This window comes from Miscanthus floridulus, chromosome 15 (assembly GCF_019320115.1).
Source record: "Miscanthus floridulus cultivar M001 chromosome 15, ASM1932011v1, whole genome shotgun sequence".
In the NCBI taxonomy this organism is placed as follows: domain Eukaryota; kingdom Viridiplantae; phylum Streptophyta; class Magnoliopsida; order Poales; family Poaceae; genus Miscanthus; species Miscanthus floridulus.
In genome coordinates, this window is record NC_089594.1 from 30,237,123 (window position 1) to 30,309,211 (window position 72,089).

Sequence of the window (72,089 nt, forward strand, 5' to 3'; positions counted from 1 at the left end):
AAGAGCTCGCCACCCTCAGGGAGGAGGTCATTGAAGGGACACCCGACGCAAAGAAGTCATCTGGATCGTTCGAATCGGCAGAGGGCTCCAGGGACGTCCTCTTGGATCCCAGTAGCTCCGAGGGCAAAAAAGTCCGAATCGGGACCGCGCTCTCCTCCGCATAGGAAAGCGCGCTCGTCGACTTCCTCCGCGCCAACAGGGACATCTTTGCGTGGAAACCCTCGGATATGCCAGGCATCCCGAGGGAGGTCGCCGAGCATACTCTCCAAATCCTCCCGGGCTCCAAGCCGGTGAAACAACGCCTGCGCCGCTTCGACGAGGAGAAACGCAGGGCCATCGGCGAGGAGATAGCCAAACTACTGGCCGCAGGATTCATAAAGGAAGTATACCACCCAGAATGGTTAGCAAATCCTGTTCTTGTCCGAAAAAAGCGGGAAATGGAGAATGTGTGTTGATTATACTGGCCTCAACAAAGCGTGTCCAAAGGATCCATTTCCTTTACCACGAATAGACCAAATAGTCGATTCCACCTCGGGGTGCGAAACCCTCTGTTTCCTGGACGCATACTCAGGCTACCATCAAATCGCGATGAAAGAGTCCGACCAGCTCGCGACATCTTTTATCACGCCCTTCGGATCATTTTGCTACGTTTCAATGCCGTTTGGTCTGAAGAACGCTGGGGCAACGTACCAGCGCTGTATGCTTAGTTGCTTCGGAGACCTCATCGGGCGAACCAGTTGAGGCCTATGTCGACGACATCGTAGTCAAATCTAAGCGGGCTGACCACCTTGTCGCCGACCTTGAACGCACCTTTGCGAAACTCCGGGCGAACGGCATCAAGCTCAATCCCGAAAAATGTGTTTTCGGGGTCCCGAGGGGCATGCTGCTCGGCTTCATCGTCTCCGAGCGTGGCATCGAAGCCAACCCAGAGAAGATATCAGCCATCACGAGGATGGGCCCGATCCAAAACATAAAGGGGGTTCAGCGGATCACCGGGTGCCTCGCCGCCCTCAGCCGATTCATTTCACGCCTCGGCGAACGAGGACTCCCCCTTTATCGACTCCTGAAGAAAACTGACCGCTTCGAGTGGACGGCCGAGGCTCAGGAGGCACTTGACATGGTTAAACAATTTTTAACTAAGCCGCCGGTCCTAGTTCCTCCATGCGATGGAGAATCTCTCCTGCTATATATATCGGCCACCACCCAAGTGGTTAGCTCCGCCTTAATAGTAGAGCGAGAGGAAGAGGGGCACGCCTTCAAGGTGCAGCGCCCTGTATATTTCATCAGCGAGGTGTTATCCGACTCCAAAACCCGCTACTCCCAGATCCAGAAACTCCTCTACACCGTCCTCATCACCAAAAGGAAGCTACGCCACTACTTCGAGTCACACCCCGTGACAGTAGTGACGTCGTTCCCCCTCGATGAGGTCGTTCATAGCCATGACGCTACGGGAAGAACCGCAAATTGGGCACTCGAGCTGATGGATCAGGGCATTTCTTATGTCCCCCGAACGGCAATCAAATCTCAGGCACTGGCTGACTTCATCGCGGAGTGGACCGAGGTCCAGATGCCACCAGCAGCCATCGACTAAGAGTATTGGATAATGTACTTTGACAGATCACTGATGAAGAAGGGCATCGGAGCAGGACTAGTCTTTGTATCCCCCCTCGGGGTGCACATGAGGTACATGGTTCGGCTTCATTTTCCCTCATCAAACAATACTGCAGAATACGAAGCGCTCATCAACGGCCTACGAATCGCCATCGAACTGGGCATCCGATGCCTCGACGTCAGGGGCGACTCTCAGCTGGTCGTCAACCAGGTCATGAAAGAGTCAGGCTGCCACGATGTCAAGATGGAGGCATACTGTCAAGAGGTCCGACGTCTGGAGGACAAATTCGACGGCCTCAAACTCAATCATATCCCCAGGCGCCTCAACGAAGCGGCCGACACACTCGCAAAAGCGGCATCCAGCCGAGAGCCGGTTCCAACAGGCGTCTTTGCCAGTGATCAACACAAACCCTCGGTACGCTATGCGGGGTCGGAACAAGCCGACGATGGCCCTTCTAGTCCGATCCCCAAGGCCGATCCGCCAACTGTTCCTCCCGACCCCGAGGTCATGGAGCTTGAAGAGGATCCAGCAATGGAATCCGATCCTCCCAATGACTGGAGAACGCTTTACCTCGACTATCTCCTCCACGACGTACTACCAACCGACAAGACGGAAGCCCGGCGGCTCGCGCGACGCGCCAAATCCTTCGTTCTTGTAGAGGGCGAACTCTACAAATGAAGTCACATCGGAATTCTGCAACTTTGTATCCCTGACGAACAGGGAAAACTCCTACTGAGCGACATCCACGGTGGGGCATGCGGACACCATGCCGCACCAAGAACCTTGGTTGGGAAGGCATTCCGACAGGGTTTCTATTGGCCTACCGCAGTAGCCGATGCCGAGCAAATTGTACGCACCTGCGAAGGGTGCCAATACTACGCTCGGCAAACACACCTCCCGGCCCAGGCCCTCCGGATGATCCCCATCACGTGGCCCTTCACGGTCTGGGGGCTTGACCTGGTTGGGCCACTAAAAAAGCGCCCGGAGGCTTTACCCACCTGCTTGTCACCATAGACAAGTTCACAAAATGGATTGAAGCTCGGCCAATATCCACAATCAAATCCGAGCAAGCTGTTTTGTTCTTTCTCGACATCGTCCATCGCTTTGGAGTACCGAACTCCATCATTACAGACAACGGCACGCAGTTCACCGGTAGGAAATTCATTCGTTTCTGTGATGAACAACACATTCGAATCGATTGGGCAGCCGTCGCGCACCCCCGGACGAACGGACAGGTCGAGCGCGCAAACGGCATGCTTCTTCAAGGCCTCAAACCTAGAATTTTCAACCGGTTGAACAAGTTCAGCGCGCGTTGGCTCGCTGAGCTCCCGGCTGTGCTCTAGAGCCTAAGGACGACTCCTAGCCGGGCCACCGGCTACACACCCTTCTTCATGATCTACGGCTCCGAGGCTGTTCTCCCGACGGACCTCGACTATGGAGCACCAAGAATCAGAGCATATGACGAAAAGGGAGCTGAGGCATCTCACCAAGACGCCATGGACCAGCTGGACGAGGCCTGCGACATTGCCCTCCTCCATTCAGCCAAGTACCAGCAAGCGTTACGGCGGTACCACAGCCGACGGGTGCGGGGTCGAGCCTTCAACGTCGGAGACCTCGTCCTCCGCCTTGTGCAGAGCAACAAGGATCGTCACAAACTCTCCCCGCCCTGGGAAGGGCCCTACATCGTCGCGGAAATACTTCGCCCAGGCGCCTACCGGTTGAAAACCTTCAAAGGCGAGGTCTTCACCAACGCCTGGAACATTGAGCAGCTACGTCGTTTCTATCCTTAAAATAAGCTTACACTTTTCTTTATCAGTTTCTGTCTTAACAGAACCCCGATCCTTGGTGACTTCCGGCCCCTGCAAATCGCGAAGGGTCAGACCTCACTCGGGGGCTGGCATGTGATCGTAGCATATGTCATACAAGTATTACGCTTGTAAAAAATCCCTGTGTTATACTTGCAAACATTCTCTAAGTTTTCCATTCGCCTCGTAAACGAGTCTCGAGGGCTAAGATCTTGGGAACCAATTCTGAACACAACTGGTAGGACTGCGAGACACCCACGCCCCAGCGGCTGCAACCTCTTTGCTCACCAGTTCAATCAGAATTAGTTCGCCCACGCTCCTAGTTTCCTATGACTTAGACCATGAGAAGAGTTGGAAAGCGTTAAAATGACTTGCCATAAGCAGAGGATGTAATTTTGTTCATTTTTTGCACAAATTCACCACTTACAAAGCTGATGTCATTACAAAAAGGAACAATATACTCTGAGGACTGTTTACTCGGGGGCTTCCCCACAACGTTATTTCATTACAGTCTCGGCTCAGGCTCTACCACAAGTGCTGCTACGGTCGCCGTGCCACGCTCTCCATCGGTGACGTCCGGGGCATGTACACGGGCCTAGCTCAGTCTACTGCGGTCGCCGTGCCATGCTCTCCATCTAGCGACATCTTCGCTGGATCCTCGAAGGCGCCACCATCTACGACGCCTCCGCCGAGCGTCCGGGGACTACGCCATCGTCGTCAGCCGCAACCCCGGCAGCAACGCCACCGTCATGGCATCTGGGGACTACGCCATCATCCCCAGCCATAACCCTGACAATGGCGTATGGGCAGGAAACGCCTCCCGCCAAGGGAGGAGCGCAGCGAACAACGGCGCAGTCAACGACGTACGACGCCCACCGACGCCTTTTTTCCTTCAGCAGCAGCGACTCCTCACCAAGGGCCGCGCGCACCATCTCATCTACGTTGGATAACCTCCGGCTCTGACATCACGCACCAGACTCACGAGCAAGGTTGTAAGTTCTCTATCTCCCTCTGGCATTACTCTTCCTCACTCAGGAACCGCCGCGACGCACGGACGCGATCGGCGGAAAGGAAGAAGAAGGAGAGATAGCGGCTCGGAGGCAGAAGGGGAGGTGGGATGAGAATTCCTCTCCCCCTCCCTATTTAAAGAGGAGGCGCTGTGACTAAGGAAAGGCGAAAGGTTGAACGAAAAACCCTCTCCCTTCCCCTTTTTTAATACGCAATCAATGCTGATTGATATCTGAGGAGACGCGCCAGAAGTGACGGGACGAACCCCGGTCTACGAGGCGTCCCTCTTTGGTCAAACTGAACAATGCCTGGGTATGGCCCGCCACTGACCCGCTCCAGACGTGGCGATTAAGGCACCCACATAGGCAGACAACTTTTCGCCTCCCCATGCAGGACCATGAACGACCCGACGACGGGACCTTTCAGACCTCCTGGGTCGGTCGTTCGGCCCAGAAGACACGATGAACGAACGACCAAAGAAAGACGTCAGGGCCCGAACCCATCTGGTAGGAGCTTTTCCGCCACTCATACCACCAAGGTAATGTCACCGCCTTTATTTTCAATTAAATCTTGCATTCAAAACATTTCATATGTGAAAAATTGTGTCCCAACGATTCGTGTCGCACCACGAAACGGCTGTCGCCTCATTCGATATAGGCAACCATAGGCTAAGGTTCGAAGGTTGGCCCGCAAAGGGCTCGAGGCCGCCTCACGCCGAACAAAGCCAGGGAGAGATAACCGAGACGAGCCCCAGCGGCCCTGCCCGACCCCGCTCAGAAGCGAACCGGGATGTCTCGACCTTCTCTCGTTCGATTCTAACCTCGAGCCAAACCCATAGAATCTCCATTGAGGACAGGCCATCGGGCCCCCTGAGCTTATCGAACGACTCAGGCATCTGCCGGGAGGTGGGTTAAGAAGTTGTGGAGTGCCACCAGAGGGCTCTGCCGACCCCATCAGCAAATGATGGACCCGGATTCCGCACGAACGTACCCGTTAGCGAGCTCATTGAGCGCGGTACTCAAGCCGTCGAGGCAAGTGTCGTTCACTCAGCCCCTCCGATTGCGAAAACCGAGGACGGGGTAACACGCAATTAACGGCCAACCCCTATCAGACCCTAACAGGGCTCGGGGGCTCGGGCCAAACAATGCAGGGACACAGGTTCAAGGGCCCCACCTTGTCGAGCCCATAGAGTCCCCAGTTGGGATTTTCTGTTGGAAGACAAGGCGGGGATTATTGCGATGACATCCATTGTCACCAAAACCATGATTCCGGTCTCCAGTAACACCCGACCCCACCAGGTGCGGGGGTCGGACCTTACTCGGGGGCTGTTAAGGTATGGCTACCTCATCAATCTCCTCGCATTATAAATCAGCGGCATAATTCAGGGGAACATATTGCTAAGACCGTAAAAAATCAAATCGCAAAAAAATCAAACAAAACGAAATTAAGACGCAAAAGCACGAAAGACGTCCAGACTCGAAAAGTACCGACACTTGTCCACATATTACATATAAGCTGTTCTCAAAATTATTCGATTGATTACCCCCACGGAGGGAGAACCATTTCTTTCAGACTGTCTGCCAGGTTCTTCACAAGGGGAGCGACCATCTTCTCCATTTCCTCTAGCTCTTCATCCTCGTAGGTGGACGGAAAGCCTTCGCTCATCACCTTCAGGTTTATTTCCTTCTCATAATGGGCGTGGGCGACGGTGAAGGCCTAGGTAATCCCGACGTGAAAGGCACTCTCCTCAAGTTGGCCCACCCGAGCCATGGTACCTCCGACACGAGCTGCGAGCGGGCCGGTCTCCACCGGCTCTGTCACATTCAGGGCGTTAAGGACCACCCCGACCGCAGCTTGTAGAAGATCGTGCTCATCGCTCTCAGCCTGAAGGGCCCTTCGCGTATAGGCAGCCTCCTTCTCCAGCTTGGTGGCGACGTTCTCAGCACTCAACCTTCCTTCCACCGCGTCACCAAGCTCCGCCCGGAGAGAGCGGACCACCTCGACGTCCTCGTCCACCTTCTGCTGGAGGGCTGTGGCCCTACTCTCGGCGTTCCGTCGGAGGTCCCGCTCCATCTCCAGCTCCTTCAGGACTTCGCTGGCCTTCTCATTGGCCGCGGCATTCCTCTGCTATAGCTCGTCTTGCTCTTTTTGGAGCCTGGCAATCTCCTCTCCATCCAGCTTAGACCTCGCCAATAGGTCCTCAAACATCCCATGCGCCTCCTCCGCATCCTGACGCGCCTGGGCCTCCCACTCCTGGACGATAGCAAGCTAGGCAGCCATGTTTGCTCGCAGCCAGGCCTCCTCGGAGAGGCGATCCCGCTCCGCCTTCTGCTCACGGAGGAATTGGGATTTTTTCTGGCTACGAGCAACAAGAATCTGAAGAAGAAGAAGACTGATATCAAAAATGCGAGAACACACAAACACACGAAGAAAGAAGAAAGAAAGTCCAGAAAATACCTGAGAGGTAGGGATAACGATCTCACAGAGGGCTCCTCTGGCCTGGTCCAGGGCGTTCAGCATGGTCGAGATCCCGATGTCAAGACCTTCTCGCTCCATACTCTCGGAATGATCATCGAGCGAGAAAAGAGCCGACGTCGGGTCCTGAGCAGCCATCCACTGGAGCGGCGGCTCCCCCCGCGCAGGGGAGCGGCTTCCTCCCGACAAGGGGGCTGGTGGCGGCTCCCTCCTGACCCTGTGCGGCACCACCACCGCACTCAAGGACCCTCTGGCTGGACCCTCCTCCGTCTGGACCGCTTTGGGCGCCACGGGCGGATCCACATGGGTGCCTGGCGGCGCGGATTGCACCACGCCCTCGGGTGCCACCACGACCGCGCCCGGCTGATCCTGGTTTGGCGCAGTCACAATCACCTTCACCAGCGGTATACGGTCCTCGGCCGGCTGTTCCACCTCCGCGGGCGTGGGAGCCACCATGGACACCGTCGGTTCGGCCAACGCGGCCCCGACATCGGCACCACTCCTGCCTGAAACAGGGGTGACTCCAGGCGACGCCGTCTATCCCACTTGAAGGGCGAGACTCTTCTTGGGCGCCAGCCCCAGGGGGTGACCCGTCCGTAAGAACCTACACAAAGGTAATAACCGATAAGTCAAAATAAAAATGGAAAAAAGATGAAAACAGAGGAGTCAAGAGCTTACGTTGACCTCCTCGGCCGGCGGAAGCGTTTTGGGGACGGATCCCCAGATCCCTGCCCTGACTCGTCCGGACGGGACCGTTTCATGCCTGCCCCCTGCTCCGAGGCAGGGGGGTTCGTCTCGTCGGGCGCGGCGCCGGAGTCGCTCCCCTCCATCGTCTTGTCGGGCGCGGCACCGGAGCCGTCCCCCTCCATCGTCTCACGGGGCGCAGCACCAGAGCTGCTCCCCTCCATCACCTCACAGGGCGTGGCATCAGAGCCGGGTGCGGCTCCGGTGCCACCCCCCTCCACGGTCGCCTTGGGGTCGGCGGCAGCAAGCCCGGCGTCCCCCGTCCACCGATCCTCGGCCGGCACGTCGTGCGAAGCAGCGGACTCGCTGGCCTCCACTGACCTCATCGATTCACTTCCCTCTGCGTGAAAAGGGAAGGGCCCCTGCACGGGTGGGTGCCCACTCGTCAGCGTTTCCTCATCCTCCAGGACGCCCCAATCCACGTCGATGGCTACCTCGTCGTTGTCGTTGTCATCCTCATCATCGTCGTCATCCTCACTGCTCACGTCCTCTCCCTGATCCCGTGCCTCCTGCTTCAGTCGTTTCGCCTTCTTCATCTCCTCCTTTGCTTTCTTGTCCCACTCGGCCGCGAGTCGATTCACCGCCGCTGCAGCCCTGTCCTTCGGCAGTGGAGCCGGACTATCCTTGAAGACTAGCCCCCTCGGCTAGCCCCAACATCACAAAAGCAAGTATTAAAAAAAGGGGGGGGGGAGATTCAGGAGAAAGAAAAGAGTGCGGGAGAAGAGGGCTTACGAATTCGAAGAACCCAGGCTCCGGCCGCATTGGAGGATGCCCGGGCACCGGATACACGATATCGAGGACCATGCCGGCAAAATCCTTCATCGGCTCCGTCACCTCCTTGACACGCTGCGCCACTTCCGAATAAGGGAGCGCCTCGTCAACGAGCACCGTCCCCTCGAACGATATCCCAGGCATCATCCGATGTAGGGGAAGCACACGCGCCATCAGTGGCGCCACCCTCCTCGCGTGGTAGGCACCGATAATCCCCGACCCCTTTACACCCCGATCCTTCAGGGCATGGAGGGCGGAGAGAAGGTCGGAGATGTGCTTCTTGTCTTTAGACTGGACGCCCCAGCCCCACGACGCCGGAGCATCCACAATAAGATGTCCGGTGTACTTCAGTAGGGTGGCACTCACATCATCCCTAATATAAAACCACTGCGAATGCCATCCCTTGTTGGATGTAGCCAGACGCATGTACGGGTAACCCTTCGACTGGGTATGGCATAGATGAATGCTGGCACACCCCATCGGCGCGTTCACTTCTTTCCCCCAATCTTCCTCTTTGACAGACTAACGCTAAAGAAATACCGCCATAGATCAAAATGGGGATCGATCCCTAGGAAACCCTCGCACAGGGCAACAAACGCTGCCATATGCTGTATCCCATTGGGAGTTAGATGCTGCAGCTCTACCTCATAGTAATCTAATAGCCCCCGAAGGAATCTATGCGCGGGTACCCCGAATCCCCGCTCATGGAAGAGGGCAAAAGAGACGACATACCCTTCAGGCGGCACTGGCTCACCCTCGTCGCTAGGAAGCAACCACTCCTGGACGGCGGATAGTGGGCGGAGAAGGCCACGGCGGACGAGGCCCTCCAGACGCCGGGAGGTGATGCTTGATCTACCCCACAACTCCATTGAAGCAGTAGGGGGGAAGGGCAGGCGCGAGCTTAACGGCGGCTGGAACACGAACGCAGGCCGGTCGACGGTGGCGATGTGGGCGCGAGAGGCTGGGAAGATTGGCGGCGGATGTTTCAGAACGCAAAGGAAGGGGAGCGAAATACGGGACCCTGGGGGCGAACCCCGCGGTTTTATAGGGGGCGACGGACGCGAGAAGGGCAATCGTCCGCCTCGATCTCCAGGCCTGCCACGCGCGCCACCGCGTCATGTCGCGGGACACGCGCCCGTAGTCCCTATCCTCTCACCCCAAAAATCTCGGCGGACGGTTCGCCTTCCCCAAGCGAATCCGGACTCTCTACCCACCCGGGAAACGCAAGCCACAAAGGCCTGTTCTTTTTCTCTCTGGCCTACCTAGGGCCCAGAAACTCGCCACCGGCCCAACCAAGAAGGAATCCACGAACGATCCGTCATCAAGGGCAGAAGCACCAGTTAGGACAGCCCCGAATTAGTTCCCAGCGAACGGGACGCCACGACCCACTCGGAAGAACATCCAGTTGATAAAAAACTAAGTCCTTCAGCCTTACCCGCGAAGGGGCCGATACAACCCCCCGGGCAGCTCTACTCGAGTCACCCGGAGGCTCGGGGGCTACACCCATCGGGTGCGCTCGCGCGCACCCTCCGGCAAATTACCTTCGACGAAATCAAAAACATCCTCCAGGCGGTTCTACACGAATCACCTAGAGTCTCGGGGGCTACTATCGGGGACCTAATACCAGGGTACCCCAGGAGGTGGAACCGATAACCACCAAACGTGAAAAACTTCCGGACGCATAAAGGCGTCATGTCATCCCTTGTTCGAGTAACAGGAGTTCGGTTCCGCCTCGCCCGACACCTTTGGGACGGGCTCGGTCTCGCCCGAGGGCCGAGGGATAAACTCCGTCTCGCCCGATGCCTTGAGGGCGGGCTCGGTCTCGCCCGAGGGCTAAGGGATGAGTTCCATCTCGCCCGATCCCGGAGGGGCAGGGTCAGCCTCACCCGACGCCTTTGTGGGATAACCCTGTCTTGCCCAAAGGCTCAAAGCCAAACTCCATCTCGCCCGACGCCTATAGGGTGGGCTCGGTCTCGCCCGAGGGCTAAGGGATGGATTCCGCCTCGCCCGATCCCAGAGGGATAGGGTTAGTCTCGCCCAAGAGATAGGGATTGATCTCCGCCTCACCCGACCGCCCAGAACGAGCCTTGCCCTGATCGATATCTATCCCTCATAATGATGGATACAGGACGAGACAAGACGTTCGGGTCAACCATGGCTCCAACGACCATACCCTGCGCCTTTGGCAGGAAAAGGACTGCCAGGGAGCAACAGGACTGATGCTTTAGACCCTTCCGGGCGCCGCTGAGCCCAAAAGGTATTACAGGTGCGTGCATCTCACTCAGTAGAGTTGTAGGCGCCGCCTTCAACTCTGGGACACGGAACCCAACGAAGATATACGACAACCGCTACGCTCTGAGAACGGATTTGCTATCTCCACGAGCGACGGATACTCCGTCACCACACTGTGGACCCGAGGGAGTGGGGCCCTCTTCCCGACCCCTCAGGTCCTCCCAGTCAGAGGGCCTTGGCCACGGCGCTACACCAGACCCCGACCCCAAATTCTCCCTACAAGAATCATGGGAACCAGAAGGCGTATGGAGCAAGGCTGGAAGGAGGCTCCTAAGTCAAAACCACTGTACTACAGCCCATACCCTGCGCAGGGCAGCATACAGTGACTAACCTGACATCCTACAGAGACATCGACAACATGGTAAGCACTTATCTTCCTTCGCACTCATCAGAATTGAGGACCTGACCAGGTAGACATGAGCCCCAAGGCTAAGTAGAGTACGCATCCTGGAGCCCTCACCCTTGTAAAGCCAGCCCCTTCATCTATAAAAGGGGATGCGCATCCTCCATCAAAGGGACGGAAAAAATAGGACCGAACAATAGAACGCACTCATACACACGAGCAGCTACGAAGCTCTCGACCACCTTTCAATCCTTCGATCAGAGACTTGGGACCAGTCCCTCTCTCGGCAGTTTATATCCCTTACTACAGACCGTTCACGGTGCTAATAACAAAAGCAGCAACAAACTGGACGTAGGGACGTTCCGCCCGAACCAGTATAAATCCTGTGTCCTTTAGCGCACCATCCGAGCCTAACGCGCATTACTATAAATTTACTTGCCGGTGCTTGTATGAAACACCGACACCTGGAAACTGCAAGACGAATTTATTAAGCATAATTAATCCATCATTAGTGCATGTTAGTTACTGTAGCACTTATGGCTAATCATGGACTAATTAGTCTTAAAATATTCGTCTCGCGATTTCCAACCAAACTGTGTAATTAGTTTTTTTGTCTATATTTAATACTCCATGCATATGCCGCAAGATTCGATGTGATAGTTTGGGGTGAAAATTTTTGGGAACTAAACCAGGCCTTAGACAAAGTTCATGTTGATGTCATTGATTGCATTCATGTATATGTACTGTGTGTTCTTGGAAGAATCGATGAAAGAATCATAAAGGCCACAATAAGAGGATTTCTCGGTGGCATCCTGGTAATAATAAGTTTTCAATTTTATTAGTTATAGAAGTTTTGATATAAAAAATGAAAAAAGTTTTAATAATCCGTTATTGATGGTGTAAAAAGTTTTGATGTATATGAGTATTTGTGTCGGTGCAAAAAGTGACCAACACGTACATATTTATAGTTTTGCCGTATGTTGTGATCGGATGTGGCCTAGCACTCAATGACACAGGGTTTAAACTAGTTCAGGCAACATGCCTTACGTCTAGTTTGAGTCGGTCGATGACTTTATTCCTAAGCCCAGGTGCTCGAAGTTTGTTGTGGGGTTACAAATGAGAGGGAATAAGATAGGGGGTATCAGAGGTCCAGTCGGACTCTGGACCGAAGGGCCAAGACTGATGGGAGCTCCAACGTGCGCTAAGTATTTGAATGTATGCTCTGTGTGACTTTAGAGTTCTAGAGCCAAACAGAGTAAGAGTCGGAGTGAACTATTGTAATCAATCCTGGAATCGATCCTTGTGTTGTCTGAATCATCGTCCTTTTAGGAGAGAACACATCCCCTTTTATAGGTAAAGGGGACAGCCTTACAAGTGAGTGAGAGAGAGTGTGTATGTTTCCTAATCTTGTTGCCCACGCCATCGGGTACAAGACAGTTTGTCAGCGCCCACAATACTGTTGACGCCCGGGTGCGTGTGGTAGGTTCCATCATGTTCTTCTAGTATGGCAAATGTCGGCGCCTACCATATTGTAGGACAAATGTTGGCGCCCACAACACTGTTCATGTTCTGACATGTCTGGAAGGTTGAAGAGCACCCTTCTGACATGGCCTGATAGTACTGTCCCGCAGGTGTGCAGGGTATAGTCCACGGTATTATGGTTGACTTGAGAGCCTCTCCTTATCTGCTCCGCCTGGTCCTTGGGTCTTTTACCAAGCGGGTGTCCCTGTCCGGTCATTTTCCTAGTCGGCTTTAACCACGCCGGTCGGAGAAGAGCTATAAGTAGAGGTTCGGTGTATTCCTGGTTGGAGAAGCAGGTCGGAGTCAGAAGCGAGCGTCGCCCCTCCTTGGCTAGGCCTTCTGGTCAGAGAAGCGAGTTAGAGTCAGAAGCGAGTGCCTCCCTGGCCAGGCCTTTCGGTCAGAGAAGCAGGCCAGAGTCAGAAGCGAGCGTCGCCTCTCCTTAGCTAGGCCTTCTGGTCCGGTCGGGGACTAGATCGCTCTTTCGACCTATCATTAGGTATCTGGGTCGGCCCAGGAGTTATGCATTGTTCACAACATCGTCTGCTAGGCCGAGCTTTTGTTGGGAAGCAGGCCCATTAGGGACCCTGAGTTTATGAACTCGACAGGAGCCCCCGAGCCCCGGGTTATTCGGGTAGAATCATCTAGGGGATTTTTTATTTTGACAGCGGGTGCGCGCGAGCGCACCCGGTGGGTGTAGCCCCCGAGCCCTCGGGCGATTTGGGTAGAATCGTCTAGGGGATTTCTCGACTTGCCAGCGGGTGCGCATGAGCGCACCCGGTGGCTGTAGCGCCCAAGCCTACAAACGACTGGCGAGTTGGTTGGAGGCTGAGTATCTTGGTACTCTTTTCTGGGGCCGCATACTCCTGTTTTTCTACCGTTCGGGGTGTTCGCCCATGTTTGTCCCGCCCGCGACCTGCGCGGTCGATTGATTTCCTGAGTCGGTGTCAGGCGACCTGAGCCCCTGAACCCCATTGTGCTTGGTAGGGGTTGGTGTAGTTCCATGCGTTACCCCATCCACGGTTTCCATAACCAGAGGGGCTGAGCTAACGTCGCTTGCCTTGATGGCTTGAGTGACGTGCTCAGTGAGCTCGCTAACGGGTATGTTCGAGCAGAATCTAGGTCCGTCGTTCATGATGGGTCAGCATAGCCCTCATGTGGCATTCCACTACTCCTTAACCCGCTTCCCAGTAGATGCCCCGGTCATTCTAGAGACCGACTCAGGTGGCCCGCTGGCCTCCCCTCGATGGAGATTCTGTGGGCATGGCTCGAGGTTAGGATCAAACAAGAAGGTCAAGATAACCATGTCTGCTTCTAAACAGATCGAGCGAGGGCCGCTAGGGCTCATCTACATTTTTCTCCCCAAGCTCTGTTTGACGCAAGGCAGCCTCGAGCCCTTCGTGGGTGGGCCTTTGAACCCCGGTCGGTCGTTGCTCACGTTGAATGAGGCAACTACCGCTTCGTGATGCAACACGAAGCGTTGTGATGCATTAATTGCATATGCGATGCTTTGGATGTATGGGATGAATGAATGACTGTATGAATGAATGTGTGAATGCGTGTATGAGAATGGATGAATGAATGATTATGCATCAAAAAATAAAGTAAGAGGGTTTGGTAAAGTTACTTTGATGACTCGAGTGACGGGTTTGAGGAGCTCTTATCGGATATGTCCGAATGGGATCCGTGTTCATCGTTCGTGACAGAGACGACATGGCCCACATGGGGCATCCCTCTGCTTCTTACCTGTCGCTTGACTTTCGCCTAAGCCATCCGATCGACTCAGGAAGCCCATTGGTCTCTCCTTTGATGGAGATCCCGCCGTTGGGCCTTTCCAAGTCCTACCTAGGAAGGCAGAGGGCCGCTTGCATGTGGTCATGCCTTGTTTCCCATGCCCGACATGTGGTAGTGGTGGGCCATGCCTAGGCCACGTCCTATCTAACTAGGCGTCGCTTCGTTGGGCAGGGTGCGTCCCATCAGTCAAGATGCCTCCCACGTCGCGTTTATCTAGGCGTCATTTCGTTGGGCAGGGCATGTCCCATCAGTCAGGACATGTCCCACTGCATGCCTATCTGCATTGAATAGAGGAAGAGAGAGGGTCTTTTGCCCCAATCCTTCACCTTTCTCCAACTATCGTCCCTCCTCCTTAAATAGGGGAAGGGAGAGGGTTTTCGTCCCCATTCCCTCGCCTATTTTCCAACTGCTGCCTCTCCTCCTTCTTCTTTTACGCCAAGCTCGTTCGTGTGCCATGGCGGTTTCTAGAGGAGAGAGAGAGAGAGAGAGTAAAGCAAGGGAGGAGGGAAACTCATAGATCCGTTCGTGAATCCGGAGAGCGATGTCAAACTGGAGGCCATCCAAAGTTGATGAGGTGGTGCTGGCCACCTTTGTCGAGAAGGGGCTACTTTTGCCGAAGGAGGTGGCACACTGGAGGGCTCCCACGCTAGGGGAGGCTGGTCCATGACCTCATGCCAATGAGGTTGTCTCCTTCCTCGCCTTCCACAAGCACGGGCTAGGATATCCCGTGCACTGGTTCCTGCGTGGGCTCCTCAGTGAGTGGGGCTTGGAGCTACATCACCTTAATCCAACTAGGGTGCTGCACATTACTGGCTTCGTCACCATCTATGAGGCCTTCCTCGGGATGGAGCCGCATGTGGACCTCTTTCGGCGGATCTTCATCGGGCGAGCCTTGTCGGAGGGGAAGCCACCCAAGACCGCACCGGTTAGGGCTTCACCTTGCAGAAGAAGTCGAGGTCGTCGGGCTCCTACCCTGCATACTCCCCCTATGACTCCAATCAGGGGTGGCACGGGGAGTGGTTCTACATCAGGAACCCAGCGGAGGCGCCATTCCCTCCATTCACCAAAAGAAGGCCGGAGAGGCGGGAGAGCTGGTCGTGGGGTCTCAATAGTCGACAGAACAAGTTGGAGGTCATCGAGGTGGAGCTCCAGAAGCTGGTGCAACACAGCCTCGATGGGCTATGGGTGTTCCACACCTTCTTCCACCATCAAGTCACCCTGCTAGCAGAGAGGAGGTGGCCGATGTGGATGTACTCTGGCCCAATGAATCCCGACCATGAGTCGTTGAAGGAGTTGGTGCAGGACGAGTTCTGGAGCTGACTCGACTAGGTGCTACAACTGAAGGAGTTGGCGCAGGATGAGCTCAGATGCTGCTATCGAGCGAAAGGCAAAGCGGCCACGGTCGCTGCGCCCTTCGGAGACATCAACGGCTTCGCTCTCCCCTGCTCCAAGCGTGGCGGGGCACGCCGGTCGGCCAGAGGAGCTTGCCTACACCCCGCATCTTTGGGATCGGTGTGTGCGCGTGATCCACAATGGGGTGATGCCCTATTAGTTGCCCCAGCGGGTGCGCCACGAGCCAGCGGTCACAGTGACTCGTGGGCCAATCCGGAACTGACTGGGTCGGCACCTCCCTAAGTCGATGTGAGGGGCACGGGTCGTGACCCATGAGCGGTCCTCGTCCAGCGGGCTTGTTGTTAGCGGGTCAGGCTCTAGGACCTTGCCCCTTTCGTCTAGGTATGTATCCATGCTCCTTTTTTGATCTCATATTTGAGTTTTTTTTAGCGTGACTGACCTATACTTATTTGATAGCAGCCAAGTACTGATGGGACTGAGCATCGCCCCGCCTCCCATGCAGGAGGAGTGGAGACCCAGCCTACAGCAAGTCTCAACGAGCGGCGGGGAAAGCAGGCTAGCGGTGGTGCGTCCTTCCCTTCTGGGGGTTGCGCCCTCCCGGCTGGTTGTAAGTACGGCGGCAACGACAGTGATGGTGGCGATCCTGGTGGCGATGATGAAGGTTGGGTCGAAGGTGACCCTTGTGACCCCTCCCCCATAGTCACAGCGGAAGAGAGGAGGGAGATCGGGCTCCCTACCTCGCCCGGTGGAGGTACGCATGGCTCGCCCTCCTGGTCAGAGCTAGAGGTGTCGAAAGGTGACGCGGCCATGCCAAGGGTAGAGCATCCACCAGTGGGCCATGAGGTCGAGGTAGTGGAGATCCCCTGCTCTGGCGAGGCAGGCACTAGGGTGGAGTCACCGGTCATCCCGCTGTCGCAGGAGTTGGCGATGGTCCGGTCGTCGCATGATGTTGTGGCGGCTGGATCTTCTAGCATGTTGGGGGCTACCCATGATCTGATGTGGCCTAGATCCAGTGACCTGAGGAAGGCTCGGTTCGTCCTTCACGACGACGAGGAGGTGCAGCTCTAGGACTTACTTGGGGGGAGAGGACTCACGATGGAGTCCGATCATGCCCAAACCAAGGCGAGGCTCAAGGAGTCCTTGGAGTAGGTTGAGTCCATCCATCAGGCAGTTACGGTTGATCTTCCCCGCATCACAGAGGTAAGTTTTCTGCATTTTTAGCTTTCGTCCTTGACTCCTTGGTCTGTCGCTAGTTGTTTTAGCGTGTTTGCTTCTCTCTTTGCAGGGTTTAGAGGAGATGTCGAGCCGTAAGTCTCGTTTCCTCCGGGAGGAACATGGTCGGATGGAGCGGGAAGCCACGATGTCATGGCGGGTCATCGAGCTTGAGTGCTAGCTAGAGTTCGCTCACCGTGAGTCCCAAGACTGGGTGGCTGAGGCTACGGGAGCATGGGCGGTGGAACTGCTCGTGGTGGAATGGGCGACTGCCGCCGAGCGGGGGCTTAACATGGTGAAGGTCCATCAGGTGGAGATCAAGGTAGCACTCTAGAAGTCCCTAGCAGAGATCGAGGCGGTGCTCTAGAAGTCCCTAGAGGCTCTGGAGGTTGAGCGGAAGGCCCGGTCGGAGACTGACCGAGAAGTGCTCGCGCTCTAGGGGCAGGTGCTTGGGGTGGAGGAGTCGAACGTGCAGCTACATGAGAAGGTGACTTGGTAGGAGAAAGGACTCTCCATCCTCGAGAACACCCACCTCGGTATGTACCTATTCTGCCTTTGGTTGATGCCTTAGTTTTTCCCTTCCCTTGCTTCTAAACTTGTCGTGCTTTTTCTAGAACTGGGTGAAAGAATCAGTTCTCTAGAGTAGGACCTAGAGACGGCCAAGGCGACAATTGGTCGGAGCATGGAGGCACTAGCCAAGTCCCTTGAAGAGCGACGTGTTCTTGAGGGAGAGCTCGACTAGATCTGTAACGTTGCCCAGGTCATTGTTTCAGAGGTGTTCGGGTCGGCGCCGAGCACTAGCACGCTTGCCATCCAGCTGGCGGAGGTCCCGAACAAGGTTCAGGCACTCATCTCCAATGGGATGTTCTACGGGACATCAGGGGTGTTGACCTCAGTGGTGATGCACCACCCGGACCTGGAATTCGTCGCCATCTGTAGAGGGTACGCCGACGGCTGGAGCGCGGACGCCATCCATACACTCGGGGAGAGCTTGGTGCCATGCGCACAGATGGTTGCTAAGCAAGTCTCCACGTAGTGGGCGACAGAGGCTCACCGTGCGAGCGTGGCTGAAGGTGTTCATCAAGAAAACATCATCTAGCTTGCTGATGGAGTGGAGGCCGGGTCAGAAGCGAGCATCGTCCTGCATCCGACCGAACCGAATGTGGCCCCGTCGGAGAGCAAGCAACCCTTATCTTCGTCGGTCGTGCCGTCAGCCAGGCGGCCATAGTAGATTTTAGAGTAGAAGTAGTCAGCAAATGTAAAAGTTAAGTTCATGGGGAGCCTCCATGTGAATAGTTTATATCTCATGAATACATTAGTTTTGTTTTGTGATGGAATCACTTCGTAAGGGGAAGCTTGTCCCATCTATTCTTTGTTTTTACCCTAGCACAACTCTGTTTTTATCCCTTCTTTTTCGCACCTGCCCATTTGACACGTAGGCTACAATCTTAAGAACCCAGGTGTGGCCCGTGAGGCTCAGCTGCTAGTAACCATAGGTCATGGCAGGTGTGATCGGTCGGGAGTTTAAAACATAAGTTACGCAGGGTGACTAAAGGAATGGACTACCCTTTCGTTCGGGTGAAAAGAATTTACTATATGATAGTAAAAAAGAGAGGTGGTATTGCACCCTCATGGAGCCTCCGAGCGACCCAGGCCAAAATTGTTCGGGCTGGGGTGCTTATAGGAGCATACGTTGAATGAAAGAAAGTGGTAAGACCGAATTTTTAGGGGAAGAAATGACGTAACTGTTCGATGTTCCAAGTGTTGGTGAGAATGTTGCCGTTGTCGTCCTTTAGTCGGTAGGTGCCTGGTCAGATCACCTCGGTCACCATATAGGGTCCTTCCCATGGTGGAGAGAGTTTATGTTTCTCCTTGGTTGATTGGGTCCTTCGAAGCACGAGGTCTTCGACCTCGAGGATTCTCCCTCTGATTTTTCTTTCATGGTACCTATGGAGACTTTGCTGGTAGCAAGCGGAGCAGATGACGGTTGTCTCATGGGCCTCCACGAGCAGGTCGACCGCATCCTGCTGAGCCTCCATGGCTCGGTCTTGGTCGAAGGCCTTCACTCTTAGGGTGCCATGATCAAGGTCAAAGGGCAACACTACTTCAGCTCCGTAGGCCAGGAAGAAGGGTGTGAATCTTGTGGATCGGTTCGTGGTCATTCTCAGGCTTCAGAGGATCGCTGGGACCTTTGCAACCCATCGCCTTCGTCCATTATCACCTTGGTGAGGCACTTCTTGTGGACAATGGAGTCGATGATGGGCGGGTAGTGACCCGGTCTGGCGATGTGGGAAGGATGGTCCCTCTGATCAAAAGTGATTGGATATTCTGACCAGCTAAGGAAGGAGGGGACGGCCGTTTCGGTGACGCATGCCTTTCTGTAGCGCACTTTCTGCTGGCGCTTGGAGTAGATGGCATCGGATCCCCTGAAGATCATGAGGCATTCCTTGGGATTGGGAAAGCCATCCCCATCCTTGCCTGCCACGCCTCCTTTCTTGGCCGCTGCCTCCTTGCCCTTTCCTTCTTTTGGTCCACCGGCCTGTCGTAGAAAGTGCTTGAGGAGTTCGTAGTCCTTGTAGAGGTGCTTGATGGGGTAGGCGTAGTTGGTGCATGGACTCTCCATGAGCTTGTGTTGAAGTGGTTGGGCTGGCCCTACTGGGGGTACTTGCCCGTGCGATCGGCCGTAGCGACCAAAGCAGAGTTGGCCGGTCGGCGCTGATCCCTCTTGTTCTTTTTGCCCCTTTATGTGGAAGGGCCCTTGTCTTGGTCCTTGTGCTTGACCTTGCCCTTGTCCTGGCCTCCACTAAAGACTGCTCCGACCACCTCCTCGGTGGAGGTGTGGTTCGTTGCGTCGTTGAGCAGGTCGCGGGTGGTACGGGGCTTCAGACAGCCAAGCTTGTGGATCAAGGACTCACAAGTTATCCCAGAGAGGAACGCGCTGATGACATCCGCATCGACAACATCAGAAAGGGAGTTGCACCATTTTGATAACCTATGGATGTAATCCCACAGGGACTCATTGGGCTCCTACTGGCAGCTCTTGAGAACCCAGGAGTTCCCAGGGCGGACATATGTCCCCTAGAAATTCCCGATGAAGATCCTCTTGAGATCCGGCCAGTTGTGGATGCTATCATCCGAGAGGAATTTGAGCCACGCTCAAACATGTTCCCCCACACAGATGGGGAGGTATTGAATGATGAAGTGGTCATGATCCACTCCTCCGGCTCGACACGTGAGTCGAAAGTCTTTGAGCCATATACTAGGATTCGTCTCCCTGGTATATTTGGCGATGTTGGTAGGTGGTTGGAAGCGTTGTGGGAACAACTCCTTTTGGATTCGATGGCCAAAGGCCCATGGTCCTAGGCCATCCAGGCTAGGACTCCGATCGTCTGGCCGGCATCCATGCCTAGAGTGTGTTTCCCTACTCCCCTCGATGGTTCGGCCGGGGCCCGTGCCGCCTGCTCTCACCGCACCATGATGGACGTCATCATCATGTTAGGCTTGACGTCGGTTGTTGATGACGCTGTGAGCATGTCGGTTCGACCTGAGCCATTCGTGCATAGGGGGTCGGTGTGGAGCGGGCGTTGGGTAGGGCGTGGTGCAGCTGTGGCCTCCTGTTCTGCGCCTGGCGACTGTAGTGGTGAGCAGATGGAGCGATTTGTCTAGTGCGTCCCTATTCCCCTGGTGGGGAGAGAGGCCATGAGTCGGTGTCGCGACGCGGAGCTCTCCGCCTGTTGAATGGCGGTGGTTTCCACCAGCGCCTGGCGGTTCTGGTGGACCACCTGCTTCTAGGGGTCAACATGCTCTAGAAGGCCACGCAGAAGCATCACCACAGCGGCGATGTTTTGGCTAACCCGAGCGAACTATGGGGGATTGTCCCCCCCCATCCATGATGTTGCGCTGGACCTAGCGGGCCTGACCTGTTGCACTGCTCGTCGGGTTACGCGCGTGTGGCGCAGCATGCTGCACTAAGCGTGCCAGCATAGGTGGCGGCTAGCTCGGCCGCCTTTGTCGTAACTCCTCACCGTGCTCCTGTGTGAGCGCGAGGGCCTCCGCACAAGGGTTCGGAGGGGTGTGGGTCTATAGAGACTCCGCTACCACCGACGGCTATCCTAGAGCGTCCACCATAGCACACTCCCAAGACAAAGGGTGGCTAGGTGCCACGACATCGCCGATGCTAGAGCCATCGCTCTCAACCTCGTCATCCACGAGGTCATGGAAAGAGGCGGGAGCGTAGCCGGCCATTCCCATGAATTTGGATGTGAGAGGGGGCGGCGTCAGCATCTTTGGGAGCCCCCGTGAGTACGCCTCCGCGAAGGACATGAGGCCGTAGGGGGACCAGTTGCATGGTGGTCGCGGTGGGGACAACGTGGTCCCTCCGGAGAGTTGACGGAAGATATCAAATAGCGAGTAAAGAACAATATGTACGTTACTCACAGTGGGGTTTGAGCCCAGCGTGGGCTCGGAGCGAAGCGCAGGCGTCTTGTCGTTGAGGTCGTCGGGTGTCTCGGGGCCAACGGAGGGCGCTCTTCCTCCGACAGGCGCTGGGACAAGTGCCTCCTCGTGAAGGCGAAGCACGCCGAGCCGGTCGGCGACGAAGTCAAAACTTCCAAAGACGAAGGTCTAGAACGGCTTGAAGATGGGAGGAACCCACGTCCCAACAGGTGGGAGCGTGGGAAACTCTAGCGAGCCAAAGCGAATCGAATCGCTTGAGCCCATCACGGTGAAGATGGTAGAAAGGTGGGCCATCCGATGACCAAAAGCGTGAACGTACAACGTCCTCCCCACGGACGGCGCCAACTATCGGTGCGAAAAGTGACCAACACGTAAATATTTGTAGTTTTGCCGTACGTTGTGATCGGATGTGGCCTAGCACTCAATGACACAGGGTTCATACTGGTTCAGGCAACATGCCCTACGTCTAGTTTGAGTCAGTCGGTGACTTTATTCCTGAGCCCAGGTGCTCGAAGTTTGCTATGGGGTTACAAACGAGAGGGAATAAGATGGGGGGTATCAGAGGTTCGATCGGACTCTGGACCGAAGGGCCAAGAGTGCCAGAGCTCCAATGTGCGCTAAGTCTTTGAACATATGCTCTATGTGGCTTTAGAGTTCTATAGCCAAGCAGAGTGAGAGTCGGAGTGAACCGTAGGATCGATCCTGGAATCGATCCTTGTGTTGTCTGAATCATCGTCCTTTTAGGAGAGAGCGCATCCCCTTTTATAGGTAAAGGGGATGACCTTACAAGTGTGAGAGAGAGTGTGTGTATGTTTCCTAGTCTTGTTGCCCACGCCGTCGGGTACAAGACAGTTTGTCGGCGCCCACAATACTGTTGACGCCTGGGTGCGTGTGGTAGGTTCCATCGTGTTTTTCTGGTATGGCAAATGTCGGCGCCTACCATAGTGTAGGACAAATTCGGCACCCACAACTCTTTTTGTGTTTTGACATGTCTGGAAGGTTGTAGAGCACCCTTCTGACATGGCCTAATAGTACTGTTCCGCAGGTGTGCAGGGTACAATCCTTGGTATTGTAGTTGACTTGAGAGCCTCTCCTTATCTACTCCGCCTGGTCCTTGGGTCTTTAACCGAGCGGGCATCCTCGTCCGATCGTTTTCCCAGTCGGCTCCGACCGCGCCGGTCGGAGAAGAGCTGTAAGTAGAGGTTCAGTGTATTCCCGGTCGGAGAAGCGGGTCGGAGTCGGAAGTGAGCGTCACCCCTCCTTGGCCAGGCCTTCCGGTCGAAGAAGCGGGTCGGAGTCGGAAACGAGCGTCGCCCCTCCCTGGCCTGGCCTTCCGGTCGGAGAAGCGGGCCGGAGTCGGAAGCGAGTGTCGCCCCTCCTTGACCAGGCCTTCCGGTCTGGTCGGAGACTGGATCGCTCTTCCGGCCTATCGTTAGGTATCTGGGCCGGCCCAGGAGTTGTGCGTTGTTCGCAAGGTCATCTGCTAAGCCGAGCTTTTGCTTGGAAGCAGGCCCATTAGGGACCCCGGGTTTATGAACCCGACAATTTGAGTGATGGTATTATTTTTTTGGTATTATTGATGGCTTAGCTGCCTGTGATATGTAAGATTGCTATTGATCGTGCTTTTGATGACGCTTGATGATAGAGACATGAATAATAATCCACATCGATGATCTAGGCTTGGGTCTGGGCACTTCTCATCAGAGACATGGCCTTACAGCGGTACATCTGCCCACCAAAACAAACCACAGACTGACATCACAATGGTTCGTATGCGGACCAAATAGAAAGCAGACAGCCAGATCAATTACCCATATGTGATATTGGATACATGACAGGCGGGCCAGATCAAATAACCACCTTTGATACGGGATATGTCATAGATGGGTAGTAACCATGCATATCAAGGACAGGTAAAAGAACCATCGAGTTGGAGTCTGTGATGAACACGCACATCACAGACAGGTAATAAACCGTCTGTGATACACATACCACGCAGACAGGTAATCAAACCATCTGTGCTTAAAAATATACCACAGAAGGGTTCGCAAACCGTCTGTGACACATTAACCACCGATGGTTCTTTAACTATCTATAGAGACACACATTTTTCTACCTGTCTGCAATTATTGTTATCACAGACATGCCATATATTTGTCTTTGCTTTAATAATTAATTATAGACAGGTGAATTGTTCGTAGATGTGGTCACATCGCAGACCCTTACGCACAGACGCACGTGAAATCACCGTATGTGATGCAGTTGAGGCCCGTCTTTGATTATCGGATCTGACGTATAGTGTTGCGTGTACCAAAATTGTTAAACGAGACCAATTATGTGAGCTAGCTAGGGTTGGGTGAGTCATTTTTGTCTATATATTTTCAGTAATGCTATACGTCAACCGACTGATTTTGGTTGATCTATCAAACGGATTCTGGACGGTTTGATCTGCCGCGTGGCGTTGTTCCCTGTGCCGCCCGATCCGAATTCAGTTGTCTCCTTCCTTGACGCCGCGCTGCTCGCCGCCGCTGGCCTGCTCACGCGCTGGTGCCTTGCACGCCGAGCCGCGCGTGCGCGCTGCGTCGCTGCTGCGTGCTGCGCTGTGCCCGTTGCTGTGCCATGCTGCCGAGTGAACAACCCTACGCAATTTGTGAGCAATTTGTAATTTTCTTATGAAATTTGTGAACAATTTGTGAAAAATTTAACATATATTTATCTGATATATGCAATCCATAGAAATAATTTATATTTTTTTTAAAAAAAATTGGTAAATATTTGTATTATACCCAAATTACACCACTGTGTCCAATAAATTACACTAAAAAAATTATTGTAAATACAATAATAAAACAATATAAATATAACTAGATGACGTGTATGGGAAAATTCGGTTGACAGAAGAGGCTAAAACAACTTAATGTCACCTAGACAAATCCTATATTTTAGTTGGACTGAAATTTACCGTATATATATCACTTTTTTAATCTATAAACTCTAGATGTGACCTGTATCAGCAAGATAGCCTCGGCTTTGCCATACGGGGGCGTAAGTTAAACACAAAAGGTGAAGTAAGCTCACAATGTATAATTGGTCTATAAAACTGACGGCAATAATAAAACTCTTTTTCTTTTTGCGAATGATAATAAACCATATCTTTTACTAACACATACCGACAAGAGAAAACTGTCGCATATGTTCACAATGCACGAAAGGCACATGTACATATGTGGAAACCACGATGCAGGAATGTTCCAGCACGGCGTGCAACGACGTACGCCGTCGCCAACTATCGCTGTCCGGCATCGCAATCGGCATGAACAACCCCTGTTACCGTGGCTTTCAAGGCTACTTGCCTAGCTCCCTTTCCACTCTTGTTCTTTGAATATGAAATGAAACCCCTAGTCATCCAAGGGAGCACGCGCAGCAGAAAATGACTGCATTACGTACGTGCTTGGAACGTACATCATGCATGACAACATGCATGATGCATCCACACAGAGAGCCTGGCGAACGAAGCTAACTCCGACTGCTATTTAGGCCTCGTTCGTTTTGGCCGGAATGGCCCGTTCCGCTACCCAATCAGATTCATGACTTAATATATGTGATCCAACAAGGGTCACCATACTTAATGGCAAGGAAACAAAATAATTGCATATTAAAATATACAAGGTGCCATGCAAAGTAACAGTATGAATATGCATGAAAAATACACAACTCAGTCCCTTGCAAAAAAAGCAATTAATAAGTTTATGATCATTAGATTAGACTACAAAGTGTCTATTATGTCAATTTGTAGGAAATAAACAAAGCAAAACATACAATTTAATACAAGTAATTTTTTATTAATCAAATAAAATATATTAATAGTTCATTTTTTAAAATTCTAACCCGTGCGAGAGCACGGGTTGATGGACTAGTTATATTAATGTGGTTATTGAATCAGTTATGTCGAGCTACACATTTGAAGTGGTTACATGGGCCAATGTTCATGATTTAATTTACGGTTCCGATCGTTATAGACATATATCCGACCGCATTGTATCGTTCCGATGTCCTGTTTACGTTTTCCCGACCGAATATTCCCGATCCCAGTTCCATTTCCCTATAAAATATGAAAACAAAAATGGTTAGAGGGTTTTCCTCACCGTTTTCATCCCTAGCCGCCGCCAACTATGCCTGTCCGGCATCGATCGGCATGAACAACCCCTGTTGTCGTGGCTTTCAAGGCTGCTTGCCTAGCCCCCTTTCCACTCTTGTTCTCTGAATATGAAATGAAACCCCTAGTCCAAGGGAGCACGCGCAGCAGAAAACGACTGCATGCATGTCCAACAATGGCACGCCTCTGGGCTACTACGTATGTACGTCTTTGGAACGTACATATGAATCCCAGTGCACGTCAGACAAAGTGAACACGAGCTGCCTCCATGCTGCATCCACACAGCAGGCTCAAGCTATTTAAACCTAGCTCGTTCGTCTTCCACGACCCACATCGATCTGAACCAAGGCATCTTGGAGGAGAGAGCTTGCCGCTAGAGATCAATCAACAATTCCGGCGGATCGGAGACTACAATAATGGCTTCTCTCACAGGTCCATGGCTTCATCTCCTAGTGCTTCTTGTGGCCATAGGCACGTTCCTGCTGCATGCCCCCGCGTCGGCCGGTCGTGGCGGGAACGACGACCCTACCGCCGGGTTCGAGAAGGTGGAGCTCTCCGACAGCGACTTCGAGGTGCAGAGCCCGTACAACGTGCCGGAGAGCCAGCGGTTCCAGTACCGGAACGGCGTCCGGACGTTCTGGGTGTACCGAAACGACAAGCCCTTCAACACCGCCACCCACACCAACCCCCGCTCCGAAGTGAAGGTCAAGGTAATAAGCATACAAAAAGCTCGATCCGTATGGAATTTCTGTTGTTCCAAATAATCCGGCATACGCCAGCACACACGAATAATCTATATTTATCCTCTTTGTCGTCGTCTTGGATGCATGATCATCTGCAGGGCCACGACTACTCGTCAGGGGTGTGGCAGTTCGAGGGCTACGGCTATGTGCCGTCGGGGACCTCGGGCGTGTCGGTGATGCAGATCCACGACGGGAAAGGCGCGGCACACTCCACGGTGCTCATGCTCCACGTCTACGACGGCGTCCTGCGCTTCTACAGCGGCACGGCCATAGAGGCCGGCATCTACGACCGCTGGTTCCGCCTCAACGTGGTGCACGACCTGGGCGCGTCGACGGTCACCGTGTACGTTGACGGCCGCCGCAAGTTTGGTGCCAGCGTCATCCCCAGCGACTCCTTCTACTTCAAGTTCGGGGTGTACATGCAGCACCACGACCAGTCCAGCTGCATGGAGTCGCGATGGACCAACGTCACGCTCTACACTAAGCACTAAGCTAGCTAGATCTATATGAGCTAGCCTCCCATGCGTATTGGTATTGTATTATATTGCGTAGCATGTGTACGTTTACCCATCCTTTTGTGTACACTATCGAGAGGGTTGAATAAAAATTCTTGCTTCCAGTGTTTATTTACATACTACAGGACCTAGGCTAAAAAAATTCCTAACAGCTAAAATCTTTAGGAATGACCCAACAATTGTTAGGAATAGGTCTCTGATGGCCGGTTGTCAGGAAACCGCTGCCAATAATATGCATGAGCACACAACCATAAGTGACCAAGTATATAATGGACTCCACCATCATATTAATTTATATCGTCGAGATAGTCGGAAAGCACATTTCACTTAGCCAAACCCAGCCTGGCCGGTTACATTTCTCTCATCGAGCTGATCAAAAAACATATATAAATCGCCTCGTTTTGAGTCCGGATGAAATAAAACGAATTTCGAAAGATTTTCTGCGCTTGGCACGCAACAAAACCGCTAGGGTGTGGTTTGCTTGCCTGTGTGGCTGCCCAGCCCCCGTGAAAACTGTTCAAACCAGTTTGGGACCAGGCCAAGCCGGTTTTCTTATCCTATTCCGTACGGATTGGTTTCCAAAACGATTTTGGATCTATTTTTGGTGTGAGAGACTTGGAGATGTCTGGACTTGGTCCTACTAGGATAAGACCACCCTATTTATATAAATGAAAGGATCACGGCCTATTGGGATCATCCAACATCCAATCACACTTTTACATCTATTACTCCTATTTTGTCCTAATTTCTCTTCCAACCTCCATGTTGTTGTTCATCGCTTGATCCAACGACCAATGATGGCGCCCTAGGCTTCCTAGCCGACCTACGGCAACCCGATGACGTCCTTGCCCCCACGGGTCCCTCTCAGGTGAGAGATTCGACGGTCCCTTTGCTAGTTTGCCTGGTAACTACCTGTTCTTCGTCACGCAAGCATAATTGGTTACCCTTTGGTGGTTTGCTCGTAAACCTCTCCATGCTTCACCACATAAGTGTGATATCCTCGCTGCATTCTTTGGTCCGTGGCGACTCGGGTGATCTAGCCATAGCTAGTGTGTGATCCAATTCAGTGTCAATCTACTTTTTGGCAATTCCGCTGGGGAAGAATTTCTTCGACTCTAATTTGTAGCCGAATCACTTTGCCCTAGCCCTACTCATCATTGATCTATCTTCTTGTGTTCGCTATTACAGTTGCATCTAGCCCAAAAAGGTTGATTGCATCTGATTTTGACCCCTTGTGATCTTGCTTGTAGTTTGGCAACATGTTGCACTTGTCATTGAAATTTCAGCAAGGCAGAGATCATGGAGTACCAAGGTGTTACATCACAATATACTACTACAAATACATAAGGTACAAACTTTCAAATGCATCTTATGGTTCTAATAGTTATTTTGCAAGTCATATATATTCTCATGTTGGTGTTGCTAGTCATAATAATAGTATGTATGTTGCATCGACTAATGCCTATGGATATCATGTTTTTCAAGAGCCGATGTCAACTATGAACTCTTTGGGTTTTAATGCTTCTAGCAACATACAACATGCATATCCTTATTCATCGGCTATAAGTCCACAATATGTGGTTCCGCCACAAGACATGCCGATAAATGAGAATTGACTATGGTGATGCTAACTATTCAGTCAATTACTCTCAATTCTCATATGATGCACGATATGCTAATAGAACAAATCTTCTACCTACAAATTCAGCATCATATGCAAATGCTAGTGCTCATAATTCGGCCTCATATTTCTAATAACTATGGCTGAATTAATGAAATTTCAGCAAGGCATTCAAGTGCTAATGCTCATGATTCGGCCTCATATGTTGCTAATAACTATGGTCAAATCAATGAAAATTCACAAAGACATGCTAGTGCTAAAACTCATGATTCGGCTTCCTATGTTACTAAAAACTATAGCTGAATCAATGAAAATTCATTAAGGCATGCTCGTACTAATCACAACGGGAAACCCAAGATTTGCCGAGTGCCCAGGAGTTTGCCAAGTGTCAAAAATCGGGCACTCGGCAATCATACATTTTGCCGAGTGCCACACTCGACAAACAAGCTTTTGCCGAGTGCCCGGCTCTCGGCAAAATACAGGCACTCGGCAAACCTTAATTTGCCGAGTGTCAGACCCTCCGCAAACTAGAGCACTCGGCAAATATTGTTAGAGGCATAACGGCACCCAACGCCGTCAACTTTGCCGAGTGCTAGGCGTTAGGCACTCGGCAAATAATTAAGTTTGCAGAGTGCCAGGGATTGGCACTCGGCAAACTATTTATTTATTTTTTGATTTTGGCCACCAATTTTTTTTGGTAGCCCTACAACAGTACCTGGAACCACATATTCAAATTTGGCACATTTTCACTTATTTTTTCTATATTTCATTAGTTTATTCCATTTTGTTGATTTTTTCGAAAAATACAAGTTTGAACTACAGGTGCATCGAATATTGGATTTGAATGATTCAAAAAATGACATTCATGTTTATGAGTGTAAGTTTAGGCCAAATCTAGGAACTGACCCTAAATTTCTATCAACTTGCTCACGGGGCAACGTCACCAAATTGCGTGCGAGTTGTTTTTTAATTCCATAAAATGCAAACGAAATCGAAAAAACATGAAACTTGTGGAGATGCCGTGTTATCGTATGCGTCGGCTGTGGTAAAAATTTGAGAAAGTTTCGAGCATGTTGTAACGTACCATGCTTACAAACCAGACATTGATCACATGTGGAGATGTCCTGGTTTGTAAGCATGGTACGTGACAACGTGTTCGAAACTTTCTCAAATTTTTACCACAACCTACGCATACGATAACACGACAGCTCCACAAGTTTCATGTTTTTTCGATTTTGTTTGCATTTTATGGAATTAAAAAACAACTCGCACGCAATTTGGTGGCGTTGTCCCATGAGCAAGTTGATAGAAATTTTGGGTCAGTTCCTGGATTTGGCCTAACCTTACACTCACAAACATGAATGTCGTTTTTCGAATCATTCAAATCCAATATTCGATGCACCTGCAGTTCAAACTCGTATTTTCTGAAAAAATCAACAAAATAGAATAAACTAATGAAATATAGTAAAAATCGGTCAAAATATGCCAAATTTGAATATGTGGTTCCTGGTATTGTTTTAGGGCTACCAAAAAAAATTGGTGGCCAAAATAAAAAAAATAGTTTGCCGAGTGCGAATCCCTAGCACTCGGCAAACTTAATTATTTGCCGAGTGCCTAACACCTGGCACTCGGCAAAGATTTTGAAATAAAAAAATGGGAATCTTCTTTGCCGAATGCCGTAGATCTTGGCACTCGGCAAAGCTATCGTGGATTAAAAAAAATACATCGGCCTTATCTCTGTCCACAGACACACTCACACACCATTCTCGCACAGCGCCGCCGCCGCCGCCACCGTCGATGTTGGCCCGCACACGCCGCCGGATCCGTGCTCCTTGCTGGCCGCTGCTCCATCGCGCGCGTGCAGCCAACCTACCGTCGCCCCGCACAGCCGCCCACACCGCCACCGTGGGCCGTGCTGCCGGATCCGCGCTCCCTGCCGGGCGCTGCTCCATCGCGCGCACGCAGCCGGCCTGCCGTCGCTCCGCGCCACCGGTCCACGCCGTCGCTGGGCCGCGCTGTTGTCCTAGCGCCGTAGAAGCAAGAGGAGGAAGGAAGAGGAGGGAGGAAGAGAGAAGGGGAGAAGGAAGGAAGGGGAGAAGGGAAGAGAAGGGGAGAAGGAAGAGGAGGGAGGAAGAGAGAAGGGGAGAAGGAAGAAAGGGAAGAAGGGAAGAGAAGGGGAGGAGAAGGAGGAGCCCGGCCGGGAAGAGAAGGGAAGGAAGGGAGAAGGGAGAAGGGAAGGAAGGGAGAAGGGAGAAGGGAGAAGGAAGAGGGAAGAGGAGAAGGAGAGAGGAGAAGGAGAAGGGGGAGAAGGAGAGGAGGAAGAGAGGAGGAGGCGGCCACGCTGAGCACGACCCGCTCACCCGAGGAGGATTGCCCGTCCGCCCGCCCTCACCGACGACTGCGCACGCTAGATATGCCCTTCTCTCACCTTTTTTTTTCTCCCGTGTTGTTATGTTGTGATGTGCTAGGTGACTATGGAGGTGGCGGTGGAGGCGGAGGAGGAGATAGGTGGCGGTGGCGGTGGTGGAGGTGTTGGAGGTGGTTGTGGATGTTTATATGGTTGCCGGCCATCGTGCCGTTGATTTTTGTAGGTTTTGGGAACCTCACCGTGTAGGGGAGGTTCTGCCGATTTTTTTTTTGAAAATGACAGACTTTTGTTCCTTGTTTTGTAGAGAAGAGCCGATCCGGAGTAGCCCCACGCCGAGCCGGTCTGCCTGCACAGTGTCGGCTCGCCACAGCTTCGACTCGCCACCGCCCCGCTAGCCTGACTGCACCGCCACCCTAGGTATAACTCCTGTACCCATATCTTGCATGGTCGTAGATAACGTCACCCAGTTAAGCGTCTCCCGCCCGAAAGAGATACGATTGGAAGTATTTCATACTTCCAACCGTACTGTTTCGGATTGTCCACGTTTTTTGGACAGCCCGCGGATGCGTAGATGGGTTAGTTTCCATGTTCTACTCCAGTCCGAGGTCGAGTTTCGGCAATACCTCCCCATTGTTCTCTGGATACACACTCTCCCTGCCAGGACGTGTATCGGGAGAACAGCGGGGAGGTGCTGCCGAAATTCCGTCTCAGATAGGAGTAGAGCATGGAGACTAACCTCATCTACGCATCCACGGGTGGGATTAGGACCTATCCTTCACCTATTAGATAGTAGGAACACCGTGTAGATGCAATTGCTGGTTTTATTACTCGCTTATATATATATATATATATATATATATATATATGTCAAAGGATGGATAACCGTGACTAGATGTACATGGGCCACGTAGAGATGACCCCAGAATGGATGTGCAATACCTCTACTTTCTTAGACCATGCATTTGGCCCAGCTGCTCAAGGGGCGAGTCGGATGCCGTGTCCCTGTAGCAAATGTGACAACAGGAAAAGAAAAAATAGGAAGAAGGTGGGGGAAGATCTTTGGAAGTTTGGATTCACGCCAAACTATACCCGCTGGATCTTCCATGGTGAAGCGGATCATATGAGAGAGGAGGTGGTGAGACAACGCCTCGAGGATTTTGATGGTGATGCCGGGGTACTAGACATGATGGATGACTTTCATGAGGCACAGTTTGGTGAAGGAATGGAGGAGGAACCAGAGGAAACCACAAAGGCGTTCTACGACATGATGTCTTCGGCACAGCAGCCCCTTCATGAAAAGACTGAGGTTTCGCGATTGGATGTCGTTGGATGCCTAATGGGGTTCAAGTCGTAGTATAGCCTGAGTCGAGACACCTTCGATGCTATATGTTGGCAGTTGTTGGGACCCTGCTTCTGGAGGGTCACGTTCTGATGAAGAACATGTATGAGTCACATAAACTTCTTCGTGCACTAAAGATGCCGTATCAGCAGATCCATGCTTGTCCGAATGGTAGCGTCCTATTTAGGAAACAACACGAGAAAGCAACGCACTGTCCAAAGTGCAGATCCTCTAGGTTTCTGGAGGTAGACTCTAGTGATGGCCAGAAGAAGCAGCTTGATATCCCCATGAAGGTCCTATGGTACCTTCCTTTCATACCGAGGATCCAACGGCTATTCATGATAGAGGAGTCCGCCAAACAGATGACATGGCACAAAAATGGCAATAGATACAATTCTGAGAAGATGGTACATCCATCCGATGGTGATGCATGGGTCCACTTTGATGGTAAACATCCCGGTAAAGCTTAGGAGGCTCAAAATGTACATGTAGCGCTAGCAACAGACGGGTTCAATCCGAATGGAATGATGGCGGCCCCGTACACTTGTTGGCCCATGTTCGTGATCCCCCTAAATCTTCCCCCTGGCGTCATGTTTCAACCCAAGAACATATTCCTGTTGCTCATAATTCCCAGACACCCGGGGAACAATATGGGAGTGTTCATGGAGCCTCTGTTTGACGAATTGATCGATGCTTGGGAAAATGGGGTACTGACATACGACCGAGCTATAAAGAGGAACTTCAAAATGCATGTCTAGTACTAGTACTCTCTGCATGACTTCCTAGCGTATGGCATATTCTGCGGGTGGTGTGTTCATGGGAAGTTCCCATGCCCAGTATGCAAGGAAGCTGTGAGGTTCAATTGGTTGAAGAAGGGTAGCAAGTTCTCTTTGTTCGACCAACATTTTGTCGATTCCTCCCTTCTAACCATCCATTCAGACGAGACATCAAGAACTTCACGAAAGGTGTTTGAGTCACTGACCCTGCACCTCAGATGATGACCGGCGCTGAGGTCCGTGCTCAGATAGTGGCTCTCAAAATTGATGACAACAAAGCTGGTTTTATTGGATATGGTCAGGATCACATGTGGACTCATATATTGGGCTTGACTAGGCTCCCCTATTTCAATGACCTCCTTCTTCCACACAACATTGATGTAATGCACACTAAAAAGAATGTCACCGAGGCACTTTGGGCAACACTCATGGACATTCCTGATAAGACAAAGGACAACGTTAAGGCTAGACTGGACCTGGCGACATTATGCGATAGACCAGAGCTAGTGATGAAGCCTCCTGCGCCCGGCAAGAAATGGAAAAGGCCTAATGCTGATTTTGTCTTGAAAAAGGACGAAAGGAAGGAGGTATTGCGGTGCATCTAGACATTAATGTTCCCTGATGGGTATGCAGCGAATCTGAGGAGGGGAGTGAACTTGTCTACTATGCAAGTCTTAGGAATGAAGAGTCATGACTACCACATATGGATTGAGCGGCTTCTTCCTACCATGACCCGGGGATATGTCCTCGAGAATGTCTGGCGTGTGCTGGCAGAGTTGAGCTATTTCTTTCGCTAGCTTTGTGCCAAGGAGTTATCTCGAGCCATGGTTGTTGACATAGAGAAAGTGGCACCTGTGTTGCTCTGCAAGTTAGAGAAGATCTTTCCACCCGGCTTCTTCCTGCTGATGCAGCATTTGATTTTGCACCTACCGTACGAGGCACGAATGGGGGGTCCCATGCAGGCCCGTTGGTGCTATCCAATCGAGAGATGTCTAAAGGTTCTTTGCAAAAAGTGTAGAAATAAAGCCAAAATTGAGGCGTCCGTGGCAGCGGCATTCATTATGGAGGAGGTGTCAAACTTCACAACAGCATACTATAAGGACAACCTTCCAAGTGTGCACAATCCACCCCCTCGTTACAACACCGACGAGAGTTCATCGAACCTCAGCCTTTTCAAAGGGCAACTCGGAAGCGCAAGCGCATCGAGCACCAAGACCTTGTAGTATGATGAGTGGCACACTATCATGTTGTATGTGTTGTTGAACCTTGATGAAGTGAACCCGTATTTGCGGTAAGTTCTCAATGAGCTTGTTACATACGCCGTCACTATCCTCCATCCATCCAACACCCTTGTCTCTCATTTTTTTAAGGGAATTTCTGGATAAGTACTGGCAAGAGGATTGGGCTCCTTCCCCTCAAGAACAAGATAGCCTTCTCAAAGATGGTGTGCCCGATTTCATTTTTTGGTTTAGTAAGAAGGTACCGTCCAATTTATCTTGTTCTATCTTTGACTCACCACTTTGCTCGTACGAGCAAGTAATGTAACGATCTATCCGGCCTCACCTTGTAGGCCCGCACGGATGCGGAAATGAGTGATGAGTTGAGACAGGTTGCCAATGGCTTCGCCTATAAGGTCAAGTCATTTACCATTTATGATGTGAATGGATATCGTTTTCACACAACAAGACACGAGCAGAGTCGCCCAAACCGAAGAACCACGAATACCGGAGTTTGTACGCCTAGCACCGATGACCGCGACTACTACGGTATAGTCGAAGAAATTTACGAGCTCAGATTTGAGGGTCGCAAACCTCTTAATCCAGTCATATTCAAATGCCATTAGTTCGATCCTGATGTAACGAGAATGACCCCTGAGCTTGGGCAAGTCAAAATTTGATAGGATTCCGTCTATCGAGGCGACGATGTCTATATTGTGGCTCAACAGGCCACACAAGTTTATTATCTCCCATGGACGTGCCAAAAAGACCCCAATCTTATGGGCTGGTACCTTGTGCACAAGGTATCGCCGCACGGTAAAGTGCCTGTCCCGAATGATGAGGATTACATCTTTGACCCAAACACATACAATGGAGAGTTCTATCAACCAGAGGGGCTAGAAGGGAGGTTTGACATAGACATGTCTTCGCTGATGGGCATGGAAGTAGACAATGACATTGATGAGGACGATGAAGATGAGGACGATGGAGATGAGGTGCAAAATGCCAACGACTTACAAATGCTTGAGCGATTACGTTTAGGCGATGACAATGATGACAACGTTGGAGATGAGGCCGATTTTTTCGACAATATTGATAGTGATGCCGATGACAACGAGGGAGATGATGACAATGAGGGAGATGATGACAATGAGGGAGATGATGATGAGGGAGATTATTTCTAATTCATGTAATACTATATTATTATTATTATTATTATTATTATTATTATTATTATTATTATTATTATTATTATTATTATTATTATTATTATTATTATTATTATTATTATTATTATTATTAATTTGCAATTATGTTTCATTCATTTTGCATCTCTTTATAAGGACTTACAAATTCATTTTGCATCTTTGTAATTGCAGGCACTCGACAAAATGCCTAGGGGAAGGCAGAGGCTGGTCCACTCGCTCTACGCGACACCCCCCACTCAGGAGGACGAGGAGCCGCCGGTAGAGACGTCGGCGAGGAGGACTAGGACCGGCCGCCCCCACGGCCGTCCGAGGCCTACGCCTCGCGCCCCGTCGCCCGAGGAGGACCAGGTGGCGGCCTCCGGGGACGAGGGCGACTAGGGGGCGGCCGCGGGGGACGAGGACGACCAGGCGGCGACAGCAGGGGGTTCCGCTTCATCTGGCCACGAGGAGGCGGTGACAGCAGGGGGTTCCGCTTCGTCTGGTGGGTCGACCGTCTACTTGCGTGGGCCGTCGACCCTCCCGCGGAGGCCGATCCCAGTTCACCAGCGCCCGGTGATTCGACCCATGGGCGATGGGTACGTAACCATTCATGTTTTCTCTACTTGTTCATATGACATGTTGATAATCAAAATGGAGACTAATAATTCTTCTTAATGACTCGTGCAGCAACTAGGAAGTTGTGTCCGGAGCTGGCTAGGTATGCCAGATCAATGGCATCCTGAGCCTTCTGATTCGAGAGCACTACCCTGGCATGGTCACCGTCGCAGGCACCAACGGCAATGTGACTACGCCGCCCTGGACGTGGGACCACTTTGCCCTCGCCACGAACAACGTCGTAGGCACCAAGGTGGCGTGGATTAAGCAGGAGCACTGGGTAAGTCTTCATCGCACTACATTGGTCAATTTATTGTATTCATTGGTCGTTCTTAAAATAATGAAATGATACATGATGCATGTATGTAGAACTTCTTCAGGTGCGCCCCGGGGTACAAGGGCCGGGCGGAGCGAGTGCAGGACAAGGTCTATAGGCACCGACTCTCAGACCTGTACCATGAGACGTGGCTCCAGTGCATCATCAACTACAATGGGAATGTCCTTGGTGAGGCAGTGAGGAAGCAGGAGGCTAGGACCATGATGCTCACCAGGGAGCAGTACCTCTAGGTTAGTACGAAACATTAATACTGATTCCTTCCATGAAGAATAGGAAGGCTTCATTTCATCTTTTGACATGTTATATACTTGATGGTCTGCAGATGTGTCCTGATTGGTGCGCCAAGGACCGAGCCTGCTGGGCGGCCATTGTGGACAGGTGGTGCTCGAATGAGTGGATGGAAAAGCACAACATCCGTCGGGACTGCCGCCTGTAGATGGGTGGTGTGCCACACCACCAAGGCAACCGTCACCTTGGCGCGTACGCCCAGACATGGGTAACGCTCTTTATATTTATTTCTTTATTCATTCGAACGCTCAATTCTCATTACTTGTAATCATCTTGGTGTTTTCCTCACAGTCCCAGACGCATGGTGGCCAGGAGTGAAACGAGTTCATGGCGTACGCCCTGGCACACAAGGGCAAGGTGACAGCCCCGGACCTCACCTACAACCTGGAGGACCCGCCCGAGGCGTACACCAACACGAGCGTCCACAGCAAGCTCAGCGAGTACTCCTCGGTGGCTCGCAGGCGCTATGGGGAGGACTTCAATCTGGCCTCCCAGCCCCTGGATGTGGACCTCGTGATGAGGCTTGGAGGAGGGAAGTAGCACGACCGGTACTGGATGGCGGACAGCCAAGTTGACACGACCTCTACTCCCACCCTCTCCTAGATTCGAGCAACGAGCACGAGCTCCTCCCTCCCTATACGACCTCGGCAGCAGAGTTCACAGCAGCAGGTGGCGGAACTCTAGGTTAGTCCTGTTTTATTCGTCGTTCATTGCTTTTGCATATATCTTGCCTTTGCATTGTTGAAACATTGCGGGTGAAATATTGCAGGCTCAGGTGCAGAGGCTGGAGGCCACACAGGCGGAGCAAGAGCTAAGGAGGCAGGCCGAGGAGAAGAGGCTGTAGGACCTTTATGCGTTCATGGCGAACCTTCAGGCCATGACGGGTATAGCCGTGCCACCTTCGCTCCTCGCTCCAGTGCTTCGTACTCCTGAACCTAGTCCGGTGAGTATGGTTGTTTATTGCTTTAGCTTGTGCGACCCTCCTACAGAAACTCATGAATTCGCTTTTCCTTTGCGCAGCCACCGTCCGCGGGTTCGAACCTGACTCCTCAAGGGCACCACTCGACGCATCCAAGTGAAGCTGGCCCTTCTCCACAGTTGAAAGGTCCTTGTTTGGTTTTGGTAATTGAGTGACAACTTAGGTGGACTAATTGTGTTTATGTGAGATACAAAGGTGATTAGTCCACAGGTACATGTGTGTGAGCAACATATGCCATGAAGGTGAAAATGGCTTGGAGATGTTGCAAAGCTCACACATGTGATGATGAAGGAGCTTATTGCACATGAGACATGACATTGAGTCATGTGATCAAGGTGGAGAAGATCAAGACAAGACTTAGCTTGATGGACCGGTTGCAAGCGTGAAGGGCAAGTCGAAGGCTTTGGAGTGATGGACCGCGTGGCGGTGAAGCTTGAGCAAGACTTGGCGCCGATGGACGATGGCAACGGTGAAGAGCAAGTAGAGTCAAGATCGATGAACCAATATGATCATGTGATGATATGAAGTGGATCATATCATTGTTGATCGTGTTGGTGCATGTGTTGCATCGACATTGGAGGAGATGGAATGGAATGCGCAAGGCAAAGGTATAACCTAGGGCATTTCATTTCACCGGTCATAGGTGTGTAGAGAAGTTTATGACCAGGTTTAGGATAGATGGCCGTACTATCAAGAGGGGCAAACTTGTTTGCATATCGGTCATCTAGTGCCACTCGAGTGATCTAACTTTGCATTGTCGCTAGGATCGAGTGGCGTGGCAAGTTGAGTGGCTAACATCCTTTGGGAAATGATTGTGAAAATGCTAACACACATACACATGGTGGTGTACACTTGGTGGTGCTGGCACATTTACAAAGGAGGTGGTGTTTGCAGGGGTGAGATGGGTTTGGGTCCCTCTCTCCGGCGCTTTTGGAAAAATGGAATGCCTATTTTCTATTGCGCCGGATGCAAATTCTTGTGGTTAGCACACTTGAGCAAGGGTGAAGAAAATGGAGAAGATGCTGGCGTCGGTCAACTGACCGGACGCTGGATCTGAATGCACCGGACGCTGGCAGGCTGCGTCCGGTCGCGCTGACGTGGAGTGTAGCAGTCGCTGGAGTGTGACCGGACGCTGGGTGCGTCCGATCACGTTCGACCGGACGCGTCCGGTCATGCTCGGGAGCTTACTGGAAACGACTGGACGCTGAGGGTCCAACGTTCGGTCAGTTGAAGCTGGAGCGTCCGGTCAGGTCAAGTGACCATTGGAATCAGGACACGTGGTCGTCTGCGAGCGACCGGACGCTGAGGTCCAGCGTCCGGTCAACACGACCGGAGCATCCGGTCGGCCCGACCGTTGCCCAGTGAAGGGGTAACGGCTAGTTTAGCCCTTGGGGCTATAAATAGAAGTGGCCCTCGGCCATGGCTGGTGTGGAGCACCTCAAGGGACTTAGTGTCCATGCTTGTGAGTGCTTGGGAGCCCTCCATCTCACACATACTTGATAGCGATCATCCGATTGTGTGAGTGAGCGATTCTAGTGCGATTGCATCGTGAGGTTGCATCGAGTGGCACTAGGTGATCGAGTTGCAAGCCGGTGGTGCTTGTTACTCTTGGAGGTTGCCACCTCCTAGACGGCTTGGTGGTGGTCTCCGTCGAAGCGCGCAAGAAGCTTGTGCGGCGCTCCGGAGAAGTGCTTGTGAGGGGCATTGTGCTCGCCCCGTGGGAGCCGCGAAGAGCAACTCTAGTAAAGCGTGTCATTGAGCTACCCTCACTCAAGGGGTAGGTTCTTGCGGCGCCCGACGTGCGGGCTTAGCGGGTGATGCTAATTAGCCACCGAACCACCAAGTGAGCGGTCGACACAACGGGGACTAGCGTGTTGGCAAACACGTGAACCTCGGGAGAAAAATCATCGTGTCAACCTTATTCTTCCCGTTGGTTTGCATCCCCGTTACACAAGCTTGCAATTACTTTTATACATATTAAGCTTGTGTAGTTGCTCTTGTAATTAGATAGCTTGTGTAGCTTGCTAATTACCTTCTTGCTTGTGTAGCATAGAAGTAGCTCCCTTGCGTGACTAATTTGGTTTTAGTAACCTTGTTAGTCACATTGCTTAGTTTGTGTAGCTAAGTATTTGTGCTCTCTAATTAGGCATTGGTTGCCTTGTTATTGAGCATTGCTAGTGAGCTTAGTTAGCTTTGTGCTTTTGCTTACTAGCATGTGTAGGAGCTCCCTTGTCGCTTAAAGTACTAGTGGCATAGGTTTGTGTAACCTTGCTCCTAGAATTGTTTAGGAGAGCTCTAGCTAGCCTGGCACCTTTGTTGCATAATTGTTATCTTTGCTAGGTGCTAGTGAACATATATAGTGGGGTATAGTCTTGGCTAGACCGATAGTTTTAATTCCGCATTTGTATCGGTTAGCCGACGCGATTAAGTTTTAGAAAAGACTATTCACCCCCCCTCTAGTCGCCATCTCGACCCTTCAAGTGGTATCAGAGCCCGGTCTCTCATTTGTGGTCTTCATCGACCCGAGAGGATGGCGTCTAATGGGCTAGATGGTTGTGAGAATCATATTTTTAATGGCACTAACTTTGCACTTTGGAAAAATCATATGCTTGATCATTTTCATGCAAAGGGACCTAAGTTTTGGTGGGTTGTCACTAGTGGTCTCTCCCATGTCTTGGATCATAGAACTCTAACCAAAGCTCAAAGAGTCCTCTATGAACTTGATGCAAATGCTTGTTGTTTTCTATTGGATGCTTTACATTTTGATTTGATGAAGCAAGTAAACTACAAGGGGACCGCTCATGAGATATGGGACTCCATCAAGGACATCTTCGGTGATTCCTTCACATGGGATGATGGAAAATTCAAGAAGGAGGATGAGCCCAAGGAGGAGGCACATGAGTGTGTTGAGCATAACCACAATTTGGTGATTGTGGAAGATTGCTCCACCTCATTGTCAAGTGAGGATGATGATGATCAATCCACTACAAGTTCACTTGACAAGGTTGATGATGATGCCACAAGTGTTGCAAGTGATGATGCTACCCCATGCACACTTGATGGTAATGATGGTTCATGCTCAAGCCATGATGATGCTACTACAAGCCCATCCACTACACCACATTGCTTCATGTCACAAGGTGACACTAAGGTATCAAATGATAATGTGGTTGATCATGTTGATTCATATGATGAGCTTGTTAGTAGACTTGCTAGCATGACCATGTCTTTAGAAAATGAGAAAGCTAAAACATTGAAATTAGAAAATGAAAACTCATTTCTAAAGAACTCTTGTGAAGAACATAAGAAATTAAATAATGCTTATAAATCTTCACTTGATGAGCTTAAATTGAATCATGAGACACTACTTGCATCTCATGATGAATTATTAGAAAAACAAGCTTCTCTCATTAAAATATTTACAAAGAAACTTAAAAATAATGAGAGCTCATCACATGGGTCAAATGATCAATCACATGTTGTTGCTAACCCTTGTGATGTAGGCAAGAAGCATGTATCCACCTCTTGCGATGATTTATTAGATATGCCATGCTCTTCACATATAGATGCGTGTTCTACTTCTATGTCTTGTGAGACTAACATTTTGAAGGAGAACAATGAGCTCAAAAATGAAGTGAAGAAATTGAGCAACAAGTTAGAGAGGTGCTACAACTCAAAAGTCACCTTTGAGCATATGTTGAAAACTCAAAGAAACTATGGTGACAAGTGTGGCCTTGGCTTCAACAAGAAGATGACAAAGGGCAAAATGAAGAGAGAAAGAAAGATGAAGAAGCTACAACAAAGAAAGCTCTCTCATACCATGTGCTTCCGGTGTCATGAAGTGGGACACTTTGCAAATGGTTGCCCTAACATCGAGAAGCTCAAGAAGCTAAAAGAAGAAGAGAGGCTAAAGCATGTCAAGTGCTTCAAGTGCGGCACTTGGGGTCATCTTACCTCGATGTGCCCAACCAAGAAATTGGTGAAGCAACAAGTGAAGCCTCAACCAAAGCCACAAGTTGAGCAAAAGAAGACACCCCAAGAGCAAATCAAGATCAATCATGAAGATGATGATTTGATGATCAAAAAGAAGAAAACAAGAAGGGGTGGAAAGGCAAGGCATCCAATGCAAATTCAAGATGCCAAGATGATGAGCAAGAATGAAGATGAGAAGAAAGATTTTGCTCACATCAAGTGCTTCAAGTGTGTAAGTACGGGACACTTTGCCTCTAAGTGTCCTAACAAGCTTGAGAAGAAGGCTCAAGCAATCCATGAGAGGCAAGGCAATGAGAAGCACCATATGAGCAAAGAAGAGAAGGCTCAAGCAAAGAGAAAGTGCTACTCATGCCGGGAAAGGGGACACATGGCACATTCATGTCCCCTAGGTAAAATTTCTAAGCCTATTTCAATTGATGATCATGATATGCTTAGAAAGGATGGTAATGGTACCTCATTGGTTGCAATTGCAAAACATCCCGCTATTCATACTAAGGCATTGCCTAAGTATGTTGCTCCTAACTTGAGAGGACCCAAAGTTGTTTGGGTACCATCAAAAAGTGGATGAATGTGTGTAGGTACCATTGGCATTGGAGGCTTGATTCAATTATCTTCATAGTGATCATCATATATTGAATCAAGATATGAAGCTTAGTGCACATGCAATCCCAATGCCATGACAAATTGAATGAAGTCCAAATGTGCTACAACATACAAGTATCATATTCAAGTTGTGGTGATTTATTGGAATATTTGATGACTTGCAAATAATTGAGTTGAAGCTTGCTAGTTGGATGATCATGAGCTAACCAAGGTATATCTCTAGTTGATCATTTCATTTGGGTGCATATGAGTTGATTGAATTAGATAAATATGCAATGTTGCTTGCTATGAGATGTTTGAATGGATAATTACTTAGTAATCAAGTTTGGATTGATTTGTGTTGGATAAATTCATAAGATGACTTTTAGTAAGTGGTTTGAATGGATTTATGTCTTATGGAAGTATTCAAACAAGTTAGTATCAAGTTTGATTCATATTTGATGAAGTATAGCTCAATTGCTTGAAATCTGTCCTATATTCAAAATCTGAGCTAGCTGTGATCATTGCCATGTTTGAGTGATCAAATCTTATTGGATTGGCTTGAAAATTGGTATACATGCTCTAGACATATAGTATGAGATGCTGTAGAAATTTCATGGAAATTGGATAAGAAAGGCTTCGGTTTTGGAGTGGTTCTTGTCAACTATAGTGCAGCAGTTTTCAGCATGTAGCAGTGGTGGAAGAATTAAAATTTGGCAGTTCCCATGAGATCAAATGAAGCTAAAATTTTTATGGCTGCTAGATAACTTAGTGAAGCTCATCTCCACCAAATTTCATGGTATTTGGATTTGTACTTTGAGAAATATACTTAGTTCTTTGGAGAGTACAGAATCTGCCATAAAAGTGACAAGTATTGGATTGATCTAGAGTCACTTTGATTGAAAGGACCTCAAGTTGGAAACATGTTTACAAGTGTTTGAGGTACCTAAATTTGGTTTTGAATTGATCTAGAAGCATGACAAGATATGAGTACAAGGCCATTTGATTAAGAAGTGTACTTTGCACACTTTTGGTACTCAAATTAGAAGGTCAAGATCAAATTCAAGATGAAGATAAAGTTTAAGTTCTAGTTGTGATTGGAGATCATTTGGTAGAAAGAAAAGAACTTAAACAAGAAGAAAGAAAAGGACTTAAAGAAGGAACCAAGGTTACTCATCAAGTTAAGTCCATCACTTGGATCAATCAATCAAGTCATTTCAAGTGAGTATCAAGAATGGTTCTTGGAGAAAGGTCACTTCTCCCTAGTGTAGGGGCTTGCCGCCTATGTGTAGGTGAACCAAGTGTGGTACTTGGAAGGCTAACATGGAAGTGGTGATCCTAGGAACATTTGAGATGCTTAGTTGAAGCAATCAAAAGGATTGATCAAGAAAAGCAAGCAACACCCAAAAGAGAGCTAGTCATGATATTTCAAGTGGTATTCTCAAATTGATGCTCTTATGCAAGCAAAGATCAAAAGATAAAGCAAGTCAACCACAACAAGAAAGTACACTTGATCATAAGTGGTATTCATCTCATATGGGTGAAGAATGGAATTCAAATTAGTATCTATTGGTCTTCACCAAGCTTATAATTGAACTTCACATTGCTATTGAGTAAATGAATTGGAATCTATGTGACTATCCTCTACTCCAACATAGCAAAGGTATCATTGTAATGTGCATGATCATTTCATCCCTTACTAGTATGCGGTTAGTGCATATAGTACATGCTTCATAGGATCATGCATAACAAATGAAATGTTTTAAATTCATAGCCTACCACTATTGTTTGAATGATTACTTGATCTAGTGGTTAGTATATGAATTTGTTCATGAGCTAGTGAACCCAAGTACTTGACTTAATTTGGATTGCTAACAAGTGACAAGTACAACATTGACAAGATAACCCTTAAAAGAGGTGTGAAGAAGCTTGTCATTGGTTCAAACCGGACTTGAAAGCTTAGGCAAAACAATTTAGTTCAAGTCACATAAGAAGCTCATGATAATGATAAGAGTACAAGCACAAGACAACAATGCAAATGGATGTCTAGTTAGTATGTTTCAACTCACAAGTGATATCCTATAAGTGGTACTCATGAAGATAGCAAATGTTCAAGAAATGGTCTTTATTGATAAATCAAATAAGTGGTTCCATACTAGAAGATTCTTTCAAATGGTATTCACTTTCTACAAGTGGTATCTATACATAGTAGATGATGATTCCACAAGTGATCCTCAACTTTAAGTGATCATCAAATGAAGAATGCATCCCTCACCTACAAGAGCTTAAGTGAAATAAAATGGATGACCCATACATAGAATGATAAGATACAAATAGTACAAGTTGCAACTTCTAAATGGTATCTACATGAGGTGTCATTCCAATATTCTAGTAATGTCCATCAAAAATGTAAAATTCTAGTCTCAACCATCTACCCCAAAGAGCATACCTTTGCATCAATAAGAAACACACCTTTTTATGGAAATTGATGACAAAGGGGGAGAGATTGTACAAAGATATGAAGCTTGATTGAATGGGAGAGAGATTGTACAATGGGAGAGATGAGATACAAAAGAAATAGAGGTTGGACATGGACAAAGAGGGAGCAACATTGAAGAAAAGAGATGGATCAAAATTCTTGGACAAGAGAAGCACACAAGTAGGGGGAGCAAGCTCATGAACTTTGATTGATTGCATTTGATATATGCATATTCATGTGCTTGCTTGCATTGCATAAGCTTTAAGATTCAATATGCATGCTTGTGTGGTGTATGCTAGTTGTAAAACTTAAATGATGATTTGATAACTAGCATGCACAGGATGATAGCTAGACACTTGGTATGTTTTTCAAGTAATGCTAGTACCTTGCTTTTAATGTTGATCTCACAAGGTATTTAGTGTTTTATTATCAAGTGATATCTAGCTAACCATGGTGCTAAGGATGAACTTAAAGGTGCAACTCTAATTGGTACACGCTTCAAAGGTTTATTCTATACACCTTAGCATCATTTTGTAGTATTTACTCTCCCACATTTTTCAATCTATGCATATGTGCAAGCTTCAAATTAAATACTCTAGCACATATGTAGGGGGAGCTAATACTACCATTTCGGGTTTATGGTACCTGTCCAAAAATCATTTTGACATGGTAAAATTGTTTGGGCAAGCAACATGAATCCAAAAGAGCTTAATTTCTATATCTTTGTAGAGTTGTCATCAATTACCAAAAAGGGGGAGATTGAAAGGTCCTTGTTTGGTTTTGGTAATTGAGTGACAACTTAGGTGGACTAATTGTGTTTATGTGAGATACACAGGTGATTAGTCCATAGGTACATGTGTGTGAGCAACATATGCCATGAAGGTGAAAATGGCTTGGAGATGTTGCAAAGCTCACACATGTGATGATGAAGGAGCTTATTGCACATGAGACATGACATTGAGTCATGTGATCAAGGTGGAGAAGATCAAGACAAGACTTGGCTTGATGGACCGGTTGCAAGCGTGAAGGGCAAGTCGAAGGCTTTGGAGTGATGGACCGCGTGGCGGTGAAGCTTGAGCAAGACTTAGCGCCGATGGACGATGGCAATGGTGAAGAGCAAGTAGAGTCAAGATCGATGAACCAATATGATCATATGATGATATGAAGTGGATCATATCATTGTTGATCGTGTTGGTGCATGTGTTGCATCGACATTGGAGGAGATGGAATGGAATGCGCAAGGCAAAGGTATAACCTAGGGCATTTCATTTCACCGGTCATAGGTGTGTAGAGAAGTTTATGACCAGGTTTAGGATAGATGGCCGTACTATCAAGAGGGGCAAACTTGTTTGCATATCGGTCATCTAGTGCCACTCGAGTGATCTAACTTTGCATTGTCGCTAGGATCGAGTGGCGTGGCAAGTTGAGTGGCTAACATCCTTTGGGAAATGATTGTGAAAATGCTAACACACATACACATGGTGGTGTACACTTGGTGGTGCTGGCACATTTACAAAGGAGGTGGTGTTTGCAGGGGTGAGATGGGTTTGGGTCCCTCTCTCCGGCGCTTTTGGAAAAATGGAATGCCTATTTTCTATTGCGCCGGATGCAAATTCTTGTGGTTAGCACACTTGAGCAAGGGTGAAGAAAATGGAGAAGATGCTGGCGTCGGTCAACTGACCGGATGCTGGATCTGAATGCACCGGACGCTGGTAGGCTGCGTCCGGTCGCGCTGACGTGGAGTGTAGCAGTCGCTGGAGTGTGACCGGACGCTGGGTGCGTCCGATCGCGTTCGACCGGACGCGTCCGGTCATGCTCGGGAGCTTACTGGAAACGACCGGACGCTGAGGGTCCAGCGTCCGGTCAGTTGAAGCTGGAGCATCCGGTCAGGTCAAGTGACCGTTGGAATCGGGACACGTGGTCGTCTGCAAGCGACCGGACGCTGAGGTCCAGCGTCCGGTCAACACGACCGGAGCGTCCGGTCGGCCCGACCGTTGCCCAGTGAAGGGGTAACGGCTAGTTTAGCCCTTGGGGCTATAAATAGAAGTGGCCCTCGGCCATGGCTGGTGTGGAGCACCTCAAGGGACTTAGTGTCCATGCTTGTGAGTGCTTGGGAGCCCTCCATCTCACACATACTTGATAGCGATCATCCGATTGTGTGAGTGAGCGATTCTAGTGCGATTGCATCGTGAGGTTGCATCGAGTGGCACTAGGTGATCGAGTTGCAAGCCGGTGGTGCTTGTTACTCTTGGAGGTTGCCACCTCCTAGATGGCTTGGTGGTGGTCTCCGTCGAAGCGCGCAAGAAGCTTGTGCGGCGCTCCGGAGAAGTGCTTGTGAGGGGCATTGTGCTCGCCCCGCGGGAGCCGCGAAGAGCAACTCTAGTAAAGCGTGTCATTGAGCTACCCTCACTCAAGGGGTAGGTTCTTGCGGCGCCCGACGTGCGGGCTTAGCGGGTGATGCTAATTAGCCGCCGAACCACCAAGTGAGCGGTCGACACAACAGGGACTAGCGTGTTGGCAAACACGTGAACCTCGGGAGAAAAATCATCGTGTCAACCTTATTCTTCCCGTTGGTTTGCATCCCCGTTACACAAGCTTGCAATTACTTTTATACATATTAAGCTTGTGTAGTTGCTCTTGTAATTAGATAGCTTGTGTAGCTTGCTAATTACCTTCTTGCTTGTGTAGCATAGAAGTAGCTCCCTTGCGTGACTAATTTGGTTTTAGTAACCTTGTTAGTCACATTGCTTAGTTTGTGTAGCTAAGTATTTGCGCTCTCTAATTAGGCATTGGTTGCCTTGTTATTGAGCATTGCTAGTGAGCTTAGTTAGCTTTGTGCTTTTGCTTACTAGCATGTGTAGGAGCTCCCTTGTCGCTTAAAGTACTAGTGGCATAGGTTTGTGTAACCTTGCTCCTAGAATTGTTTAGGAGAGCTCTAGCTAGCCTGGCACCTTTGTTGCATAATTGTTATCTTTGCTAGGTGCTAGTGAACATATATAGTGGGGTATAGTCTTGGCTAGACCGATAGTTTTAATTCCGCATTTGTATCGGTTAGCCGACGCGATTAAGTTTTAGAAAAAACTATTCACCCCCCTCTAGTCGCCATCTCGACCCTTCAACAGTCCGGGTGGCCAGCTGGCCCTCCTCCACAGCCCGGGTGCCCAGGTGGCCCTTCTTCACAGCCCGGGTGGCCAGGGTGGTAGTAGGTGCCTTTGATTTGTCTCTTTTCATGTTTCATGGACTTATGTTGCACTTAGACTTGTGTTGGATCAAATACTTGTGACATATATGTATTGTGATGGATATTGTGATGGATGTGATATATATTGTCATGGATGTGTATGTGATGGAGGCATGTGATGGAGGGATGTGATGGAGGCATGTGTGGTATATATTGTGATGCATGTGTGATATATATTGTGAGAATATATGTGAATTGCTTGTCTGTGACAATAATGTGAGAATATATGTGATGGAAAGCAAAAATAAAAAAATTGAATTTTCTGCAGATTTGCCGAGTGTTGCACTCGGCAAAGGACTCTTTGCCGAGTGCCACAACCATAGCACTCGGCAAAGCTGGGCACAACTGGGCAAAACTGGCTCAGGTCACAGATTTGCCGAGTGCTATGGTCAAGGCACTCGGCGAAACTGGGCACTTTGCCGAGTGATAGAACCATGGCACTCGGCAAAGATTTTTCACTCGGCGAAGATTTTTTTTAAAAAAAAAATAGGAAAACTTTGCCGAGTGCCGGCCACGTCACCACTCGGCAAAGGGGCCGTCAGACGGGCCTTCCCGTTGATGGCGACTTTTCAGTGCCGAGTGTTGACGTGGCACTCGGCAGAGGCTTTGCCGAGTGCCCGATATATTGCACTCGGCAAAGAATCCTTTGCCGACAAAAGCTATGCCGGCGGGTCTTTGCCGAGTGTAACACTCGACAAACTCTTTGCCGAGTGCAAACTTGGGTTTGCCGAGTGTTTAAGGCACTCGGCAAAGAACCTGTGTCCAATAGTGAATGCTCATGATTTGGCTTCACATGATAACTATAGCCGAATCAATGAAGATGTAGTAGCATAGTTTCCAGGGGTTCCTCGTGATATGATTTTAGCTTGACCATGGCCGAATTAGTGATCTACGGAAAATCACTAATACTGATATTTTGTTGCCATGTGATCCTGGAAGCATGAGTGGAAGTTTGCTCTTAGTGTAACATACATAGCTTTTATTTTCGGACAAATGAATTTCAACGTCACATTTTTTAGAAGCAGCAAGAAGGTGAAAATCATTTTGATGCTAATGAGGTTACGGCCATAGTTATGCAAAGAGAAAAAGCATTGTTGGCTGACACAAGTGGCAAAAGAAAAGGTTGATTAAGATATAAGCGAGTGTTCGGCTGACAAAACCAAACAAAACAATATCCATTCCGAATCAACTTCATCTCAAGAAACAAGTCTAGTTGTGTCAAAACATGGGAAGCGCAAGAAATTGGCTAAACTTGATTTTTCAGGAGCTAAAGGGGTTGTGCATTTATCTAGTAACTATCGCATCATCGATGGACCTCAAATTATAGCCGAACAAGATTCGTCTGATAAAGCATATCATCAAGATGATGAGGATCAAGAGCCCCTACAAGAAAAAAGAAAGGAAAGACAGCCAGACTGCACAGACGAAACGAGCCAGGCCGGTTTTGGAACTGGCTTGGTCGGTTCATCCCTGGCTGATGCTGCGAAGTCGGCCAGGCTGGTTTCCCTGGCTGACCACACTGCGAAACCGGTCAAGCCGGTTTCTCTAGTTTCAGAAGCCACCGATGAGTCTCCGGATGATTCGGCCCCTGTTGTTGATGACGTTGTCGCTACAGATTCTGAGTCTTTTACATAACATGTTACAATTGGTAGTTTTCTGGAGACGAAGAGCAACGTCATTCAAATCAAGGACATACACTTCTCTAATATAATCAACAAGGTACAAAGCATAAGTATTTTACCAAAATTTCAATCCTGTCGTATTCTTTCAATTGCTACATCTATTAGTGATATTCTTGCTAGTAATATTAAGAGATCGGTTGAGGAAGGTAATTTACTTATTAATAATGTTAAGAGACCGATTGAGGAAGGTAATATTTCCAATCCGGTGGCTTTCAAGGCTGCTTTGCCCCCTTTCCACTCTTGTTCTCTGAATATGAAATGAAACCCCTAGTCCAAGGGAGCACGCGCAGCAGAAAACGACCGCCATGTCCAATCTCACGCCTGGACTACTACGTACGTACGCGTCTGGAACGTACTTATCATGCATATGAATCCCAGTAGTGCACGTCAGACAAAGTGAACACGAGCTATCTGCCTCCATGCTGCATCCACACAGCAGGCGTGTCGTCGTCGATCGCCAATCATGCATAAATATATTGGGCTGAACCTGAACGGACCGGCTGCTATTTAAACCTAGCTCGATCGTCTTCCACAACCCACATCGATCTGAACCAAGACATATTGGAGAGCTTGCTGCTAGAGATCAATCCACAATTGGTCAATTGCGGCGGGGACTACAGTAATAATGGCTTCTCTCACAGGCCCATGGCTTCATCTCCTATTGCTTCTTGTGACCATAGGCACGTTCCTGCTGCATGCCCCCGCGGCGGCCGGCCATTGGCGGGAATGACGACCCCACCGCCGGGTTCGAGAAGGTGGAGCTCTCCGACAGCGACTTCGTGGTGCAGAGCCCCTACAACGTGCCGAAGAGCCAGCGGTTCCAGTACCGGAACGGTGTCCGGACATTCTGGGTGTACCGGAACGACAAGCCCTTCAACACTGCCACCCACACCAACCCCCGCTCCGAAGTGATGATCCGAGTAAACTAGCATGCATGCACAAAGCTCCGATCCGGATGAGTTTCCTGCCGTTCCGAAATTAATATATATAATAATCTATCCTCTTCGACGCATGGTCGACGATCATCAGGGTCACGTGCCGTCGGGGACCTCGGGCGTGTCGGTGATGCAGATCCACAACGAGGAGGGCGCGGCGCACGCCACGGTGCTCATGCTCCACGTCTACGACGGTGTCCTGCGCTAGCTTCTACGACGGTGCCGGCGTGGAGGCCGACATCTACGACCGCTGGTTCCGCCTCAACGTGGTGCGCACGACGTTGCCGCCTCCACGGTGGCTGTCTACGTCGACGGCCGCCGCAAGTTTGGCGCCAGCGTCATCCCCAGCGATTCCTACTACTTAGTTCGGGGTGTACATGCAGCACCAGGACCAGTCCAGCTGCATGGAGTCACGCTCTACACTAAGCACTAGCTAGATCTAGATGAGCTAGCTACCCTTGAGTATTGGTACTGTATATTATATATATTGCGTAGCATGTACATTTACCCATCCTTTTTATGTACGCTATCGAGAGGGTTGAATGAAAAAAGATTCTTGCTTCTAGTGTTTATTTAAATACTACAAAGAGCTAGCCTAAAAATTTACTGACAGCTAAAATCCTTAATTAGGAGCCCAAAAATTGTTAGGAATGGATTCTCTGATGGCAGATTATCAGGAAATTGCCGATATGCATGAGCACCAACACATGAGTATAGAAAGGAATGGTAAACCGCATATAACATCGCAAGTGTCTCTCAATTTTTCCACAACAAGCCTCATTCCATTGTACCAACATGAGCATCGTTAAGCCATAAGTAGAGGAGCACATAGATATTCATATAGAAAACGTAGGGCATATATATATATATATATATGTCAAATTGATGAATGAGAAAAAACATGGTTTGATAGGCTATATTATGTTGGTATTGTATTAGGAATATATGGCACTTGGGAGGCTGCTCTCTTTTTTGATTGGGTACAACTTGGACGCACCCAACCCTCACACTCACACCACACGCACACACACGCGTGCACATCCGTACACACCCAAAGAAAAAGATTGGGAGCCTCTCTGATTTCCGGTGCGTACTACCGAACTGGCACGCGTGCGTATACCCTAGAGTTTCAACCCTTGTGGGTAGTGTCTCACTGGATAGCCCTACCACTAGACTACAACCCTTTCATGGTGGCTGCTCTCTGTAATACATCAACGTGAACAACGTAGCACACAGCCACACAAAGAGATGATAGCAGTGAAACACAAGGAGACCGTTATATCACACGCAAACACAAAAGGTCGGCAAGCACACCATATAATTTTCAATCGTGTGTTTACTACACAACATTCATTTATATTTACAAAGCCTAGAATCAAGCTAAATTTAATGATGCTGAATATGGAGATTGCAGGTATAAGAATTAAATAACATGGTTTGTATTAAGGGTATGCTCGGTTAATTTCCTAAATTTAGCAAGCCAAAGATTTGGCGACCAAAAGTTGTCAAAAGTTGAACAAAAATATTTGTCATATATTGGACAAGCTAAATGTTAGGTAGATAGGGTGTGATTGGTTGGGTCGCTAAGGCCCAACCGGGCTTCCCGAATTCAGCCCCCTGTTCGGCGCTTGTAACCAGGCTTAGCTAATGCAAAAGGTACCCACTAGCCATGCTTAGTGAGAACGAGACGATCGGTCGTTTCCGGCGAGCCAGCCTCCGTGGATGAATCTCCTCACCTCCCGATCGCGTACCCACACCATGCCTCACCTCCGACGCGTGTGCGGGAGTAGCCGCTTGTGTGCTTTCCTCCTTGTCCTCCTCATCTGCTTCTCCGGCGCCGGCACCACTGCTACTGCCACCATAGGGATTAATTGCTGAGCCGTTACCACCGCCGCCACTGCCGCATGCGGCGCTCTTGCACCTGCTACAGTGTATGCCAGAGAGGAAGGGTAAGTAGTTTATGCCGGAGAGCAGTTTATGCCGAAGAGAGACGAGCGGTCAACTGAAAGGAGAGAGATTTGCAGCATGGATCTGTTCTGCTATGTTGGCGACCCGGTTGGCGCAACCCCCGTATGCCGCTAGCAGGAGGTTTTTCGAGCGGTGACGCCAGCAGGTGGGCTCTGGTTGGCCTATGGCAGCTGCTCGGAGTGCAGGATTGAAGGATTGGGGCGATTCTGCTCACTGATGTCTCCTACTCTGCTTGGAGTGGTGTTATCAATGATGAACTCAAGTTGTTCGATGCAATGACTGAGAAGGCACTCAATGGATTTCGATTTGATGTGGTTCCTTGCTTAGCGTTCGAGCACATGATCCTATACCTAGGAAAGACATGGATCTAGCACCGGTGACGACAAACAGAGCAGACGGGGCTGATGGGCTTACGATGGGAGCCATGGAGGTGATTGGAGTAAAAATCACCATAGCAAAGAAGAGGTACCTGTACCACCAATAGACTACACGTGACAACCAAACAAGACTAGTTGCATTGACTTGGATGGGCTTGGACTAGGTTACGTTTTAGCCTGGCTTGTTGAGAAATGCAACCAAACACACCCATAGTTATCATATCGTGAATAGATACCAAATTAAGCTGAAGAAATAAATTATATTTATCACTCCGTATGCATACATATGAATATCTAGCTGTGTAGAGCAGACACATTTATCTATTTTTAGCTGCCAAAACATTAAAATATTGCCTTCATTCAAGAAATCAGGATAGATAACTATCTTTTAAACCTATCAAAAATTACAGTGGTAGTCGCAATACATAGATCCCATCTGTAACATTCTATCCAATAATATCAGGAACCAAACAAAAATAATTTATCAGCATATTTTGTTAATGGTAAAATCACATGATAATTACAGTTTCGATTATTTTTTATAACCCTAACAAATTAATCTTTGGTGACAGTGTGTGCTGTCATTTTACAATTTGATACAAACATTCTGTGGCAAAGCAATTCATTGCTAAATTGCAATCAACTTGATCACTAAAAAACAAGATGGTCTGAGATCTCGAGTGCCTCAAGGGCGCCTAATGTTCAAATGGTCAGGACCTTTGGACGCCTAATGTTTTACATCCTACCCGATATATGGGCCTAGGGTACCCTTGTCCATATACTCGGCCCATGCTTGTCTTCTAAGCTAAGGACAACACGAATCCCAAGAAGGAAAGGCGAATCCACTAGCTTGGAAGCCAAGATACAACGAGGATATCTGGCGTCGTATCTAGACGATAGGAATAAATCAATCTGTTGTGCATCCTGTATAACGAATTAGGAACCCAATCTATTAGCCGGTCGCTCCTATGGTAACCCTACCCCCTACACAGGGACCTCACGATCGGGATCCCATCCACTTCATTCTAGCGCATAGCTAGGAGGAGCAGCAGCACCTGTAACCTAGCATATGAATACAGGGAAGCAACATGACCCCCGACTGGACTGGGGAACCACGTACCTGAACCAGTATAAATCTTAAGTCTCATGGGCTGCCGTCTGATTTATCTTACATGATTAGATGCTAGGTATTGCCGGAGCTAAATATTCCGACACTTCCTTTGTCCTGCAATATAAGTTATCCTTGCATTCAAATTTGTCCAAAATTATAAGAGATTCTAGGTGAAAAAATCCTAAAAAAGCAATATTCACATGTATACCTACCATTAGTATCCATCACTAACCAAATATAGTAATTAGGGAGTGTTATATGTGTCCTTTGTTCTACCATATAATATGTCCTAAATGGCTTGGATACCTTATATTTGAGGACAGAGGAAGTAGTAATAATAACAAGGGAGCCTAATAACAAAAGCTAGTTAGCTTGTATATAGAGTACTGTATTTTTGTTGATTTTCTTTATTTGGGCTCACGGGCCCGGCTGACCGAAGTGAGGTCCTACATGGAATACTTTCCTTTTCCACTTCTCCCCATCTCTTCCTCGCATCTCGCGCCCCCAGAGATCTATGTTGGTTTCAATCCCCCACCCAAACACAACCCGATCAGCGAGTGAGACCACCAGATGCGATGGCTTTGGTGTCCAGCAGCCATGCAGATCACTGGATCTACTCGCCCAGCTTCGAGTGTGAGTAACCTAGTCCCCATGAGTAGTCCAAGTCCAGATGTCGTCTCCTTGACAAGATCCACAAATCCTACTCTAAGGCACTGGAGCGGCTCAACGTTAGGCGCGCTTACTCTATGTGGGTGGTGACTTCTGCTTTGGCTTCCTCGACCCTTTCTCCAACATCATCATCAACACCATCATCATCGTCTACGATCTCGAAGGGGACGCCTACCTACCCACAGGGCGACGTACCAGAGCTACCGCCATTGTTACCGAGGCGAAGCTCAAGGATTTGGAGCGCCATTCTTTGGATGTACTAAATTAATACCAATTAAGCCATTTCTCCTCAAATTATGGTTTTCTTCTTAATAAACTTTGCCAAATCTAGGTATTGACACCTGTAAAATGTACTATATTTTAGTACAAATTTTAGAAGTCATAGTACACTATATTTCAGGACGGAGGGAGAATGCCTCCGAATTTCAATAAAGTTTTTTTTAAGAGTCAGTGAATTGAAGTTTCTGACCACAACAATCAGTTGTCAGTTAATGGGTGTTATTGATCACTTAGGCATGTAGGTGCCTATTAACATTTGCCGAACATCCCAGTTCTTATACACACTGCGTCATTTTGATTCCATGTGTCTTCATTTTTTGAGTTGTCGCAGGCAAATTGTTTTTTTAGCAGAGTCGCAGGCAAATTGGTGATTTGGTGACCTTTTCAACGTATATGTATACACATGCTGTTAGGGTTGAGGGCCTCACTCGATTTTCAGGGACTCAAACCAACAAGAGAAGCAATGGGGTCCTTGCTCCTAGGTCCACCACTCCTAGGTCCACCAGTGGAGAAACGACTTTTCATCGATGACCAAAAAATATTTAATCCTAGTTTAAAATTGCAACCAGGACTAAGGGGGGCCTGGGACCTTTAGTCTCGGTTTATAATAAAAATCGGGACTAATTCCACCTTTTAATTAGTCCGGTTGTAATAGTCACCAAGGCATGTCAGTGTGGGTGTGGGATTTTTAGTCCCGGTTTGAGACACAAACTATGACATCTGGCCCATTTTGAAATTTGGCCTATAGTGGCCCATGTGCATGTTAATGAGATATTGTGAAGGGTTTAGTCACATCTTGGTTGTTTAGGGTGGGTTAGACCAACATATAAGGCTTTTAGAGTCTATCCCACTATCCCCGGGTTGATCTTTTTATGTAAAGCGAGGACGAAAGCATAAGTGAGATGGTGAGATGTGTGGTTCACTTAGCGTGTAGAGTAGGATCTAAGTCGTTTGGACTCTAGGGCGTTACAAATGGTATTAGATCCAACCACTCAGCGTATAGAGTGGATCTGAGCCGTTTGGACTCTAGGGCGTTACACGAACCCAGAATAAAGGTACCTTTAGTCCTAGTTTGTACACAAATCGAGACTAAATGTGCCTCTAGAGTGAATTTAACAGGAAATCTCACCTTACCTATGTCAGATGTGAGAGGTCTTGAGTTTGAATCTCCACACCCCACCTTTCTTTTACTCAATGAACACCTTCAGTCTCAGTTGTAGGAACCAGGACTAAAAATCAAGACCTTTAGTCCCAATTATATAGTCGATTTGGGGGTTAGGAACCCGAACTAAAGGTTGTTTCTCCTGTAGTGGTCATTCACCCTTTTCTTTCTGTCATTTTGGATCCTAGGTGAGGCTCTTGTAAGGTCCTAAAGGCTAGAGGGGGTGAATAGCCTATTAAAAATTCTACAACAACACTTAACAATCCGGTTAGACAATTATGAGGCGAAGCAAGTGTTGCGCTAGCCTACTAAAAAAGCAAGCCACCTACCACAATTCTAGTTTATATAGTTTATATCCACACAATAGCTATGACACTACACTAAGTTAATGTGCTCTCAAAGGCTAACTAAAGAGCCACACTAACCAAACTAACAAGCTCTCACAACTAGCTACACTAAAGAGCTTGACAACTAGTTTGCGGTAAAGTAAAGAGAGTGAGCAATTTGTTTATACCGCCGTGTCGAGGAAGGAGCCAATCAATCATAAGAATGAATACCAATGAAGACCAATCACCTTGGAATCAAGTGATGAACACAATGATTTTTTACCGAGGTTCACTTACTTGCCGGCAAGCTACTCCTCGTTGTGGCGATTCACTCACTTGGAGGTTCAAGAACTAATTGGCATCACACGTCAATCCCTCAATAGAGTGCCACACAACCAACACAAGATAAGGATCACACAAGCCATGAGCAATCCACTAGAGTACCTTTTGGCTCTCCGCCGGGGAAAGATCAAGAACCCCTCACAATCACCACGATCGGAGCCAGAGACAATCACCAACTTCTCTCGACGATCCTCACTGCTCCAAGCGGTCTAGGTGGCGGCAACCACCAACAGTAACAAGCGAATCCCATAGTGAAACATGAACACCAAGTGCCTCTAGATGCAAACACTCAAGCAATGCACTTAGATTCTCTCCCAATCTCACAAAGATGATGAATCAATGATGGAGATGAGTGGGAGGGCTTTGGCTAAGCTCACAAGGTTGCTATGTCAATGCAAATGGCCAAGAGAGTGAGCTTGAGCTGGCCATGGGGCTTAAATAGAAGCCCCACAAAATAGAGCTGTTGTACCCCTTCACTGGGCACAACACGGGGTGACCGGACGCTCCGGTCATGTTGACCGGACGTTGGACCTCAGTGTCCGGTCACGCGATACGTGCCACGTGTCCCCTCTCTTCAAATGTTGATTGCCTGATCCCAACGGTCAAGTGACGACCAGACGTAGCAGCTCAAAGTGACCGGACACTAAACCCCAGCGTCTGATCGTTTCCAGTAAGCACCCAGAGATGACTTTTCACGACTGGAAGCATCCGGTCATGCTCGATCGGACACACCTAGCGTCCAGTCACTCGACGACTCCTCTGTCCACTACAACGTCAACAAGACCGGACGCACCCTATCAGAGTCTGGTACTGAGTGACCTAGCGTCCAGTCAGAGACCGACGCTGCGCACCCTCTGCTGCCACTGACCGGACGCGCCAGTCCAGCCGAGACTAGCGTCCGGTCACTTATAGTGACCTCCGTCTTTTCTATCTAGGGCACCGGTGGCACCGTCGGACTGTCTACACTCTACAGGCAGACACTCCGCTGGTGAAGTTCCTAACCCTTGCTCAAATGTGCCAACCACCAAGTGTATCACCTTGTGCACATGTGTTAGCTAATTTTCACAAACATTTTTCAAGGGTGTTAGCACTCCACTAGATCCTAAATGCATATGCAATGAGTTAGAGCATCTAGTGGCACTTTGATAACAACATTTCAATACGAGTTTCACCCCTCTAAATAGTACGACTATCAAACCTAAATGTGATCACACTTGCTAAGTGTCTCGATCACCAAAACAAAATAGCTCCTACCATTTATACCTTTGCCTTGAGCCTTTTGTTTTTTCTCTTTCTTCTTTTCAAGTCCAAGCACTTGATCATCACCATGGCATCACCATCATCATCTCATGATCTTCATTTGCTTCACCACTTGGAGATTATTGACAAGCACTTGAAGCCTATGGAACATCTCTGGCACACTCTCATCCTCCTTCATCTTGAAGCTTGCAAACTTCTCTTTGAGAATGTATGCCTTTGCACCCATTACGGCTTGAGTGCCCTTAAATGATTCTTCCAACTTCTTCCAAGCTTCATGAGCCATCTCAATATTCTTGATTTGCTCAAAAGTTCTCTCATCAATTGCATCATGAATGGCACTTAGAGCAATGTCGTTGTTTTGGAGAAGCACTTCTTCGACCACGGAGGGATTCTCCGGATCACCAATCTCAATTTTAGTTTCTACCACCTTCCACACTTTTCTATTGATTGACTTGATATGTGTGGTCATCTTTGATTTCTAATACGGATAATTTGTGCCATCAAATTGGGGTGGCATCTTGGTGTTGTTGATTTGAGCCATTTTTACACCGAAGGTTGTTAAGCCTCCAATCACGGTGACCTCGGCTCTGATACCACTTGTAAGGTCCTAATGGCTAGAGGGGGGTGAATAGCCTATTAAAAATTCTATAACAACACTTAACAATCCGGTTAGACAATTATGAGGCGAAGCAAGTGTTACGCTATCCTACTAAAAAAGCAAGCCACCTACCACAATTCTAGTTTATATAGTTTCTATCCACACAATAGCTATGACACTGCACTAAGTTAATGTGCTCTCAAAGGCTAACTAAAGAGCCACACTAACCAAACTAACAAGCTCTCACAACTAGCTACACTAAAGAGCTTGACAACTAGTTTGCGGTAAAGTAAACAGAGTGAGCAATTTGTTTATACCGCCGTGTCAAGGAAGGAGCCAATCAATCACAAGAATAAATACCAATGAAGACCAATCACCTCAGAATCAAATGATGAACACAATGATTTTTTATCGAGGTTCACTTGCTTGCCGGCAAGCTACTCCTTGTTGTGGCGATTCACTCACTTGGAGGTTCACGAGCTAATTGGCATCACACGCCAAACCCTCAATAGGGTGCCGCACAACCAACACAAGATGAGGATCACACAAGCCATGAGCAATCCACTAGAGTACCTTTTGGTTCTCCACCGGGGAAAGGTCAAGAACCCCTCACAATCACCATGATCAGAGGCGGAGATAATCACCAACCTCCGCTCAATGATCCTCGCGGCTCCAAGCCGTCTAGGTGGCGGCAACCACCAAGAGTAACAAGCAAATCCCACAGCGAAACATGAACACCAAGTGCCTCTAGATGAAAACACACAAGCAATGCACTTGGATTCTCTCCCAATCTCACAAAGATGATGAATCAATAATGGAGATGAGTGGGAGGGCTTTGGCTAAGCTCACAAGGTTGCTATGTCAATGCAAATGGCCAAGAGAGTGAGCTAGAGTTGGCCATGGGGTTTAAATAGAAGCCCCCACAAAATAGAGCCGTTGTACCCCTTCACTGGGCATAACACAGGGTGACTGGATGCCCGGTCATATCGACCGGACGATGGACCTCAGCGTCCAGTCACACGATACGTGCCACATGTCCCCTCTCTTCAAATGTTGATTGCCTAATCTCAACGGTCAAGTGACGACCAGACATAGCAACTCAAAGTGACCGAACGCTGAACCCCAGTGTCCGGTCATTTCCAGTAACCATCTAGAGACGACTTTTCATGACCGAACATGTCCGGTCATGCTCGATTGGACACACCCAGCATCTGGTCACTCGGCGACTCCTCTTTCCACTGCCACGTCAGCAGGACCGGACGCACCCTGTCAGCGTCCGGTCACTGAGTGACCCAGCATTCGGTCAGTGACCGACGCTGCGCGCCCTTTGCTGCCACTGACCGGACGCGTCGGTCCAACCGAGACTAGCGTCCGATCACTTACAGTGACCTCCGTCTTTTGTGTCTAGGGCACCGGTGAAGTTCCTAACCCTTGCTCAAATGTGCCAACCACCAAGTGTATCACCATGTGCACATGTGTTAGTATATTTTCACAAACATTTTTCAAGGGTGTTAGCACTCCACTAGATCCTAAATGCATATGCAATGAGTTAGAGCATCTAGTGGCACTTTGATAACCGCATTTCGATACGAGTTTCACCCCTCTTAATAGTACGGCTATCGAACCTAAATGTGATCACACTCGTTAAATGTCTCGATCACCAAAACAAAATAGCTCCTACCATTTATACCTTTGCCTTGAGCCTTTTGTTTTTCTCTCTCTTCTTTTCAAGTCCAAGCACTTGATCACCACCATGGCATCACCATCATCATCTCATGATCTTCATTTGCTTCACCACTTGGAATATGCTACCTATCTCATGATCACTTGATAAACTAGGTTAACACTTAGGGTTTCATCAATTCACCAAAACCAAACTAGAGCTTTCAATCTCCCCCTTTTTTGTAATTGATGACAACCCTTACACAAAGATATGAATTGAAATTCAATTGAATCCATATTGCTTGCCTAAGCATTTTTAACATTTGTAAAAGGATATGGACAAGTTTCATGAACCCCCAAATCATAGCAATTACTCCCCCTACATATGTGCTTAGAGTTTGGATTGAAGCATGCACATATGCTTAGATAGGAAATATAGGAGACAATGTCTACCAAATGATGCTAAGGTATAAAAGATGGACCTTTGAAGCGTGATACCAATCGGAGTGCACCATTATACCATCCTTAGCACCATGGTTAGCTTGATACCACTTGGAAACACTTGGAAATGAAATCACTAGATAACCTATGCATGCTAGATTTTTATTTCATCATTCAAACCTATAACTAGCATACACCACACAAGCATGAATATTGAAATTTAAAACTTGTGCCATGCAAGCAAACATATGAAATACACATTCAAATGCACCATACAAGTTCATGAGCTTGCTCCCCCTACTTGTGTGCTCAAAATTTTAATTGATCCCTTTCCTTTGTCATATTTCTCCCCTTATGTCAAGTTCTCCCCCTATCACTTGTATCTTTATTTCTCTTCCCCTTTGTGTTGTATTTTCACTATCTTTGTGCACTATTTCTCCCCCTTTGTCATCAATGACCGCAAAGGCTTAAATTATAGATAGGTTGAGATTATCAATGTCAATCAATAGGGTGAGGATCATTTTCCCAAATTTGGTCCAATCTAGATCATTTACCAAAGATATTTAACTCGGTTTGATCCAAGGACAAGCTTCTTCACACCTCCAAATAAGGGTTATCTTGTACCATGTTGAGTTAAACACTTAGAGCTCATTTTCTAGATCAAACACTAGGTTTACAAGCCCACAAACATGTCATATGCTACCACTAGATCAAAATAAGCATAGTAGCAATAGTGGTACCATATAATCATCAAATTCATTTGATTTTCATGAATGAGCCTATTAAATGTGAAAGATGTCTAGATGGACTAAATATGTCCTTAGTAAGGATGTATGCCATGCCAATCAACTTTTACCTTGGATTGGATGAAGGAGAGGCATGTCATATAAGTGGGGGGGTGCATCAACACATATTTGCGAAATCCAATATGTTCAACTCATTCCTTAGCTTGCAAAACCTTTTCTCATCCAATGGCTTGGTGAATATATCGGCAAGTTGATCTTCGGTGTCTACACTCTCAATGCAAATATCCCCTTTTTGTTGGTGATCTCTTATGAAATGGTGGCGGACATCAATGTGCTTTGTTCTTCAATGCTGAACCGGATTGTTTGTCAACTTGATTGCACTCTCATTGTCACATAGCAATGGCACTTTCTTGAACTTGATTCCAAAGTCACTCAAAGTGGCCTTCATCCAAAGTATTTGTGCACAACAACTACCGGCGGATATGTATTCGGCTTCGGCGGTTGATAATGCAACACTATTTTGCTTCTTTAATGACCATGAGACAAGTGATCTTCCCAACAATTGACATATGCCCGAGGTGCTTTTCCTTTCAATTTTGCATCCCACATAATCCGAGTCGGAGTATCCAATTAGCTCAAACTTTGCTCCTTTGGGATACCACAAATCAATATTTTGTGTATGCTTCAAGTACCTCAATATTCTCTTTGTAGCCTTCAAATGACTTTCTCTTAGTGAGGCTTGAAATCTTACACACATGCATACACTAAACATGACATCCGGTCTTGATGCGATCACATAGAGTAAGCTTCCAATCATAGACCGATACAATTTTTGATCCACCATATTTCCACTTGCATCACTATCCAAGTTGTCATTTGTTCCCATTGGTGTGCTAATAGCTTTGCTATCACTCATGCCAAACTTCTTGATCATGTCCTTGATATACTTTCCTTGACTCACAAATGTACCATTCTTCAATTGTTTGATTTAAAGACCAAGGAAGTAACTCAACTCTTCAATCATGGACATCTCAAACTTATTAGCCATCATCTTTCCTAACTCATCACAAAAGTCTTGATTGGTTGATCCAAATATGATGTCATCTACATAGATTTGCAACACAAATAAATCTTTTACAATCTTCTTGATGAAAAGAGTGGTGTCAACCTTGCCCATTATAAACCCTTTAGAGAGTAGGAAGTCCCTCAATCTCTCATACCATGCTCTAGGTGCTTGCTTCAAGCCATACAATGCCTTCTTCAACTTGTACACATGGTCGGGCTTCTTATCATCTTCAAAACCAGGAGGTTGCTCAACATATACTTCTTTATTGATGTAACCATTGAGAAATGCACTCTTAACATCCATTTGATAGAGCTTGATATTTTGGGCATAAGCATAGGCTAGCAAGATTCTAATTGCTTCCAATCTAGCAACCGGGTCATATGTTTTTCCAAAGTCAAGACCTTCAACTTGTGTATATCCTTGTGCTACCAATCTTGCTTTGTTTCTTACTACTATCCCATCTTGATCTTGTTTGTTTCTAAAGACCATTTGGTTCCAATCATATTATGTCCCTTTGGTCTCTCTACTAATTCCCATACTATTTCTTGTGAAGTTATTCAATTCTTCATGCATAGCATTCACCCAATCAACATCCTTCAATGCTTCATCTATCTTCTTTGGTTCAATGGATGACACAAATAAGAAATGCTCACAAAATGAAGTCAATCTTGATCTTGTTTGTACACCTTTAGAAATATCACCAATTATAGTGTCCAATGGATGATCCCTTGCAATATTGGTTGGTTGGGGGATTGGAACTTGATTGCTTGCACTTGCTTGATCAAAAGGTTGAGATGATGTACTAGCCACTTGTACTAGCTTGATTTGTATCATCTTGCACATTTGAGTTAGAGATCACTTGCACTTGATCATCTTCATCATCATTCACTTGCCTTGGCCTCAATTCACCAATATCCATGTTCTTCATGGCATTTGAAAGTTGAATGCCTCTAACATCTTCAAAGTTCTCATTCTCTACTTGTGAACCCTTGGTTTCATCAAATTCAACATCATGAACTTCCTCAAGAGTACCACTATCTAAATTCCAAACTCTATATGCTTTGCTTATAGTAGGAATCCTTCATCACATTTCTTGTCAAACTTGCCCAATCTAGTGCCTTTTTTCAAGATATAGCATTTGCAACCAAAGATCCAAAAATATGCAATGTTGGGCTTTCTACCATTCAAGAGCTCATATGGTGTCTTCTCTTTCAATGGGTAACAATAGAGGCGGTTGCTACAATAGCAAGCCATGTTGATAGCTTTGGCCCAAAAAGATTGACTCACATTGTACTCACTAAGCATAGACCTTGCCATATCAATGAGTGTTCTATTCTTCCTCTCAACAAGGCCATTTGATTATGGAGTGTATTTGGCCAAGAATTGATGTCTAATTCCAAATTCATCACACAACTCATCAATTCTAGTGTTCTTAAACTTACTATCATTGTCACTTCTAACTCTCTTGATGGTTGTTTCAAACTTATTGTGAATGCCCTTGACAAATGATTTGAATGTTGCAAACACATCACTTTTGTCCACTAGAAAGAATACCTAAGTGTATCTAGTATAATCATCCACTATCACAAAGCCATATTTGTTACCACCAATGCTAGTGTATTGTGTTGGCCTAAACAAGTCCATGTGCAATAACTCAAATGCTTTACTAGTGCTCATCATGCTTTTCTTAGGATGGGTGTTTCCAACTTGTTTTCCGGCTTGACAAGAGCTACAAAGCTTATCCTTCTCAAACACATCTTTTAAGCCTCTAACCAAGTCATGCTTAACCAATCTATTCAATTGTTTCATTCTAACATGACCAAGCCTTCTATGCCATAACCAACCCATGCTAGACTTAGTGAACAAACATGTGGACAATTTAGCTTCACTGGCATTGAAATCAACCAAGTATAGATTCTCATATCTAAAGCCTTTGAAGATCAAGTTAGAGCCATCTACACGTATGATCTCTACATCATCTACCCCAAATATACATTTGAATCCAAGATCACACAATTGAGCCACGGATAACAAATTGAAGTTCAAGCTCTCTACTACCAACACATTGGAAATGCTCATGTCATTGGATATGGCAATCTTACCAAGCCCTTTGACCTTGCCTTTGCCATTGTCACCAAATGTGATACTATCATAACCATCATTGCCATTGATGTTGATTGAGTTGAACATTCTTGCATCACCGGTTATGTGTTGAGTGCACCCACTATCAAGAACCCAATGCCTTCCTCTAGCTTTGTAATTGACCTACAAAAGAAGATCAATTCTTTTTAGGTACCCAAACTTGCTTGGGTCCTTGAAGGTTAGTTACTAAGCTCTTTGGTACCCAAATGGCTTTCTTCTTTGAGCCCATCCATGGTTTACCAATGAACTTAGCCTTTACACCATTTGCACCCTTGGTAAGCTTATAGAAAGAATCAAGCTTAATGGAGGATACATTAGTATTTTTGCTCTTATTTTTGCATTCATGCTCTTTATGACCAACTTGCTTGCAACTAGTGCAAAACCGACCATTGTTCTTCACAAAACTAGTCTTGTGAGGAGCAAAGGCTGCCTTGGCTTTTTTGGGGGTATAGCCCAATCCCTCTTTGTAGAAAGAAGCTCTTTGGCTACCCAAGGACATAAGCAAGCGGTCCTCACCACCATAGGCCTTAGCTAAGGTGTGAGTGAGCTTATTGACCTCCTTCTTGAGGTTCTCATTCTCAACCATTAGTGAGGCATCACAAGTGAGACCATCACTACTAGATGAGGTGGAAGTAGAAGTACTACAAGAATGGTTAGTGGGAGGAACAATGATAATCACAGATAATGATTCATCAATTATATCACAAGTTGAGCCTATATTGCAAGTTTCAACATGCTTCTTTTTATTTTGCTCATCAAGCAAAGAGGAATGAGCCTTTTCAAGCTTTTTGTGAGCCTTGCCAAGCTTCTCATGGGCTTCCTCTAGCCTTTCATGAGTTGCTTTGAGCTCATCAAGGGATTGTTTGAGGGCTTTTACCTCTTTATTCAAGCTCTTGCATTCCCTTCTCTTAATGTCAAAGTGTTCTTTAGCGTCTTATAGCATGTCATATAATTCATCTTTAGTAGGTTCATCATCATCACTATCACTATCATTTTCATTATCATGTTCATCATCACTTCCATCATCACAAGTTTGTACCTTAGTGGCCTTAGCCATGAAGCATGATGGAGTGTCGAAGAGAGAAGGCTTCTCATTGATGGCAATGCTTGCAAGTGCCTTCTTCTTGTTGGTCTTGTCATCATTACTATCATCATCATCACTTGAGGAAGCATCACTATCCCAAGTGACCACATATGAACCACCCTTCTTCTTCTTGAAGGTCATCTTGTCCTTCTTCTCTTTCTTTTCCTTTTTGTCCTTCTTGTTCTTCTTGTTGTCATCATCATTGTCGCTATTGTATGGACATTGAGCAACAAGATGATCTTTGCTTCCACATTTGAGGCACCTTCTTGATTCTTCCTTGCTCTTGGATGAAGATTTCTTTCTTCTAGCATGGTACCCTTTCTTCATCACGAATTTGCCAAATTTCTTGACAAAGAGAGTTATCTTCTCATCATCATCAACATCCCATGAGCCATCATCTTCACTTGATATATCTTGCTTTGCCTTGCCCTTGGATGATGTGGCCTTGAATGCCACACTCTTCTTCTTCTCATCCTTCTTCTCATCTTTCTTTTCCTTCTTTTCTTCCTTCTCATCATCATCTCTATATGTATCATCGGTCATTATATCTAACAACACTTGGTTTGGTGTCATGATGTCCAAACCACTCCTCACTAGAATAGTGACCAATGTGCCAAATCTTGAAGGTAAGTATCTCAAGAACTTGTGTGAGAAGTCCTTGTCCTTTACCTCTTCTCCAAGTTCTTTGAGATCATTGACAAGCACTTGAAGCCTATGGAACATCTCTGGCACACTCTCATCCTCCTTCATCTTGAAGCTTGCAAACTTCTCTTTGAGAATGTATGCCTTTGCACCCATTACGGCTTGAGTGCCCTTAAATGATTATTCCAACTTCTTCCAAGCCTCATGAGCCATCTCAATATTCTTGATTTGCTCAAAAGTTCTCTCATCAATTGCATCATGAATGGCACTTAGAGCAATGTCATTGTTTTGGAGAAGCACTTCTTTGACCGCGGTGGGATTCTCCAGATCACCAATATCAATTTTGGTTTCTATCACCTTCCACACTTTTCTATTGATTGACTTGATATGTGTGGTCATCTTTGATTTCCAATACGGATAATTTGTGCCATCAAATTGGGGTGGCTTCTTGGTGTTGTTGATTTGAGCCATTTTTACACCGAAGGTTGTTAAGCCTCAAATCACGGTGACCTCGGCTCTGATACCACTTGTAAAGTCCTAATGGCTAGAGGGGGGGTGAATAGACTATTAAAAAATCTACAATAACACTTAACAATCCGGTTAGACAATTATGAGGCGAAGCAAGTGTTATGCTAGCTTACTAAAAAAAGCAAGCCACCTACCATAATTCTAGTTTATATAGTTTCTATCCACACAATAGCTATGACACTACACTAAGTTAATGTGCTCTCAAAGGCTAACTAAAGAGCCACACTAACCAAACTAACAAGCTCTCACAACTAGCTACACTAAAGAGCTTGACAACTAGTTTGCGGTAAAGTAAAGAGAGTGAGCAATTTGTTTATACCGTCGTGTCGAGGAAGGAGCCAATCAATCACAAGAATGAATACCAATAAAGACCAATCACCTCAGAATCAAATGATGAACACAATGATTTTTTACTGAGGTTCACTTGCTTGCTGGCAAGCTACTCCTTATTATGGCGATTCACTCACTTGGAGGTTCATGATCTAATTGGCATCACACGCCAAACCCTCAATAGGGTGCCGCACAACCAACACAAGATGAGGATCACACAAGCCATGAGCAATCCACTAGAGTACCTTTTGGTTCTCCGCCGAGGAAAGGTCAAGAACCCCTCACAATCACCATGATCAAAGCCGGAGACAATCACCAACCTCCGCTCGACGATCCTCGCTGCTCCAAGCCATCTAGGTGGCGGCAACCACCAAGAGTAACAAGCGAATCCCACAGCGAAACACAAACACCAAGTGCCTCTAGATGAAAACACTCAAGCAATGCACTTGGATTCTCTTCCAATCTCACAAAGATGATAAATCAATAATGGAGATGAGTGGGAGGGCTTTGGCTAAGCTCATGAGGTTGCTATGTCAATGCAAGTGGCCAAGAGAGTGAGCTTGAGTTGGCCATGTGGTTTAAATAGAAGCCCCTACAAAATAGAGCCGTTGTACCCCTTCACTGGGCATAACACGGGGTGACCGGACGCCCAGTCATATTGACTGAACCCTGGACCTCAGCATCTAGTCACACGATGTGTGCCACGTGTCCCCTCTCTTCAAATGTTGATTGCCTGATCTCAACGGTCAAGTGGTGACCGGACACATGAAAGGTCCTTGTTTGGTTTTGGTAATTGAGTGATAACTTAGGTGGACTAATTGTGTTTATGTGAGATACACAGGTGATTAGTCCACAGGTACATGTGTGTGAGCAACATATGCCATGAAGGTGAAAATGGCTTGGAGATGTTGCAAAGCTCACACATGTGATGATGAAGGAGCTTAAATGCACATGAGACATGACATTGAGTCATGTGATCAAGGTGGAGAAGATCAAGACAAGACTTGGCTTGATGGACCGGTTGCAAGCGTGAAGGGCAAGTCGAAGGCTTTGGAGTGATGGACCGCGTGGCGGTGAAGCTTGAGCAAGACTTGGCGCCGATGGACGATGGCAATGGTGAAGAGCAAGTAAAGTCAAGATCGATGAACCAATATGATCATGTGATGATATGAAGTAGATCATATCATTGTTGATCGTGTTGGTGCATGTGTTGCATCAACATTGGAGGAGATGGAATGGAATGCGCAAGGCAAAGGTATAACCTAGGGCATTTCATTTCACCGGTCATAGGTGTGTAGAGAAGTTTATGACCGAGTTTAGGATAGATGGCCGTACTATCAAGAGGGGCAAACTTATTTGCATATCGGTCATCTAGTGCCACTCGAGTGATCTAAGTTTGCATTGTCGCTAGGATCGAGTGGCATGGCAAGTTGAGTGGCTAACATCCTTTGGGAAATGATTGTGAAAATGCTAACACACATACACATGGTGGTGTACACTTGGTGGTGTTGGCATATTTACAAAGGAGGTGGTGTTTGCAGGGGTGAGATGGGTTTGCAGGTGGTGTACACTTGGATTCGACGCTTTTGGAAAAATGAAATGTCTATTTTCTATTGCGCCGGATGCAAAATTCTTGGTGGTTAGCTCATTGGAGCAAGGATGAAGAAGTTAGAAATGAAAACGAGTTGGTCGCGAAGATGCTGGCGTCGGTCAACTAACCGGACGCTGGATCTGAATGCACCGGATGCTGGCAGGCTACGTCCGGTCAGGCTGATGTACGGTGACGCAGTAGCTGGAGTGTGACCGGACGCTGGCTGTGTCTGATCACGTTCGACCGGACGCGTCCGGTCATGCTCGGGAGCTTACTGTAAATGACCGGACGCTGAGGGTCCAGCGTCCGATCAGTTAAGCTGCTGCGTCCGGTCAGGTCAAGTGACCGTTGGAACCAGGACACGTGGCCGTCTGCGGGCGACCGGACGCTGGGGTCCAGCATCCGATCAACACGACCGGAGCGTCCGGTCGGCCCGACCGTTGCCCAATGAAGGGGTAACGGCTAGTTTAGCCCTTGAGGCTATAAATAGAAGTGGCCTTCGGCCATGGCTGGTGTAGAGCACCAAAAGGGACTTAGTGTCCATGCTTGTGAGTGCTTGGGAGCCCTCCATCACACATATACTTGATAGTGATCATTCGATTGTGTGAGTGAGCGATTCTAGTGCGATTGCATCATGAGGTTGCATCGAGTGGCACTAGGTGATCGAGTTGCAAGCCAGTGGGGCTTGTTACTCTTGGAGGTTGCCACCTCCTAGACGGCTTGGTGGTGGTCTCCGTCGAAGCGCGCAAGAAGCTTGTGCGGCGCTCCGGAGAAGTGCTTGTGAGGGGCATTGTGCTCGCCCCGCGGGAGCCACGAAGAGCAACTCTAGTAAAAGCGTGTCATTGAGCTACCCTCACTCAAGGGGTTGGTTCTTGCGGCGCCCGACGTGCGGGCTTAGCGGGTGATGCTAATTAGCCGCCGAACCACCAAGTGAGCGGTCGACACAACAGGGACTAGCGTGTTGGCAAACATGTGAACCTCGGGAGAAAAATCATCGTGTCAACCTTGTTCTTCCCGTTGGTTTGCATCCCCGTTACACAAGCTTGCGTTTACATTCATATACATTAAGCTTGTGTTGTTGCTCTTGTAATTAGATAGCTTGTGTAGCTTGCTAATTACCTTCTTGCTTGTGTAGCATAGAAGTAGCTCCCTTGCGTGGCTAATTTGGTTTTAGTAACCTTGTTAGTCACATTGCTTAGTTTGTGTAGCTAAGTATTTGCGCTCTCTAATTAGGCATTAGTTGCCTTGTTATTGAGCATTGCTAGTGAGCTTAGTTAGCTTTGTGCTTTTGCTTACTAGCATGTGTAGGAGCTCCCTTGTTGCTTAAAGTACTAGTGGCATAGGTTTGTGTAACCTTGCTCCTAAAATTGTTTAGGAGAGTTCTAACTAGCCCGGCACCTTTGTTGCATAATTGTTATCTTTGCAAGGTGCTAGTGAACATATATAGTGGGGTATAGTCTTGGCTAGACCGATAGTTTTAATTCCGCATTTGTATCGGTTAGCCAATGCGATTAAGTCATAGAAAAGACTATTCACCCCCCCCCTCTAGTCGCCATCTCGACCCTTCAACACAGCAGCTCAAAGTGACCGGACGCTGAACCCCAGTGTCCGGTCGTTTCCAGTAACCATCCAGAGATGACTTTTCACGACCGAACATGTCCGGTCATGCTCGACTGGACACACCCAGCGTCTGGTCACTCGGCGACTCATCTTTCCACTGCCGCGTCAGCAGGACCGGACGCACCCTGTCAGCGTCCGGTCACTGAGTGACCCAGCGTCCGGTCAGTGACCGACGCTGCGCGCCCTCTGCTGCCACTGACCGGAGGCATCGGTCCAACCGAGACCAGCGTCCGGTCACTTACAGTGACCTCCGTCTTTTTTATCTAGGGCACCGGTGGCACCGTCGGACTGTCCGCACTCTATGGGTGGACACTCCACCAGTGACATTCCTAACCCTTGCTCAAATGTGCCAACCACCAAGTGTATCACCATGTGCACATGTGTTAGTATATTTTCACAAACATTTTTCAAGGGTGTTAGCACTCCACTAGATCCTAAATGCATATGCAATGAGTTAGAGCATCTAGTGGCACTTTGATAACCGCATTTCGATACGAGTTTCACCCCTCTTAATAGTACGGCTATCGAACCTAAATATGATCACACTCGTTAAGTGTCTCGATCACCAAAACAAAATAGCTCCTACCATTTATACCTTTGTCTTGAGCCTTTTGTTTTTCTCTCTCTTCTTTTCAAGTCCAAGCACTTGATCATCACCATGGCATCACCATCATCATCTCATGATCTTCATTTGCTTCACCACTTGGAATATGCTACCTATCTCATGATCACTTGATAAACTAGGTTAGCACTTAGGGTTTCATCAATTCACCAAAACCAATCTAGAGCTTTCAGCGCTACACTCTTATCATTTAATTCGCTTCTAGCCAAATTGTTCTTTTAGGCGAGCTCGTTTTAGTCAGGATTGTATTAGGGTGGCTTTTTGTCAGATTGCACTATGCATGTCTTGGATGTTGTCATGTTGATCGCCATGTTTGTTACTTGCCTTGTTGGTTAAAACTCAAATCATGACATATATTCTTTGCTAGTTCCTTTTTTTAGGGGATTCTTTGCTAGTTCCTGGTTATAGATTTCAAGATCATGGGCTAGACCAAATAATAGGCTAGCACAAGACCTGCAAGTTAGGCCCAGCCCTAAGCACAAACACGGTCCAAACCTTATAGGGCTCGACTGGCATGACCCCTACCCTAGTGCCATGCTTGGCATGTGGTAAGGCCCATTGTGGCACGGACACAACCCGATATAATGGTCGGCCTGACTAAGCTTATTACCCGCCTTGTGTATATAATTAGGCAATCCTCCTCCCTCGCGCTTTGTCCTGCATCCCCAAACCCTAATCATTTTCCTTTTGCGAAGGGAAGAGGATTATACTAAGACTCAACATATATAGTACATCCCTAAATTACTCATGAAAAATGCTAAAATAAAAATACAAAATATTCTATTCTTGCATGGTCTTCTTCCCTAGTGGCTTTCCTCGATGCAACTGATGCTCTAGATGAACAAAGCCATGTTGAATCCAGTGACCAACCCAAAACATTGGACATGCCGCAAGATCCAAAACGCATCTGAATTGAAGAAAGAATATCAACAGTTGCATCGTCGAGTACAGCATAGGATGCAGATTGGTCACTTTCAATCCTTGATTTCCTCTCCGCGACCATCGACGATGAGATTGATGAACGGAGTAATTGTCCTCGGTAGTGCCCAGAAGCACCCTCTCCCCTTGCAGATAATGGCCACAAATTA

The 72,089-nt window shown here is 48.1% G+C and overlaps 1 protein-coding gene and 1 pseudogene across 1 annotated transcript; both read left to right on the forward strand.

The window, feature by feature from the left end:
- The first annotated feature begins 25,954 nt into the window (after positions 1-25,954).
- LOC136507296 (citrate-binding protein-like) lies at positions 25,955-26,907 on the forward strand. The gene is made up of 2 exons (XM_066502065.1): positions 25,955-26,248; positions 26,380-26,907. The coding sequence occupies exons 1-2, from the start codon at positions 25,955-25,957 to the stop codon at positions 26,770-26,772; spliced, it is 687 nt and encodes a 228-aa protein (XP_066358162.1). The 3' UTR covers positions 26,773-26,907.
- A 10,496-nt stretch (positions 26,908-37,403) lies between these two features.
- On the forward strand, positions 37,404-50,872 carry LOC136507297 (citrate-binding protein-like; annotated as a pseudogene).
- Positions 50,873-72,089: the final 21,217 nt, after the last annotated feature.

What these genes read in the sequence shown, in the direction of transcription:
- LOC136507296 (XM_066502065.1), top strand. Translation starts at nt 25,955, where the DNA reads ATGGCTTCTCTCACAGGTCCATGGCTTCATCTCCTAGTGCTTCTTGTG. An exon ending in GCTCCGAAGTGAAGGTCAAG is followed by an intron (nt 26,249 to 26,379) that starts GTAATAAGCATA and finishes GATCATCTGCAG; the next exon opens with GGCCACGACTACTCGTCAGG.